Raw genomic sequence first — 72089 nt, forward strand, 5'->3', positions numbered from 1 at the left:
TAAGCTGGGTAAAGGAAAACTGCCTACCTCTCAGCATTTACATGGGTGAGGAACACAACATTTCCAAACTATCCCTTACAAGCGAAAGGGAGATTCCTGGTATGTCTTGTGAGAGAGTCATTAATGTTTGAAGCAACAGGTTCTAGCAACTTGTTTAGCACTGTGAATTGAACTAGCTGTTTGAAGGAATACTGCCTACCTCTCAGTGTTTTCCTGGGTCAGGAACATCACCTTTGTGCAAAATTGCCTCTCTGAAGTCAATGGAGAAACACTGTAGCTCTTGTAAGAAAATCATTCATGTTAGAAGGAAGAGGGTCAAGCACCTTCTTCAGCGTTGTGAATTGAGTTAGTTGTTTCATGGAATACTACCTACCTCTCAGGGCTTTCAGGGATGAGGACTACCATGTTCTTCAAAATTGCCCCATTCGAGTGAATGGAAATGCATTGTTGGTCTCCTAAGACATTCATTACTGTTAACAAGAAGAGGGCCTAGCACTCTGTTGAGGATTCTCAACTGAGTTAGCTGTTTAAGGACATACTGATACCTCTCAGTGTTTTTATGTGTGTGAACCTTCAATTTTGTGCAAAATCTCCTCTTTCAAGTGACTGGATCCAGCGGTGCGTATGTTGTAAGAAAAGTATGAATGGTTACAAGCAGGAGGGTGAAGCAGCTTGTCTTCGGATGAGAATTGAGTAACTTGGTTAAAGGAATACTGCCTACCACTCAGTGTTTTCAGGGATGAGGAAGATCACCTTAGTGCAACATCACCCCTTTGAAGAGAATGGAAGAAGTTGTGAGGCTCTTCTAAGAAACTTATTGAGGTTAGAAGCAAGAGGGTCTAGCAAGTTGTGTAACAGTGTGAGTGGACTGAAGTTTTAAAAGGAACACCAGCTGCCTCTCACAGTTTGGAAGTGTGAGGACCATCATTTTGCTGCAAAATTGCCTCTTTCAATGGAGGGAAGGATTAGTGTATGTCTTGTAGGAGTACCACAAAGGTTACAAGAAAGATGCTCTAGCACTTTGTTTAGCAGCTTCAATTGATTTAGCATTCAAAATTAACACTTCCTATCTGTCAGGGTTTGACAGTGTGAGCAATTCCATCTTTGTGCCAATAGGCCCTTTCAACTGAATGGAACATGCACTGTGTCTCTTGCAAGCAGATGGCAAGGTTTGCAGCAGGAGTTGCAAGCACATTGTGTTTCCCTGTGAGAGTTGAATTAGCATGTGAAAGGAATGCTTGCCAAATGAAAGCCTTTGACAATGGAGAACCATTCACTCCTTGAAAAATAAGTGCTTCCCACTAAATGGACAAACCCTTGTAGCTCAGGGCAGGATGCAATGTGTGAGAAGCAGGAATATTTAGCAACTTGTTTCCTTACGAGAAATGAGTTACCTGTTGAAGGGAATACTGACTACCCCTGAGTTTTTTCATGTGTGAGGAACATCACCGTTGGGCCAAATAGCTGCATTCAACTGAATGGAAGAAGAACAGTTTAGGATGTATGAATACCATTAATTCCAGCAGCAAGAGGGTCTAGAATGTTGTTTAAAAGTGAGAATTGAGTGAGCTCTACAAAGGAATACTAACTGTCTCTCAGGATTTTACAATGTGAAGAATATTATCTTTGTGCAGAGTAGCCCTGTTTCAATGTAAGGAAGAAGCACTGTTTCTCCTGTAAGAGAAGCATAAGTGTTACAAGCAAGAGGGTCAAGCAGCTTGTTAAGCATGGTGAATTGAATTACGTGTTCAAGGGAATACTGCCTAACTCTCATGGTTTTCAGGGGGAGTAACATCAATGTTGTGCAAAAGAGCCCCTTTCAAGTGAATGGAGGCTTACTGTAGCTCTTGTAAGACAATCATTAATGTGAGAAGCAAGAGGGTCTAGCACCCTGTTCAGCATTGTGAATTGAGTTACCTGTTCAAGGGAATACTGCCTAACTCTCTGTGTTTTCATGGGTGAGGAACATGAGGTTTGTGCAAAATTGCCTCTTTCAAGTCAATGGAATCAGCACTACATCACTTGGAGGAGAAGTATGAATGTTAGCAGCAGGAGGGTCAAGCACCTAGTTTTCCAAGGTGAACTGATATTCTTCTTGAAAGGAATAGTGCCTGCAACTCAGTGTTTTCATGGGTGAGCAATACCAGCTATGTGCAAAATAACCCCCTTAAAGGGATTGGAAGAAGCACTGTCGAACTTGTGAGAGAATCATTCATGTGAGAAACAAAAGGGGCTGCCACCTTCTTCAGCATTGTGAACTGAGTTAGCTGGGTAAAGGAATGCTGCTTCCCTCTCAGCGTTTTCATTGGTGAGGAACACAACATTTCCAAACTATCCCTTACAAGCGAAAGGGAGATTCCTGGTAGCTCTTGTAAGGGAGTCATTAATGTTTGAAGCGCAGGGTCTAGCAACTTGTATAGCACTGTGAATTGACCTAGCTGTTTGAAGGAATACTGCCTACATCTCACTGTTTTCAGGGGAGTAGCATCAATGTTCTGCAAAAGAGCCCCATTCAAGTCAATGGAGGCTTACTGTAGCACTTGTAGGACAATCTTTATTTTTAGAAGCAGGAGGGTGTAGCACCCTGTTCTGCATTGTGAATTGAGATACCTGTTCAAGGGAATACTGCCTCGCTCTCAGTGTTTTTATGGGTGAGGAACATGAAGTTTGTGCAAAATTGCTTCTTTCAAGTCAGTGGAACCAGCACTACATCTCTTGGAAGACAAGTATGAATGTTAGCAGCAGGAGGGTCAAGCACCTAGTTTTCCAAGGTGAATTGATATTCTTCTTGAAAGGAATAGTGCCTGCAACTCAGTGTTTTCAGGGGTGAGCAATACCAGGTATGTGCAAAATAACCCCTTTAAAGGGATTGGAAGAAGCACTGTTGATCTTGTGAGAGAACCATTCATGTTAGAATGAAAAGGGGCTACCACCTTGTTCAGCTTTGTAGACTGAGTTAGCTGGGTAAAGGAAAACTGCCTACCTCTCAGCATTTACATGGGTGCGGAACACAACATTTCCAACTATCCCTTACAAGCGAAAGGGAGATTCCTGGTATGTCTTGTGAGAGAGTCGTTAATGTTTGAAGCCACAGGGTCTAGCAACTTGTTTAGCAGTGTGAATTGACCTAGCTGTTTGAAGGAATACTGCCTACCTCTCAGTGTTTTCCTGGGTCAGGAACATCACCTTTGTGCAAAATTCCCTCTGTGAAGTCAAAGGAGAAACACTGTAGCTCTTGTAAGAAAATCATTCATGTTAGAAGGAAGAGGGTCAAGCACCTTCTTCAGCGTTGTGAATTGAGTTAGTTGTTTCATGGAATACTACCTACCTCTCAGGGCTTTCAGGGATGAGGACTACCATGTTCTTCAAAATTGCCCCATTCGAGTGAATGGAAATGCATTGTTGGTCTCCTAAGACAGTCATTACTGTCAACAAGAAGAGGGCCTAGCACTCTGTTGAGGATTCTCAACTGAGTTAGCTGTTTAAGGACATACTGATACCTCTCAGTGTTTTTATGTGTGTGAACCTTCAATTTTGTGCAAAATCTCCTCTTTCAAGTGACTGGATCCAGTGGTGCGTATGTTGTAAGAAAAGTATGAATGGTTACAAGCAGGAGGGTGAAGCAGCTTGTCTTCGGATGAGAATTGAGTAACTTGGTTAAAGGAATACTGCCTACCACTCAGTGTTTTCAGGGATGAGGAATATCACCGTAGTGCAACATCACCCCTTTGAAGAGAATGGAAGAAGTTGTGAGGCTCTTCTAAGAAACTTATTGAGGTTAGAAGCAAGAGGGTCTAGCAAGTTGTGTAACAGTGTGAGTAGAGTGAAGTTTTAAAAGGAACACCAGCTGCCTCTCACAGTTTGGAAGTGTGAGGACCATCATTTTGCTGCAAAATTGCCTCTTTCAATGGAGGGAAGTATTACTGTATGTCTTGTAGGAGAACCACAAAGGTTACAAGAAAGATGCTCTAGCACTTTGTTTAGCAGCTTCAATTGATTTAGCATTCAAAATTAACACTTCCTATCTGTCAGGGTTTGACAGTGTGAGCAATTCCATCTTTGTGCCAATAGGCCCTTTCAACTGAATGGAACATGCACTGTGTCTCTTGCAAGCAGATGGCAAGGTTTGCAGCAGGAGTTGCAAGCACATTGTGTTTCCCTGTGAGAGTTGAATTAGCATGTGAAAGGAATGCTTGCCAAATGAAAGTGTTTGACAATGGAGAACCATTCACTCCTTGAAAAATAAGTGCTTCCCACTAAATGGACAAACCCTTGTAGCTCAGGGCAGGATGCAATGTGTGAGAAGCAGGAATATTTAGCAACTTGTTTCCTTACGAGAAATGAGTTACCTGTTGAAGGGAATACTGACTACCCCTGAGTTTTTTCATGTGTGAGGAACATCACCGTTGGGCCAAATAGCTGCATTCAACTGAATGGAAGAAGAACAGTTTAGGATGTATGAATACCACTAATTCCAGCAGCAAGAGGGTCTAGAATGTTGTTTAAAAGTGAGAATTGAGTGAGCTCTGCAAAGGAATACTAACTGTCTCTCAGGATTTTACAATGTGAAGAATATTATCTTTGTGCAGAGTAGGCCTGTTTCAATGTAAGGAAGAAGCACTGTTTCTCCTGTAAGAGAAGCATAAGTGTTACAAGCAAGAGGGTCAAGCAGCTTGTTAAGCATGGTGAATTGAATTACGTGTTCAAGGGAATACTGCCTAACTCTCATGGTTTTCAGGGGGAGTAACATCAATGTTGTGCAAAAGAGCCCCTTTCAAGTGAATGGAGGCTTACTGTAGCTCTTGTAAGACAATCATTAATGTGAGAAGCAAGAGGGTCTAGCACCCTGTTCAGCATTGTGAATTGAGTTACCTGTTCAAGGGAATACTGCCTAACTCTCTGTGTTTTCATGGGTGAGGAACATGAGGTTTGTGCAAAATTGCCTCTTTCAAGTCAATGGAATCAGCCCTACATCACTTGGAGGAGAAGTATGAATGTTAGCAGCAGGAGGGTCAAGCACCTAGTTTTCCAAGGTGAACTGATATTCTTCTTGAAAGGAATAGTGCCTGCAACTCAGTGTTTTCATGGGTGAGCAATACCAGCTATGTGCAAAATAACCCCCTTAAAGGGATTGGAAGAAGCACTGTCGTACATGTGAGAGAATCATTCATGTGAGAAACAAAAGGGGCTGCCACCTTCTTCAGCATTGTGAACTGAGTTAGCTGGGTAAAGGAATGCTGCTTCCCTCTCAGCGTTTTCATGGGTGAGGAACACAACATTTCCAAACTATCCCTTACAAGCGAAAGGGAGATTCCTGGTAGCTCTTGTAAGGGAGTCATTAATGTTTGAAGCGCAGGGTCTAGCAACTTGTATAGCACTGTGAATTGACCTAGCTGTTTGAAGGAATACTGCCTACATCTCACTGTTTTCAGGGAAGTAGCATCAATGTTCTGCAAAAGAGCCCCATTCAAGTGAATGGAGGCTTACTGTAGCACTTGTAGGACAATCTTTATTTTTAGAAGCAAGAGGGTGTAGCACCCTCTTCTGCATTGTGAATTGAGTTAACTGTTCAAGGGAATACTGCCTCGCTCTCAGTGTTTTTATGGGTGAGGAACATGAAGTTTGTGCAAAATTGCTTCTTTCAAGTCAGTGGAACCAGTACTACATCTCTTGGAAGACAAGTATGAATGTTAGCAGCAGGAGGGTCAAGCACCTAGTTTTCCAAGGTGAATTGATATTCTTCTTGAAAGGAATAGTGCCTGCAACTCAGTGTTTTCAGGGGTGAGCAATACCAGGTATGTGCAAAATAACCCCTTTAAAGGGATTGGAAGAAGCACTGCTGATCTTGTGAGAGAACCATTCATGTTAGAATGAAAAGGGGCTACCACCTTGTTCAGCTTTGTAGACTGAGTTAGCTGGGTAAAGGAAAACTGCCTACCTCTCAGCATTTACATGGGTGCGGAACACAACATTTCCAAACTATCCCTTACGAGCGAAAGGGATATTCCTGGTATGTCTTGTGAGAGAGTCATTAATGTTTGAAGCAACAGGGTCTAGCAACTTGTTTAGCACTGTCAATTGACCTAGCTGTTTGAAAGAATACTGCCTACCTCTCAGTGTTTTCCTGGGTCAGGAACATCACCTTTGTGCAAAATTGCCTCTGTGAAGTCAATGGAGAAACACTGTAGCTCTTGTAAGAAAATCATTCATGTTAGAATTAAGAGGGTCAAGCACCTTCTTCAGCGTTGTGAATTGAGTTAGTTGTTTCATGGAATACTACCTACCTCTCAGGGCTTTCAGGGATGAGGACTACCATGTTCTTCAAAATTGCCCCATTCGAGTGAATGGAAATGCATTGTTGGTCTCCTAAGACAGTCATTACTGTCAACAAGAAGAGGGCCTAGCACTCTGTTGAGGATTCTCAACTGAGTTAGCTGTTTAAGGACATACTGATACCTCTCAGTGTTTTTATGTGTGTGAACCTTCAATTTTGTGCAAAATCTCCTCTTTCAAGTGACTGGATCCAGCGGTGCGTATGTTGTAAGAAAAGTATGAATGGTTACAAGCAGGAGGGTGAAGCAGCTTGTCTTCGGATGAGAATTGAGTAACTTGGTTAAAGGAATACTGCCTACCACTCAGTGTTTTCAGGGATGAGGAATATCACCGTAGTGCAACATCACCCCTTTGAAGAGAATGGAAGAAGTTGTGAGGCTCTTCTAAGAAACTTATTGAGGTTAGAAGCAAGAGGGTCTAACAAGTTGTGTAACAGTGTGAGTAGAGTGAAGTTTTAAAAGGAACACCAGCTGCCTGTCACAGTTTGGAAGTGTGAGGACCATCATTTTGCTGCAAAATTGCCTCTTTCAATGGAGGGAAGGATTACTGTATGTCTTGTAGGAGAACCACAAAGGTTACAAGAAAGATGCTCTAGCACTTTGTTTAGCAGCTTCAATTGATTTAGCATTCAAAATTAACACTTCCTATCTGTCAGGGTTTGACAGTGTGAGCAATTCCATCTTTGTGCCAATAGGCCCTTTCAACTGAATGGAACATGCACTGTGTCTCTTGCAAGCAGATGGCAAGGTTTGCAGCAGGAGTTGCAAGCACATTGTGTTTCCCTGTGAGAGTTGAATTAGCATGTGAAAGGAATGCTTGCCAAATGAAAGCCTTTGACAATGGAGAACCATTCACTCCTTGAAAAATAAGTGCTTCCCACTAAATGGACAAACACCTGTTGCTCAGGGCAGGATGCAATATGTGAGGGGCAGGAATATCTTGCAACTTGTATCCTTATGAGAAATGAGTTACCTGTTGAAGGGAATACTGACTAATCCTGAGTTTTTTCATGTGTGAGGAACATCACCGTTGGGCCAAATAGCTGCATTCAACTGAATGGAAGAAGAACAGTTTAGGATGTATGAATACCATTAATTCCAGCAGCAAGAGGGTCTAGAATGTTGTTTAAAAGTGAGAATTGAGTGAGCTCTACAAAGGAATACTAACTGTCTCTCAGGATTTTACAATGTGAAGAATATTATCTTTGTGCAGAGTAGCCCTGTTTCAATGTAAGGAAGAAGCACTGTTTCTCCTGTAAGAGAAGCATAAGTGTTACAAGCAAGAGGGTCAAGCAGCTTGTTAAGCATGGTGAATTGAATTACGTGTTCAAGGGAATACTGCCTAACTCTCATGGTTTTCAGGGGGAGTAACATCAATGTTGTGCAAAAGAGCCCCTTTCAAGTGAATGGAGGCTTACTGTAGCTCTTGTAAGACAATCATTAATGTGAGAAGCAAGAGGGTCTAGCACCCTGTTCAGCATTGTGAATTGAGTTACCTGTTCAAGGGAATACTGCCTAACTCTCTGTGTTTTCATGGGTGAGGAACATGAGGTTTGTGCAAAATTGCCTCTTTCAAGTCAATGGAATCAGCACTGCATCACTTGGAGGAGAAGTATGAATGTTAGCAGGAGGAGGGTCAAGCACCTAGTTTTCCAAGGTGAACTGATATTCTTCTTGAAAGGAATAGTGCCTGCAACTCAGTGTTTTCAGGGGTGAGCAATACCAGGTATGTGCAAAATAACCCCTTTAAAGGGATTGGAAGAAGCACTGTTGATCTTGTGAGAGAACCATTCATGTTAGTATGAAAAGGGGCTACCACCTTGTTCAGCTTTGTAGACTGAGTAAGCTGGGTAAAGGAAAACTGCCTACCTCTCAGCATTTACATGGGTGAGGAACACAACATTTCCAAACTATCTCTTACAAGCGAAAGGGTCCTGGTATGTCTTGTGAGAGAGTCATTAATGTTTGAAGCAACAGGTTCTAGCATCTTGTTTAGCACTGTGAATTGACCTAGCTGTTTGAAGGAATACTGCGTACCTCTCAGTGTTTTCCTGGGTCAGGAACATCACCTTTGTGCAAAATTGCCTCTCTGAAGTCAATGGAGAAACACTGTTGCTCTTGTAAGAAAATCATTCATGTTAGAAGGAAGAGGGTCGAGCACCTTCTTCAGCGTTGTGAATTGAGTTAGTTGTTTCATGGAATACTACCTACCTCTCAGGGCTTTCAGGGATGAGGACTACCATGTTCTTCAAAATTGCCCCATTCGAGTGAATGGAAATGCATTGTTGGTCTCCTAAGACATTCATTACTGTTAACAAGAAGAGGGCCTAGCACTCTGTTGAGGATTCTCAACTGAGTTAGCTGTTTAAGGACATACTGAGACCTCTCAGTGTTTTTATGTGTGTGAACCTTCAATTTTGTGCAAAATCTCCTCTTTCAAGTGACTGGATCCAGCGGTGCGTATGTTGTAAGAAAAGTATGAATGGTTACAAGCAGGAGGGTGAAGCAGCTTGTCTTCGGATGAGAATTGAGTAACTTGGTTAAAGGAATACTGCCTACCACTCAGTGTTTTCAGGGATGAGGAAGATCACCTTAGTGCAACATCACCCCTTTGAAGAGAATGGAAGAAGTTGTGAGGCTCTTCTAAGAAACTTATTGAGGTTAGAAGCAAGAGGGTCTAGCAAGTTGTGTAACAGTGTGAGTGGACTGAAGTTTTAAAAGGAACACCAGCTGCCTCTCACAGTTTGGAAGTGTGAGGACCATCATTTTGCTGCAAAATTGCCTCTTTCAATGGAGGGAAGGATTACTGTATGTCTTGTAGGAGTACCACAAAGGTTACAAGAAAGATGCTCTAGCACTTTGTTTAGCAGCTTCAATTGATTTAGCATTCAAAATTAACACTTCCTATCTGTCAGGGTTTGACAGTGTGAGCAATTCCATCTTTGTGCCAATAGGCCCTTTCAACTGAATGGAACATGCACTGTGTCTCTTGCAAGCAGATGGCAAGGTTTGCAGCAGGAGTTGCAAGCACATTGTGTTTCCCTGTGAGAGTTGAATTAGCATGTGAAAGGAATGCTTGCCAAATGAAAGCGTTTGACAATGGAGAACCATTCACTCCTTGAAAAATAAGTGCTTCCCACTAAATGGACAAACCCTTGTAGCTCAGGGCAGGATGCAATGTGTGAGAAGCAGGAATATTTAGCAACTTGTTTCCTTACGAGAAATGAGTTACCTGTTGAAGGGAATACTGACTACCCCTGAGTTTTTTCATGTGTGAGGAACATCACCGTTGGGCCAAATAGCTGCATTCAACTGAATGGAAGAAGAACAGTTTAGGATGTATGAATACCATTAATTCCAGCAGCAAGAGGGTCTAGAATGTTGTTTAAAAGTGAGAATTGAGTGAGCTCTACAAAGGAATACTAACTGTCTCTCAGGATTTTACAATGTGAAGAATATTATCTTTGTGCAGAGTAGCCCTGTTTCAATGTAAGGAAGAAGCACTGTTTCTCCTGTAAGAGAAGCATAAGTGTTACAAGCAAGAGGGTCAAGCAGCTTGTTAAGCATGGTGAATTGAATTACGTGTTCAAGGGAATACTGCCTAACTCTCATGGTTTTCAGGGGGAGTAACATCAATGTTGTGCAAAAGAGCCCCTTTCAAGTGAATGGAGGCTTACTGTAGCTCTTGTAAGACAATCATTAATGTGAGAAGCAAGAGGGTCTAGCACCCTGTACAGCATTGTGAATTGAGTTACCTGTTCAAGGGAATACTGCCTAACTCTCTGTGTTTTCATGGGTGAGGAACATGAGGTTTGTGCAAAATTGCCTCTTTCAAGTCAATGGAATCAGCACTACATCACTTGGAGGAGAAGTATGAATGTTAGCAGCAGGAGGGTCAAGCACCTAGTTTTCCAAGGTGAACTGATATTCTTCTTGAAAGGAATAGTGCCTGCAACTCAGTGTTTTCATGGGTGAGCAATACCAGCTATGTGCAAAATAACCCCCTTAAAGGGATTGGAAGAAGCACTGTCGTACATGTGAGAGAATCATTCATGTGAGAAACAAAAGGGGCTGCCACCTTCTTCAGCATTGTGAACTGAGTTAGCTGGGTAAAGGAATGCTGCTTCCCTCTCAGCGTTTTCATGGGTGAGGAACACAACATTTCCAAACTATCCCTTACAAGCGAAAGGGAGATTCCTGGTAGCTCTTGTAAGGGAGTCATTAATGTTTGAAGCGCAGGGTCTAGCAACTTGTATAGCACTGTGAATTGACCTAGCTGTTTGAAGGAATACTGCCTACATCTCACTGTTTTCAGGGGAGTAGCATCAATGTTCTGCAAAAGAGCCCCATTCAAGTGAATGGAGGCTTACTGTAGCACTTGTAGGACAATCTTTATTTTTAGAAGCAAGAGGGTGTAGCACCCTCTTCTGCATTGTGAATTGAGTTAACTGTTCAAGGGAATACTGCCTCGCTCTCAGTGTTTTTATGGGTGAGGAACATGAAGTTTGTGCAAAATTGCTTCTTTCAAGTCAGTGGAACCAGTACTACATCTCTTGGAAGACAAGTATGAATGTTAGCAGCAGGAGGGTCAAGCACCTAGTTTTCCAAGGTGAATTGATATTCTTCTTGAAAGGAATAGTGCCTGCAACTCAGTGTTTTCAGGGGTGAGCAATACCAGGTATGTGCAAAATAACCCCTTTAAAGGGATTGGAAGAAGCACTGTTGATCTTGTGAGAGAACCATTCATGTTAGAATGAAAAGGGGCTACCACCTTGTTCAGCTTTGTAGACTGAGTTAGCTGGGTAAAGGAAAACTGCCTACCTCTCAGCATTTACATGGGTGCGGAACACAACATTTCCAAACTATCCCTTACGAGCGAAAGGGATATTCCTGGTATGTCTTGTGAGAGAGTCATTAATGTTTGAAGCAACAGGGTCTAGCAACTTGTTTAGCACTGTCAATTGACCTAGCTGTTTGAAAGAATACTGCCTACCTCTCAGTGTTTTCCTGGGTCAGGAACATCACCTTTGTGCAAAATTGCCTCTGTGAAGTCAATGGAGAAACACTGTAGCTCTTGTAAGAAAATCATTCATGTTAGAATTAAGAGGGTCAAGCACCTTCTTCAGCGTTGTGAATTGAGTTAGTTGTTTCATGGAATACTACCTACCTCTCAGGGCTTTCAGGGATGAGGACTACCATGTTCTTCAAAATTGCCCCATTCGAGTGAATGGAAATGCATTGTTGGTCTCCTAAGACAGTCATTACTGTCAACAAGAAGAGGGCCTAGCACTCTGTTGAGGATTCTCAACTGAGTTAGCTGTTTAAGGACATACTGATACCTCTCAGTGTTTTTATGTGTGTGAACCTTCAATTTTGTGCAAAATCTCCTCTTTCAAGTGACTGGATCCAGCGGTGCGTATGTTGTAAGAAAAGTATGAATGGTTACAAGCAGGAGGGTGAAGCAGCTTGTCTTCGGATGAGAATTGAGTAACTTGGTTAAAGGAATACTGCCTACCACTCAGTGTTTTCAGGGATGAGGAATATCACCGTAGTGCAACATCACCCCTTTGAAGAGAATGGAAGAAGTTGTGAGGCTCTTCTAAGAAACTTATTGAGGTTAGAAGCAAGAGGGTCTAACAAGTTGTGTAACAGTGTGAGTAGAGTGAAGTTTTAAAAGGAACACCAGCTGCCTGTCACAGTTTGGAAGTGTGAGGACCATCATTTTGCTGCAAAATTGCCTCTTTCAATGGAGGGAAGGATTACTGTATGTCTTGTAGGAGAACCACAAAGGTTACAAGAAAGATGCTCTAGCACTTTGTTTAGCAGCTTCAATTGATTTAGCATTCAAAATTAACACTTCCTATCTGTCAGGGTTTGACAGTGTGAGCAATTCCATCTTTGTGCCAATAGGCCCTTTCAACTGAATGGAACATGCACTGTGTCTCTTGCAAGCAGATGGCAAGGTTTGCAGCAGGAGTTGCAAGCACATTGTGTTTCCCTGTGAGAGTTGAATTAGCATGTGAAAGTAATGCTTGCCAAATGAAAGCCTTTGACAATGGAGAACCATTCACTCCTTGAAAAATAAGTGCTTCCCACTAAATGGACAAACACCTGTTGCTCAGGGCAGGATGCAATATGTGAGGGGCAGGAATATCTTGCAACTTGTATCCTTATGAGAAATGAGTTACCTGTTGAAGGGAATACTGACTAATCCTGAGTTTTTTCATGTGTGAGGAACATCACCGTTGGGCCAAATAGCTGCATTCAACTGAATGGAAGAAGAACAGTTTAGGATGTATGAATACCATTAATTCCAGCAGCAAGAGGGTCTAGAATGTTGTTTAAAAGTGAGAATTGAGTGAGCTCTACAAAGGAATACTAACTGTCTCTCAGGATTTTACAATGTGAAGAATATTATCTTTGTGCAGAGTAGCCCTGTTTCAATGTAAGGAAGAAGCACTGTTTCTCCTGTAAGAGAAGCATAAGTGTTACAAGCAAGAGGGTCAAGCAGCTTGTTAAGCATGGTGAATTGAATTACGTGTTCAAGGGAATACTGCCTAACTCTCATGGTTTTCAGGGGGAGTAACATCAATGTTGTGCAAAAGAGCCCCTTTCAAGTGAATGGAGGCTTACTGTAGCTCTTGTAAGACAATCATTAATGTGAGAAGCAAGAGGGTCTAGCACCCTGTTCAGCATTGTGAATTGAGTTACCTGTTCAAGGGAATACTGCCTAACTCTCTGTGTTTTCATGGGTGAGGAACATGAGGTTTGTGCAAAATTGCCTCTTTCAAGTCAATGGAATCAGCACTACATCACTTGGAGGAGAAGTATGAATGTTAGCAGGAGGAGGGTCAAGCACCTAGTTTTCCAAGGTGAACTGATATTCTTCTTGAAAGGAATAGTGCCTGCAACTCAGTGTTTTCAGGGGTGAGCAATACCAGGTATGTGCAAAATAACCCCTTTAAAGGGATTGGAAGAAGCACTGTTGATCTTGTGAGAGAACCATTCATGTTAGTATGAAAAGGGGCGACCACCTTGTTCAGCTTTGTAGACTGAGTAAGCTGGGTAAAGGAAAACTGCCTACCTCTCAGCATTTACATGGGTGAGGAACACAACATTTCCAAACTATCTCTTACAAGCGAAAGGGTCCTGGTATGTCTTGTGAGAGAGTCATTAATGTTTGAAGCAACAGGTTCTAGCATCTTGTTTAGCACTGTGAATTGACCTAGCTGTTTGAAGGAATACTGCGTACCTCTCAGTGTTTTCCTGGGTCAGGAACATCACCTTTGTGCAAAATTGCCTCTCTGAAGTCAATGGAGAAACACTGTTGCTCTTGTAAGAAAATCATTCATGTTAGAAGGAAGAGGGTCGAGCACCTTCTTCAGCGTTGTGAATTGAGTTAGTTGTTTCATGGAATACTACCTACCTCTCAGGGCTTTCAGGGATGAGGACTACCATGTTCTTCAAAATTGCCCCATTCGAGTGAATGGAAATGCATTGTTGGTCTCCTAAGACATTCATTACTGTTAACAAGAAGAGGGCCTAGCACTCTGTTGAGGATTCTCAACTGAGTTAGCTGTTTAAGGACATACTGAGACCTCTCAGTGTTTTTATGTGTGTGAACCTTCAATTTTGTGCAAAATCTCCTCTTTCAAGTGACTGGATCCAGCGGTGCGTATGTTGTAAGAAAAGTATGAATGGTTACAAGCAGGAGGGTGAAGCAGCTTGTCTTCGGATGAGAATTGAGTAACTTGGTTAAAGGAATACTGCCTACCAATCAGTGTTTTCAGGGATGAGGAAGATCACCTTAGTGCAACATCACCCCTTTGAAGAGAATGGAAGAAGTTGTGAGGCTCTTCTAAGAAACTTATTGAGGTTAGAAGCAAGAGGGTCTATCAAGTTGTGTAACAGTGTGAGTGGACTGAAGTTTTAAAAGGAACACCAGCTGCCTCTCACAGTTTGGAAGTGTGAGGACCATCATTTTGCTGCAAAATTGCCTCTTTCAATGGAGGGAAGGATTACTGTATGTCTTGTAGGAGTACCACAAAGGTTACAAGAAAGATGCTCTAGCACTTTGTTTAGCAGCTTCAATTGATTTAGCATTCAAAATTAACACTTCCTATCTGTCAGGGTTTGACAGTGTGAGCAATTCCATCTTTGTGCCAATAGGCCCTTTCAACTGAATGGAACATGCACTGTGTCTCTTGCAAGCAGATGGCAAGGTTTGCAGCAGGAGTTGCAAGCACATTGTGTTTCCCTGTGAGAGTTGAATTAGCATGTGAAAGGAATGCTTGCCAAATGAAAGCGTTTGACAATGGAGAACCATTCACTCCTTGAAAAATAAGTGCTTCCCACTAAATGGACAAACCCTTGTAGCTCAGGGCAGGATGCAATGTGTGAGAAGCAGGAATATTTAGCAACTTGTTTCCTTACGAGAAATGAGTTACCTGTTGAAGGGAATACTGACTACCCCTGAGTTTTTTCATGTGTGAGGAACATCACCGTTGGGCCAAATAGCTGCATTCAACTGAATGGAAGAAGAACAGTTTAGGATGTATGAATACCATTAATTCCAGCAGCAAGAGGGTCTAGAATGTTGTTTAAAAGTGAGAATTGAGTGAGCTCTACAAAGGAATACTAACTGTCTCTCAGGATTTTACAATGTGAAGAATATTATCTTTGTGCAGAGTAGCCCTGTTTCAATGTAAGGAAGAAGCACTGTTTCTCCTGTAAGAGAAGCATAAGTGTTACAAGCAAGAGGGTCAAGCAGCTTGTTAAGCATGGTGAATTGAATTACGTGTTCAAGGGAATACTGCCTAACTCTCATGGTTTTCAGGGGGAGTAACATCAATGTTGTGCAAAAGAGCCCCTTTCAAGTGAATGGAGGCTTACTGTAGCTCTTGTAAGACAATCATTAATGTGAGAAGCAAGAGGGTCTAGCACCCTGTTCAGCATTGTGAATTGAGTTACCTGTTCAAGGGAATACTGCCTAACTCTCTGTGTTTTCATGGGTGAGGAACATGAGGTTTGTGCAAAATTGCCTCTTTCAAGTCAATGGAATCAGCACTACATCACTTGGAGGAGAAGTATGAATGTTAGCAGCAGGAGGGTCAAGCACCTAGTTTTCCAAGGTGAACTGATATTCTTCTTGAAAGGAATAGTGCCTGCAACTCAGTGTTTTCATGGGTGAGCAATACCAGCTATGTGCAAAATAACCCCCTTAAAGGGATTGGAAGAAGCACTGTCGTACATGTGAGAGAATCATTCATGTGAGAAACAAAAGGGGCTGCCACCTTCTTCAGCATTGTGAACTGAGTTAGCTGGGTAAAGGAATGCTGCTTCCCTCTCAGCGTTTTCATGGGTGAGGAACACAACATTTCCAAACTATCCCTTACAAGCGAAAGGGAGATTCCTGGTAGCTCTTGTAAGGGAGTCATTAATGTTTGAAGCGCAGGGTCTAGCAACTTGTATAGCACTGTGAATTGACCTAGCTGTTTGAAGGAATACTGCCTACATCTCACTGTTTTCAGGGGAGTAGCATCAATGTTCTGCAAAAGAGCCCCATTCAAGTCAATGGAGGCTTACTGTAGCACTTGTAGGACAATCTTTATTTTTAGAAGCAAGAGGGTGTAGCACCCTCTTCTGCATTGTGAATTGAGTTAACTGTTCAAGGGAATACTGCCTCGCTCTCAGTGTTTTTATGGGTGAGGAACATGAAGTTTGTGCAAAATTGCTTCTTTCAAGTCAGTGGAACCAGTACTACATCTCTTGGAAGACAAGTATGAATGTTAGCAGCAGGAGGGTCAAGCACCTAGTTTTCCAAGGTGAATTGATATTCTTCTTGAAAGGAATAGTGCCTGCAACTCAGTGTTTTCAGGGGTGAGCAATACCAGGTATGTGCAAAATAACCCCTTTAAAGGGATTGGAAGAAGCACTGTTGATCTTGTGAGAGAACCATTCATGTTAGAATGAAAAGGGGCTACCACCTTGTTCAGCTTTGTAGACTGAGTTAGCTGGGTAAAGGAAAACTGCCTACCTCTCAGCATTTACATGGGTGCGGAACACAACATTTCCAAACTATCCCTTACAAGCGAAAGGGAGATTCCTGGTATGTCTTGTGAGAGAGTCATTAATGTTTGAAGCAACAGGGTCTAGCAACTTGTTTAGCACTGTCAATTGACCTAGCTGTTTGAAAGAATACTGCCTACCTCTCAGTGTTTTCCTGGGTCAGGAACATCACCTTTGTGCAAAATTGCCTCTGTGAAGTCAATGGAGAAACACTGTAGCTCTTGTAAGAAAATCATTCATGTTAGAATTAAGAGGGTCAAGCACCTTCTTCAGCGTTGTGAATTGAGTTAGTTGTTTCATGGAATACTACCTACCTCTCAGGGCTTTCAGGGATGAGGACTACCATGTTCTTCAAAATTGCCCCATTCGAGTGAATGGAAATGCATTGTTGGTCTCCTAAGACAGTCATTACTATCAACAAGAAGAGGGCCTAGCACTCTGTTGAGGATTCTCAACTGAGTTAGCTGTTTAAGGACATACTGATACCTCTCAGTGTTTTTATGTGTGTGAACCTTCAATTTTGTGCAAAATCTCCTCTTTCAAGTGACTGGATCCAGCGGTGCGTATGTTGTAAGAAAAGTATGAATGGTTACAAGCAGGAGGGTGAAGCAGCTTGTCTTCGGATGAGAATTGAGTAACTTGGTTAAAGGAATACTGCCTACCACTCAGTGTTTTCAGGGATGAGGAATATCACCGTAGTGCAACATCACCCCTTTGAAGAGAATGGAAGAAGTTGTGAGGCTCTTCTAAGAAACTTATTGAGGTTAGAAGCAAGAGGGTCTAACAAGTTGTGTAACAGTGTGAGTAGAGTGAAGTTTTAAAAGGAACACCAGCTGCCTGTCACAGTTTGGAAGTGTGAGGACCATCATTTTGCTGCAAAATTGCCTCTTTCAATGGAGGGAAGGATTACTGTATGTCTTGTAGGAGAACCACAAAGGTTACAAGAAAGATGCTCTAGCACTTTGTTTAGCAGCTTCAATTGATTTAGCATTCAAAATTAACACTTCCTATCTGTCAGGGTTTGACAGTGTGAGCAATTCCATCTTTGTGCCAATAGGCCCTTTCAACTGAATGGAACATGCACTGTGTCTCTTGCAAGCAGATGGCAAGGTTTGCAGCAGGAGTTGCAAGCACATTGTGTTTCCCTGTGAGAGTTGAATTAGCATGTGAAAGGAATGCTTGCCAAATGAAAGCCTTTGACAATGGAGAACCATTCACTCCTTGAAAAATAAGTGCTTCCCACTAAATGGACAAACCCTTGTAGCTCAGGGCAGGATGCAATGTGTGAGAAGCAGGAATATTTAGCAACTTGTTTCCTTACGAGAAATGAGTTACCTGTTGAAGGGAATACTGACTACCCCTGAGTTTTTTCATGTGTGAGGAACATCACCGTTGGGCCAAATAGCTGCATTCAACTGAATGGAAGAAGAACAGTTTAGGATGTATGAATACCATTAATTCCAGCAGCAAGAGGGTCTAGAATGTTGTTTAAAAGTGAGAATTGAGTGAGCTCTACAAAGGAATACTAACTGTCTCTCAGGATTTTACAATGTGAAGAATATTATCTTTGTGCAGAGTAGCCCTGTTTCAATGTAAGGAAGAAGCACTGTTTCTCCTGTAAGAGAAGCATAAGTGTTACAAGCAAGAGGGTCAAGCAGCTTGTTAAGCATGGTGAATTGAATTACGTGTTCAAGGGAATACTGCCTAACTCTCATGGTTTTCAGGGGGAGTAACATCAATGTTGTGCAAAAGAGCCCCTTTCAAGTGAATGGAGGCTTACTGTAGCTCTTGTAAGACAATCATTAATGTGAGAAGCAAGAGGGTCTAGCACCCTGTTCAGCATTGTGAATTGAGTTACCTGTTCAAGGGAATACTGCCTAACTCTCTGTGTTTTCATGGGTGAGGAACATGAGGTTTGTGCAAAATTGCCTCTTTCAAGTCAATGGAATCAGCACTACATCACTTGGAGGAGAAGTATGAATGTTAGCAGGAGGAGGGTCAAGCACCTAGTTTTCCAAGGTGAACTGATATTCTTCTTGAAAGGAATAGTGCCTGCAACTCAGTGTTTTCAGGGGTGAGCAATACCAGGTATGTGCAAAATAACCCCTTTAAAGGGATTGGAAGAAGCACTGTTGATCTTGTGAGAGAACCATTCATGTTAGTATGAAAAGGGGCTACCACCTTGTTCAGCTTTGTAGACTGAGTTAGCTGGGTAAAGGAAAACTGCCTACCTCTCAGCATTTACATGGGTGAGGAACACAACATTTCCAAACTATCTCTTACAAGCGAAAGGGAGATTCCTGGTATGTCTTGTGAGAGAGTCATTAATGTTTGAAGCAACAGGGTCTAGCAACTTGTTTAGCACTGTGAATTGACCTAGCTGTTTGAAGGAATACTGCCTACCTCTCAGTGTTTTCCTGGGTCAGGAACATCACCTTTGTGCAAAATTGCCTCTCTGAAGTCAATGGAGAAACACTGTTGCTCTTGTAAGAAAATCATTCATGTTAGAAGGAAGAGGGTCGAGCACCTTCTTCAGCGTTGTGAATTGAGTTAGTTGTTTCATGGAATACTACCTACCTCTCAGGGCTTTCAGGGATGAGGACTACCATGTTCTTCAAAATTGCCCCATTCGAGTGAATGGAAATGCATTGTTGGTCTCCTAAGACATTCATTACTGTTAACAAGAAGAGGGCCTAGCACTCTGTTGAGGATTCTCAACTGAGTTAGCTGTTTAAGGACATACTGAGACCTCTCAGTGTTTTTATGTGTGTGAACCTTCAATTTTGTGCAAAATCTCCTCTTTCAAGTGACTGGATCCAGCAGTGCGTATGTTGTAAGAAAAGTATGAATGGTTACAAGCAGGAGGGTGAAGCAGCTTGTCTTCAGATGAGAATTGAGTAACTTGGTTAAAGGAATACTGCCTACCACTCAGTGTTTTCAGGGATGAGGAATATCACCGTAGTGCAACATCACCCCTTTGAAGAGAATGGAAGAAGTTGTGAGGCTCTTCTAAGAAACTTATTGAGGTTAGAAGCAAGAGGGTCTAGCAAGTTGTGTAACAGTGTGAGTAGAGTGAAGTTTTAAAAGGAACACCAGCTGCCTGTCACAGTTTGGAAGTGTGAGGACCATCATTTTGCTGCAAAATTGCCTCTTTCAATGGAGGGAAGGATTACTGTATGTCTTGTAGGAGTACCACAAAGGTTACAAGAAAGATGCTCTAGCACTTTGTTTAGCAGCTTCAATTGATTTAGCATTCAAAATTAACACTTCCTATCTGTCAGGGTTTGACAGTGTGAGCAATTCCATCTTTGTGCCAATAGGCCCTTTCAACTGAATGGAACATGCACTGTGTCTCTTGCAAGCAGATGGCAAGGTTTGCAGCAGGAGTTGCAAGCACATTGTGTTTCCCTGTGAGAGTTGAATTAGCATGTGAAAGGAATGCTTGCCAAATGAAAGCCTTTGACAATGGAGAACCATTCACTCCTTGAAAAATAAGTGCTTCCCACTAAATGGACAAACCCTTGTAGCTCAGGGCAGGATGCAATGTGTGAGAAGCAGGAATATTTGGCAACTTGTTTCCTTACGAGAAATGAGTTACCTGTTGAAGGGAATACTGACTACCCCTGAGTTTTTTCATGTGTGAGGAACATCACCGTTGGGCCAAATAGCTGCATTCAACTGAATGGAAGAAGAACAGTTTAGGATGTATGAATACCATTAATTCCAGCAGCAAGAGGGTCTAGAATGTTGTTTAAAAGTGAGAATTGAGTGAGCTCTACAAAGGAATACTAACTGTCTCTCAGGATTTTACAATGTGAAGAATATTATCTTTGTGCAGAGTAGCCCTGTTTCAATGTAAGGAAGAAGCACTGTTTCTCCTGTAAGAGAAGCATAAGTGTTACAAGCAAGAGGGTCAAGCAGCTTGTTAAGCATGGTGAATTGAATTACGTGTTCAAGGGAATACTGCCTAACTCTCACGGTTTTCAGGGGGAGTAACATCAATGTTGTGCAAAAGAGCCCCTTTCAAGTGAATGGAGGCTTACTGTAGCTCTTGTAAGACAATCATTAATGTGAGAAGCAAGAGGGTCTAGCACCCTGTTCAGCATTGTGAATTGAGTTACCTGTTCAAGGGCATACTGGCTAACTCTCTGTGTTTTCATGGGTGAGGAACATGAGGTTTGTGCAAAATTGCCTCTTTCAAGTCAATGGAATCAGCACTACATCACTTGGAGGAGAAGTATGAATGTTAGCAGCAGGAGGGTCAAGCACCTAGTTTTCCAAGGTGAACTGATATTCTTCTTGAAAGGAATAGTGCCTGCAACTCAGTGTTTTCATGGGTGAGCAATACCAGCTATGTGCAAAATAACCCCCTTAAAGGGATTGGAAGAAGCACTGTCGAACTTGTGAGAGAATCATTCATGTGAGAAACAAAAGGGGCTGCCACCTTCTTCAGCATTGTGAACTGAGTTAGCTGGGTAAAGGAATGCTGCTTCCCTCTCAGCGTTTTCATGGGTTAGGAACACAACATTTCCAAACTATCCCTTACAAGCGAAAGGGAGATTCCTGGTAGTTCTTGTAAGGGAGTCATTAATGTTTCAAGCGCAGGGTCTAGCAACTTGTATAGCACTGTGAATTGACCTAGCTGTTTGAAGGAATACTGCCCACATCTCACTGTTTTCAGGGGAGTAGCATCAATGTTCTGCAAAAGAGCCCCATTCAAGTCAATGGAGGCTTACTGTAGCACTTGTAGGACAATCTTTATTTTTAGAAGCAGGAGGGTGTAGCACCCTGTTCTGCATTGTGAATTGAGATACCTGTTCAAGGGAATACTGCCTCGCTCTCAGTGTTTTTATGGGTGAGGAACATGAAGTTTGTGCAAAATTGCTTCTTTCAAGTCAGTGGAACCAGCACTACATCTCTTGGAAGACAAGTATGAATGTTAGCAGCAGGAGGGTCAAGCACCTAGTTTTCCAAGGTGAATTGATATTCTTCTTGAAAGGAATAGTGCCTGCAACTCAGTGTTTTCAGGGGTGAGCAATACCAGGTATGTGCAAAATAACCCCTTTAAAGGGATTGGAAGAAGCACTGTTGATCTTGTGAGAGAACCATTCATGTTAGAATGAAAAGGGGCTACCACCTTGTTCAGCTTTGTAGACTGAGTTAGCTGGGTAAAGGAAAACTGCCTACCTCTCAGCATTTACATGGGTGAGGAACACAACATTTCCAAACTATCCCTTACAAGCGAAAGGGAGATTCCTGGTATGTCTTGTGAGAGAGTCGTTAATGTTTGAAGCCACAGGGTCTAGCAACTTGTTTAGCACTGTGAATTGACCTAGCTGTTTGAAGGAATACTGCCTACCTCTCAGTGTTTTCCTGGGTCAGGAACATCACCTTTGTGCAAAATTGCCTCTGTGAAGTCAATGGAGAAACACTGTAGCTCTTGTAAGAAAATCATTCATGTTAGAATTAAGAGGGTCAAGCACCTTCTTCAGCGTTGTGAATTGAGTTAGTTGTTTCATGGAATACTACCTACCTCTCAGGGCTTTCAGGGATGAGGACTACCATGTTCTTCAAAATTGCCCCATTCGAGTGAATGGAAATGCATTGTTGGTCTCCTAAGACAGTCATTACTGTTAACAAGAAGAGGGCCTAGCACTCTGTTGAGGATTCTCAACTGAGTTAGCTGTTTAAGGACATACTGAGACCTCTCAGTGTTTTTATGTGTGTGAACCTTCAATTTTGTGCAAAATCTCCTCTTTCAAGTGACTGGATCCAGCGGTGCGTATATTGTAAGAAAAGTATGAATGGTTACAAGCAGGAGGGTGAAGCAGCTTGTCTTCGGATGAGAATTGAGTAACTTGGTTAAAGGAATACTGCCTACCACTCAGTGTTTTCAGGGATGAGGAATATCACCGTAGTGCAACATCACCCCTTTGAAGAGAATGGAAGAAGTTGTGAGGCTCTTCTAAGAAACTTATTGAGGTTAGAAGCAAGAGGGTCTAGCAAGTTGTGTAACAGTGTGAGTAGAGTGAAGTTTTAAAAGGAACACCAGCTGCCTGTCACAGTTTGGAAGTGTGAGGACCATCATTTTGCTGCAAAATTGCCTCTTTCAATGGAGGGAAGGATTACTGTATGTCTTGTAGGAGTACCACAAAGGTTACAAGAAAGATGCTCTAGCACTTTGTTTAGCAGCTTCAATTGATTTAGCATTCAAAATTAACACTTCCTATCTGTCAGGGTTTGACAGTGTGAGCAATTCCATCTTTGTGCCAATAGGCCCTTTCAACTGAATGGAACATGCACTGTGTCTCTTGCAAGCAGATGGCAAGGTTTGCAGCAGGAGTTGCAAGCACATTGTGTTTCCCTGTGAGAGTTGAATTAGCATGTGAAAGGAATGCTTGCCAAATGAAAGCCTTTGACAATGGAGAACCATTCACTCCTTGAAAAATAAGTGCTTCCCACTAAATGGACAAACCCTTGTAGCTCAGGGCAGGATGCAATGTGTGAGAAGCAGGAATATTTGGCAACTTGTTTCCTTACGAGAAATGAGTTACCTGTTGAAGGGAATACTGACTACCCCTGAGTTTTTTCATGTGTGAGGAACATCACCGTTGGGCCAAATAGCTGCATTCAACTGAATGGAAGAAGAACAGTTTAGGATGTATGAATACCATTAATTCCAGCAGCAAGAGGGTCTAGAATGTTGTTTAAAAGTGAGAATTGAGTGAGCTCTACAAAGGAATACTAACTGTCTCTCAGGATTTTACAATGTGAAGAATATTATCTTTGTGCAGAGTAGCCCTGTTTCAATGTAAGGAAGAAGCACTGTTTCTCCTGTAAGAGAAGCATAAGTGTTACAAGCAAGAGGGTCAAGCAGCTTGTTAAGCATGGTGAATTGAATTACGTGTTCAAGGGAATACTGCCTAACTCTCATGGTTTTCAGGGGGAGTAACATCAATGTTGTGCAAAAGAGCCCCTTTCAAGTGAATGGAGGCTTACTGTAGCTCTTGTAAGACAATCATTAATGTGAGAAGCAAGAGGGTCTAGCACCCTGTTCAGCATTGTGAATTGAGTTACCTGTTCAAGGGAATACTGCCTAACTCTCTGTGTTTTCATGGGTGAGGAACATGAGGTTTGTGCAAAATTGCCTCTTTCAAGTCAATGGAATCAGCACTACATCACTTGGAGGAGAAGTATGAATGTTAGCAGCAGGAGGGTCAAGCACCTAGTTTTCCAAGGTGAACTGATATTCTTCTTGAAAGGAATAGTGCCTGCAACTCAGTGTTTTCATGGGTGAGCAATACCAGCTATGTGCAAAATAACCCCCTTAAAGGGATTGGAAGAAGCACTGTCGAACTTGTGAGAGAATCATTCATGTGAGAAACAAAAGGGGCTGCCACCTTCTTCAGCATTGTGAACTGAGTTAGCTGGGTAAAGGAATGCTGCTTCCCTCTCAGCGTTTTCATGGGTTAGGAACACAACATTTCCAAACTATCCCTTACAAGCGAAAGGGAGATTCCTGGTAGTTCTTGTAAGGGAGTCATTAATGTTTCAAGCGCAGGGTCTAGCAACTTGTATAGCACTGTGAATTGACCTAGCTGTTTGAAGGAATACTGCCCACATCTCACTGTTTTCAGGGGAGTAGCATCAATGTTCTGCAAAAGAGCCCCATTCAAGTCAATGGAGGCTTACTGTAGCACTTGTAGGACAATCTTTATTTTTAGAAGCAGGAGGGTGTAGCACCCTGTTCTGCATTGTGAATTGAGATACCTGTTCAAGGGAATACAGCCTCGCTCTCAGTGTTTTTATGGGTGAGGAACATGAAGTTTGTGCAAAATTGCTTCTTTCAAGTCAGTGGAACCAGCACTACATCTCTTGGAAGACAAGTATGAATGTTAGCAGCAGGAGGGTCAAGCACCTAGTTTTCCAAGGTGAATTGATATTCTTCTTGAAAGGAATAGTGCCTGCAACTCAGTGTTTTCAGGGGTGAGCAATACCAGGTATGTGCAAAATAACCCCTTTAAAGGGATTGGAAGAAGCACTGTTGATCTTGTGAGAGAACCATTCATGTTAGAATGAAAAGGGGCTACCACCTTGTTCAGCTTTGTAGACTGAGTTAGCTGGGTAAAGGAAAACTGCCTACCTCTCAGCATTTACATGGGTGAGGAACACAACATTTCCAAACTATCCCTTACAAGCGAAAGGGAGATTCCTGGTATGTCTTGTGAGAGAGTCGTTAATGTTTGAAGCCACAGGGTCTAGCAACTTGTTTAGCACTGTGAATTGACCTAGCTGTTTGAAGGAATACTGCCTACCTCTCAGTGTTTTCCTGGGTCAGGAACATCACCTTTGTGCAAAATTGCCTCTGTGAAGTCAATGGAGAAACACTGTAGCTCTTGTAAGAAAATCATTCATGTTAGAAGGAAGAGGGTCAAGCACCTTCTTCAGCGTTGTGAATTGAGTTAGTTGTTTCATGGAATACTACCTACCTCTCAGGGCTTTCAGGGATGAGGACTACCATGTTCTTCAAAATTGCCCCATTCGAGTGAATGGAAATGCATTGTTGGTCTCCTAAGACAGTCATTACTGTTAACAAGAAGAGGGCCTAGCACTCTGTTGAGGATTCTCAACTGAGTTAGCTGTTTAAGGACATACTGAGACCTCTCAGTGTTTTTATGTGTGTGAACCTTCAATTTTGTGCAAAATCTCCTCTTTCAAGTGACTGGATCCAGCGGTGCGTATATTGTAAGAAAAGTATGAATGGTTACAAGCAGGAGGGTGAAGCAGCTTGTCTTCGGATGAGAATTGAGTAACTTGGTTAAAGGAATACTGCCTACCACTCAGTGTTTTCAGGGATGAGGAATATCACCGTAGTGCAACATCACCCCTTTGAAGAGAATGGAAGAAGTTGTGAGGCTCTTCTAAGAAACTTATTGAGGTTAGAAGCAAGAGGGTCTAGCAAGTTGTGTAACAGTGTGAGTAGAGTGAAGTTTTAAAAGGAACACCAGCTGCCTGTCACAGTTTGGAAGTGTGAGGACCATCATTTTGCTGCAAAATTGCCTCTTTCAATGGAGGGAAGGATTACTGTATGTCTTGTAGGAGTACCACAAAGGTTACAAGAAAGATGCTCTAGCACTTTGTTTAGCAGCTTCAATTGATTTAGCATTCAAAATTAACACTTCCTATCTGTCAGGGTTTGACAGTGTGAGCAATTCCATCTTTGTGCCAATAGGCCCTTTCAACTGAATGGAACATGCACTGTGTCTCTTGCAAGCAGATGGCAAGGTTTGCAGCAGGAGTTGCAAGCACATTGTGTTTCCCTGTGAGAGTTGAATTAGCATGTGAAAGGAATGCTTGCCAAATGAAAGCGTTTGACAATGGAGAACCATTCACTCCTTGAAAAATAAGTGCTTCCCACTAAATGGACAAACCCTTGTAGCTCAGGGCAGGATGCAATGTGTGAGAAGCAGGAATATTTGGCAACTTGTTTCCTTACGAGAAATGAGTTACCTGTTGAAGGGAATACTGACTACCCCTGAGTTTTTTCATGTGTGAGGAACATCACCGTTGGGCCAAATAGCTGCATTCAACTGAATGGAAGAAGAACAGTTTAGGATGTATGAATACCATTAATTCCAGCAGCAAGAGGGTCTAGAATGTTGTTTAAAAGTGAGAATTGAGTGAGCTCTACAAAGGAATACTAACTGTCTCTCAGGATTTTACAATGTGAAGAATATTATCTTTGTGCAGAGTAGCCCTGTTTCAATGTAAGGAAGAAGCACTGTTTCTCCTGTAAGAGAAGCATAAGTGTTACAAGCAAGAGGGTCAAGCAGCTTGTTAAGCATGGTGAATTGAATTACGTGTTCAAGGGAATACTGCCTAACTCTCATGGTTTTCAGGGGGAGTAACATCAATGTTGTGCAAAAGAGCCCCTTTCAAGTGAATGGAGGCTTACTGTAGCTCTTGTAAGACAATCATTAATGTGAGAAGCAAGAGGGTCTAGCACCCTGTTCAGCATTGTGAATTGAGTTACCTGTTCAAGGGAATACTGCCTAACTCTCTGTGTTTTCATGGGTGAGGAACATGAGGTTTGTGCAAAATTGCCTCTTTCAAGTCAAGGGAATCAGCACTACATCACTTGGAGGAGAAGTATGAATGTTAGCAGCAGGAGGGTCAAGCACCTAGTTTTCCAAGGTGAACTGATATTCTTCTTGAAAGGAATAGTGCCTGCAACTCAGTGTTTTCATGGGTGAGCAATACCAGCTATGTGCAAAATAACCCCCTTAAAGGGATTGGAAGAAGCACTGTCGAACTTGTGAGAGAATCATTCATGTGAGAAACAAAAGGGGCTGCCACCTTCTTCAACATTGTGAACTGAGTTAGCTGGGTAAAGGAATGCTGCTTCCCTCTCAGCGTTTTCATGGGTTAGGAACACAACATTTCCAAACTATCCCTTACAAGCGAAAGGGAGATTCCTGGTAGTTCTTGTAAGGGAGTCATTAATGTTTCAAGCGCAGGGTCTAGCAACTTGTATAGCACTGTGAATTGACCTAGCTGTTTGAAGGAATACTGCCCACATCTCACTGTTTTCAGGGGAGTAGCATCAATGTTCTGCAAAAGAGCCCCATTCAAGTCAATGGAGGCTTACTGTAGCACTTGTAGGACAATCTTTATTTTTAGAAGCAGGAGGGTGTAGCACCCTGTTCTGCATTGTGAATTGAGATACCTGTTCAAGGGAATACTGCCTCGCTCTCAGTGTTTTTATGGGTGAGGAACATGAAGTTTGTGCAAAATTGCTTCTTTCAAGTCAGTGGAACCAGCACTACATCTCTTGGAAGACAAGTATGAATGTTAGCAGCAGGAGGGTCAAGCACCTAGTTTTCCAAGGTGAATTGATATTCTTCTTGAAAGGAATAGTGCCTGCAACTCAGTGTTTTCAGGGGTGAGCAATACCAGGTATGTGCAAAATAACCCCTTTAAAGGGATTGGAAGAAGCACTGTTGATCTTATGAGAGAACCATTCATGTTAGAATGAAAAGGGGCTACCACCTTGTTCAGCTTTGTAGACTGAGTTAGCTGGGTAAAGGAAAACTGCCTACCTCTCAGCATTTACATGGGTGAGGAACACAACATTTCCAAACTATCCCTTACAAGCGAAAGGGAGATTCCTGGTATGTCTTGTGAGAGAGTCGTTAATGTTTGAAGCCACAGGGTCTAGCAACTTGTTTAGCACTGTGAATTGACCTAGCTGTTTGAAGGAATACTGCCTACCTCTCAGTGTTTTCCTGGGTCAGGAACATCACCTTTGTGCAAAATTGCCTCTGTGAAGTCAATGGAGAAACACTGTAGCTCTTGTAAGAAAATCATTCATGTTAGAAGGAAGAGGGTCAAGCACCTTCTTCAGCGTTGTGAATTGAGTTAGTTGTTTCATGGAATACTACCTACCTCTCAGGGCTTTCAGGGATGAGGACTACCATGTTCTTCAAAATTGCCCCATTCGAGTGAATGGAAATGCATTGTTGGTCTCCTAAGACAGTCATTACTGTTAACAAGAAGAGGGCCTAGCACTCTGTTGAGGATTCTCAACTGAGTTAGCTGTTTAAGGACATACTGAGACCTCTCAGTGTTTTTATGTGTGTGAACCTTCAATTTTGTGCAAAATCTCCTCTTTCAAGTGACTGGATCCAGCGGTGCGTATATTGTAAGAAAAGTATGAATGGTTACAAGCAGGAGGGTGAAGCAGCTTGTCTTCGGATGAGAATTGAGTAACTTGGTTAAAGGAATACTGCCTACCACTCAGTGTTTTCAGGGATAAGGAATATCACCTTAGTGCAACATCACCCCTTTGAAGAGAATGGAAGAAGTTGTGAGGCTCTTCTAAGAAAATTATTGAGATTAGAAGCAAGAGGGTCTAGCAAGTTGTGTAACAGTGTGAGTAGAGTGAAGTTTTAAAAGGAACACCAGCTGCCTCTCACAGTTTGGAAGTGTGAGGACCATCATTTTGCTGCAAAATTGCCTCTTTCAATGGAGGGAAGGATTACTGTATGTCTTGTAGGAGAACCACAAAGGTTACAAGAAAGATGCTCTAGCACTTTGTTTAGCAGCTTCAATTGATTTAGCATTCAAAATTAACACTTCCTATCTGTCAGGGTTTGACAGTGTGAGCAATTCCATCTTTGTGCCAATAGGCCCTTTCAACTGAATGGAACATGCACTGTGTCTCTTGCAAGCAGATGGCAAGGTTTGCAGCAGGAGTTGCAAGCACATTGTGTTTCCCTGTGAGAGTTGAATTAGCATGTGAAAGGAATGCTTGCCAAATGAAAGCCTTTAACAATGGAGAACCATTCACTCCTTGAAAAATAAGTGCTTCCCACTAAATGGACAAACCCTTGTAGCTCAGGGCAGGATGCAATGTGTGAGAAGCAGGAATATTTAGCAACTTGTTTCCTTACGAGAAATGAGTTACCTGTTGAAGGGAATACTGACTACCCCTGAGTTTTTTCATGTGTGAGGAACATCACCGTTGGGCCAAATAGCTGCATTCAACTGAATGGAAGAAGAACAGTTTAGGATGTATGAATACCATTAATTCCAGCAGCAAGAGGGTCTAGAATGTTGTTTAAAAGTGAGAATTGAGTGAGCTCTACAAAGGAATACTAACTGTCTCTCAGGATTTTACAATGTGAAGAATATTATCTTTGTGCAGAGTAGCCCTGTTTCAATGTAAGGAAGAAGCACTGTTTCTCCTGTAAGAGAAGCATAAGTGTTACAAGCAAGAGGGTCAAGCAGCTTGTTAAGCATGGTGAATTGAATTACGTGTTCAAGGGAATACTGCCTAACTCTCACGGTTTTCAGGGGGAGTAACATCAATGTTGTGCAAAAGAGCCCCTTTCAAGTGAATGGAGGCTTACTGTAGCTCTTGTAAGACAATCATTAATGTGAGAAGCAAGAGGGTCTAGCACCCTGTTCAGCATTGTGAATTGAGTTACCTGTTCAAGGGAATACTGGCTAACTCTCTGTGTTTTCATGGGTGAGGAACATGAGGTTTGTGCAAAATTGCCTCTTTCAAGTCAAGGGAATCAGCACTACATCACTTGGAGGAGAAGTATGAATGTTAGCAGCAGGAGGGTCAAGCACCTAGTTTTCCAAGGTGAACTGATATTCTTCTTGAAAGGAATAGTGCCTGCAACTCAGTGTTTTCATGGGTGAGCAATACCAGCTAGGTGCAAAATAACCCCCTTAAAGGGATTGGAAGAAGCACTGTCGAACTTGTGAGAGAATCATTCATGTGAGAAACAAAAGGGGCTGCCACCTTCTTCAGCATTGTGAACTGAGTTAGCTGGGTAAAGGAATGCTGCTTCCCTCTCAGCGTTTTCATGGGTGAGGAACACAACATTTCCAAACTATCCCTTACAAGCGAAAGGGAGATTCCTGGTATGTCTTGTGAGAGAGTCATTAATGTTTGAAGCAACAGGGTCTAGCAACTTGTTTAGCACTGTGAATTAACCTAGCTGTTTGAAGGAATACTGCGTACCTCTCAGTGTTTTCCTGGGTCAGGAACATCACCTTTGTGCAAAATTGCCTCTCTGAAGTCAATGGAGAAACACTGTAGCTCTTGTAAGAAAATCATTCATGTTAGAAGGAAGAGGGTCAAGCACCTTCTTCAGCGTTGTGAATTGAGTTAGTTGTTTCATGGAATACTACCTACCTCTCAGGGCTTTCAGGGATGAGGACTACCATGTTCTTCAAAATTGCCCCTTTCGAGTGAATGGAAATGCATTGTTGGTCTCCTAAGACAGTCATTACTGTTAACAAGAAGAGGGCCTAGCACTCTGTTGAGGATTCTCAACTGAGTTAGCTGTTTAAGGACATACTGATACCTCCCAGTGTTTTTATGTGTGTGAACCTTCAATTTTGTGCAAAATCTCCTCTTTCAAGTGACTGGATCCAGCGGTGCGTATGTTGTAAGAAAAGTATGAATGGTTACAAGCAGGAGAGTGAAGCAGCTTGTCTTCAGATGAGAATTGAGTAACTTGGTTAAAGGAATACTGCCTACCACTCAGTGTTTTAAGGGATGAGGAATATCACCGTAGTGCAACATCACCCCTTTGAAGAGAATGGAAGAAGTTGTGAGGCTCTTCTAAGAAACTTATTGAGGTTAGAAGCAAGAGGGTCTAGCAAGATGTGTAACAGTGTGAGTAGAGTGAAGTTTTAAAAGGAACACCAGCTGCCTGTCACAGTTTGGAAGTGTGAGGACCATCATTTTGCTGCAAAATTGCCTCTTTCAATGGAGGGAAGGATTACTGTATGTCTTGTAGGAGTACCACAAAGGTTACAAGAAAGATGGTCTAGCACTTTGTTTAGCAGCTTCAATTGATTTAGCATTCAAAATTAACACTTCCTATCTGTCAGGGTTTGACAGTGTGAGCAATTCCATCTTTGTGCCAATAGGCCCTTTCAACTGAATGGAACATGCACTGTGTCTCTTGCAAGCAGATGGCAAGGTTTGCAGCAGGAGCTGCAAGCACTTTGTGTTTCCCTGTGAGAGTTGAATTAGCATGTGAAAGGAATGCTTGCCAAATGAAAGCCTTTGACAATGGAGAACCATTCACTCCTTGAAAAATAAGTGCTTCCCACTAAATGGACAAACCCTTGTAGCTCAGGGCAGGATGCAATGTGTGAGAAGCAGGAATATTTGGCAACTTGTTTCCTTACGAGAAATGAGTTACCTGTTGAAGGGAATACTGACTACCCCTGAGTTTTTTCATGTGTGAGGAACATCACCGTTGGGCCAAATAGCTGCATTCAACTGAATGGAAGAAGAACAGTTTAGGATGTATGAATACCATTAATTCCAGCAGCAAGAGGGTCTAGAATGTTGTTTAAAAGTGAGAATTGAGTGAGCTCTACAAAGGAATACTAACTGTCTCTCAGGATTTTACAATGTGAAGAATATTATCTTTGTGCAGAGTAGCCCTGTTTCAATGTAAGGAAGAAGCACTGTTTCTCCTGTAAGAGAAGCATAAGTGTTACAAGCAAGAGGGTCAAGCAGCTTGTTAAGCATGGTGAATTGAATTACGTGTTCAAGGGAATACTGCCTAACTCTCACGGTTTTCAGGGGGAGTAACATCAATGTTGTGCAAAAGAGCCCCTTTCAAGTGAATGGAGGCTTACTGTAGCTCTTGTAAGACAATCATTAATGTGAGAAGCAAGAGGGTCTAGCACCCTGTTCAGCATTGTGAATTGAGTTACCTGTTCAAGGGAATACTGGCTAACTCTCTGTGTTTTCATGGGTGAGGAACATGAGGTTTGTGCAAAATTGCCTCTTTCAAGTCAAGGGAATCAGCACTACATCACTTGGAGGAGAAGTATGAATGTTAGCAGCAGGAGGGTCAAGCACCTAGTTTTCCAAGGTGAACTGATATTCTTCTTGAAAGGAATAGTGCCTGCAACTCAGTGTTTTCATGGGTGAGCAATACCAGCTAGGTGCAAAATAAACCCCTTAAAGGGATTGGAAGAAGCAATGTCGAACTTGTGAGAGAATCATTCATGTGAGAAACAAAAGGGGCTGCCACCTTCTTCAGCATTGTGAACTGAGTTAGCTGGGTAAAGGAATGCTGCTTCCCTCTCAGCGTTTTCATGGGTGAGGAACACAACATTTCCAAACTATCCCTTACAAGCGAAAGGGAGATTCCTGGTATGTCTTGTGAGAGAGTCATTAATGTTTGAAGCAACAGGGTCTAGCAACTTGTTTAGCATTGTGAATTAACCTAGCTGTTTGAAGGAATACTGCCTACCTCTCAGTGTTTTCCTGGGTCAGGAACATCACCTTTGTGCAAAATTGCCTCTGTGAAGTCAATGGAGAAACACTGTAGCTCTTGTAAGAAAATCATTCATGTTAGAATTAAGAGGGTCAAGCACCTTCTTCAGCGTTGTGAATTGAGTTAGTTGTTTCATGGAATACTACCTACCTCTCAGGGCTTTCAGGGATGAGGACTACCATGTTCTTCAAAATTGCCCCATTCGAGTGAATGGAAATGCATTGTTGGTCTCCTAAGACAGTCATTACTGTCAACAAGAAGAGGGCCTAGCACTCTGTTGAGGATTCTCAACTGAGTTAGCTGTTTAAGGACATACTGAGACCTCTCAGTGTTTTTATGTGTGTGAACCTTCAATTTTGTGCAAAATCTCCTCTTTCAAGTGACTGGATCCAGTGGTGCGTATGTTGTAAGAAAAGTATGAATGGTTACAAGCAGGAGGGTGAAGCAGCTTGTCTTCGGATGAGAATTGAGTAACTTGGTTAAAGGAATACTGCCTACCACTCAGTGTTTTCAGGGATGAGGAATATCACCGTAGTGCAACATCACCCCTTTGAAGAGAATGGAAGAAGTTGTGAGGCTCTTCTAAGAAACTTATTGAGGTTAGAAGCAAGAGGGTCTAGCAAGTTGTGTAACAGTGTGAGTAGAGTGAAGTTTTAAAAGGAACACCAGCTGCCTTTCACAGTTTGGAAGTGTGAGGACCATCATTTTGCTGCAAAATTGCCTCTTTCAATGGAGGGAAGGATTACTGTATGTCTTGTAGGAGAACCACAAAGGTTACAAGAAAGATGCTCTAGCACTTTGTTTAGCAGCTTCAATTGATTTAGCATTCAAAATTAACACTTCCTATCTGTCAGGGTTTGACAGTGTGAGCAATTCCATCTTTGTGCCAATAGGCCCTTTCAACTGAATGGAACATGCACTGTGTCTCTTGCAAGCAGATGGCAAGGTTTGCAGCAGGAGTTGCAAGCACATTGTGTTTCCCTGTGAGAGTTGAATTAGCATGTGAAAGGAATGCTTGCCAAATGAAAGCCTTTGACAATGGAGAACCATTCACTCCTTGAAAAATAAGTGCTTCCCACTAAATGGACAAACCCTTGTAGCTCAGGGCAGGATGCAATGTGTGAGAAGCAGGAATATTTAGCAACTTGTTTCCTTACGAGAAATGAGTTACCTGTTGAAGGGAATACTGACTACCCCTGAGTTTTTTCATGTGTGAGGAACATCACCGTTGGGCCAAATAGCTGCATTCAACTGAATGGAAGAAGAACAGTTTAGGATGTATGAATACCATTAATTCCAGCAGCAAGAGGGTCTAGAATGTTGTTTAAAAGTGAGAATTGAGTGAGCTCTACAAAGGAATACTAACTGTCTCTCAGGATTTTACAATGTGAAGAATATTATCTTTGTGCAGAGTAGCCCTGTTTCAATGTAAGGAAGAAGCACTGTTTCTCCTGTAAGAGAAGCATAAGTGTTACAAGCAAGAGGGTCAAGCAGCTTGTTAAGCATGGTGAATTGAATTACGTGTTCAAGGGAATACTGCCTAACTCTCATGGTTTTCAGGGGGAGTAACATCAATGTTGTGCAAAAGAGCCCCTTTCAAGTGAATGGAGGCTTACTGTAGCTCTTGTAAGACAATCATTAATGTGAGAAGCAAGAGGGTCTAGCACCCTGTTCAGCATTGTGAATTGAGTTACCTGTTCAAGGGAATACTGGCTAACTCTCTGTGTTTTCATGGGTGAGGAACATGAGGTTTGTGCAAAATTGCCTCTTTCAAGTCAATGGAATCAGCACTACATCACTTGGAGGAGAAGTATGAATGTTAGCAGCAGGAGGGTCAAGCACCTAGTTTTCCAAGGTGAACTGATATTCTTCTTGAAAGGAATAGTGCCTGCAACTCAGTGTTTTCATGGGTGAGCAATACCAGCTATGTGCAAAATAACCCCCTTAAAGGGATTGGAAGAAGCACTGTCGAACTTGTGAGAGAATCATTCATGTGAGAAACAAAAGGGGCTGCCACCTTCTTCAGCATTGTGAACTGAGTTAGCTGGGTAAAGGAATGCTGCTTCCCTCTCAGCGTTTTCATGGGTGAGGAACACAACATTTCCAAACTATCCCTTACAAGCGAAAGGGAGATTCCTGGTAGTTCTTGTAAGGGAGTCATTAATGTTTCAAGCGCAGGGTCTAGCAACTTGTATAGCACTGTGAATTGACCTAGCTGTTTGAAGGAATACTGCCTACATCTCACTGTTTTCAGGGGAGTAGCATCAATGTTCTGCAAAAGAGCCCCATTCAAGGGAATGGAGGCTTACTGTAGCACTTGTAGGACAATCTTTATTTTTAGAAGCAAGAGGGTGTAGCACCCTGTTCTGCATTGTGAATTGAGTTACCTGTTCAAGGGAATACTGCCTCGCTCTCAGTGTTTTTATGGGTGAGGAACATGAAGTTTGTGCAAAATTGCTTCTTTCTAGTCAGTGGAACCAGCACTACATCTCTTGGAAGACAAGTATGAATGTTAGCAGCAGGAGGGTCAAGCACCTAGTTTTCCAAGGTGAATTGATATTCTTCTTGAAAGGAATAGTGCCTGCAACTCAGTGTTTTCAGGGGTGAGCAATACCAGGTATGTGCAAAATAACCCCTTTAAAGGGATTGGAAGAAGCACTGTTGATCTTGTGAGAGAACCATTCATGTTAGTATGAAAAGGGGCTACCACCTTGTTCAGCTTTGTAGACTGAGTAAGCTGGGTAAAGGAAAACTGCCTACCTCTCAGCATTTACATGGGTGAGGAACACAACATTTCCAAACTATCCCTTACAAGCGAAAGGGAGATTCCTGGTATGTCTTGTGAGAGAGTCATTAATGTTTGAAGCAACAGGTTCTAGCAACTTGTTTAGCACTGTGAATTGAACTAGCTGTTTGAAGGAATACTGCCTACCTCTCAGTGTTTTCCTGGGTCAGGAACATCACCTTGGTGCAAAATTGCCTCTCTGAAGTCAATGGAGAAACACTGTAGCTCTTGTAAGAAAATCATTCATGTTAGAAGGAAGAGGGTCAAGCACCTTCTTCAGCGTTGTGAATTGAGTTAGTTGTTTCATGGAATACTACCTACCTCTCAGGGCTTTCAGGGATGAGGACTACCATGTTCTTCAAAATTGCCCCATTCGAGTGAATGGAAATGCATTGTTGGTCTCCTAAGACAGTCATTACTGTCAACAAGAAGAGGGCCTAGCACTCTGTTGAGGATTCTCAACTGAGTTAGCTGTTTAAGGACATACTGATACCTCTCAGTGTTTTTATGTGTGTGAACCTTCAATTTTGTGCAAAATCTCCTCTTTCAAGTGACTGGATCCAGCGGTGCGTATGTTGTAAGAAAAGTATGAATGGTTACAAGCAGGAGGGTGAAGCAGCTTGTCTTCGGATGAGAATTGAGTAACTTGGTTAAAGGAATACTGCCTACCACTCAGTGTTTTCAGGGATGAGGAAGATCACCTTAGTGCAACATCACCCCTTTGAAGAGAATGGAAGAAGTTGTGAGGCTCTTCTAAGAAACTTATTGAGGTTAGAAGCAAGAGGGTCTAGCAAGTTGTGTAACAGTGTGAGTGGACTGAAGTTTTAAAAGGAACACCAGCTGCCTCTCACAGTTTGGAAGTGTGAGGACCATCATTTTGCTGCAAAATTGCCTCTTTCAATGGAGGGAAGGATTACTGTATGTCTTGTAGGAGTACCACAAAGGTTACAAGAAAGATGCTCTAGCACTTTGTTTAGCAGCTTCAATTGATTTAGCATTCAAAATTAACACTTCCTATCTGTCAGGGTTTGACAGTGTGAGCAATTCCATCTTTGTGCCAATAGGCCCTTTCAACTGAATGGAACATGCACTGTGTCTCTTGCAAGCAGATGGCAAGGTTTGCAGCAGGAGTTGCAAGCACATTGTGTTTCCCTGTGAGAGTTGAATTAGCATGTGAAAGGAATGCTTGCCAAATGAAAGCCTTTGACAATGGAGAACCATTCACTCCTTGAAAAATAAGTGCTTCCCACTAAATGGACAAACCCTTGTAGCTCAGGGCAGGATGCAATGTGTGAGAAGCAGGAATATTTAGCAACTTGTTTCCTTACGAGAAATGAGTTACCTGTTGAAGGGAATACTGACTACCCCTGAGTTTTTTCATGTGTGAGGAACATCACCGTTGGGCCAAATAGCTGCATTCAACTGAAAGGAAGAAGAACAGTTTAGGATGTATGAATACCATTAATTCCAGCAGCAAGAGGGTCTAGAATGTTGTTTAAAAGTGAGAATTGAGTGAGCTCTACAAAGGAATACTAACTGTCTCTCAGGATTTTACAATGTGAAGAATATTATCTTTGTGCAGAGTAGCCCTGTTTCAATGTAAGGAAGAAGCACTGTTTCTCCTGTAAGAGAAGCATAAGTGTTACAAGCAAGAGGGTCAAGCAGCTTGTTAAGCATGGTGAATTGAATTACGTGTTCAAGGGAATACTGCCTAACTCTCATGGTTTTCAGGGGGAGTAACATCAATGTTGTGCAAAAGAGCCCCTTTCAAGTGAATGGAGGCTTACTGTAGCTCTTGTAAGACAATCATTAATGTGAGAAGCAAGAGGGTCTAGCACCCTGTTCAGCATTGTGAATTGAGTTACCTGTTCAAGGGAATACTGCCTAACTCTCTGTGTTTTCATGGGTGAGGAACATGAGGTTTGTGCAAAATTGCCTCTTTCAAGTCAATGGAATCAGCACTACATCACTTGGAGGAGAAGTATGAATGTTAGCAGCAGGAGGGTCAAGCACCTAGTTTTCCAAGGTGAACTGATATTCTTCTTGAAAGGAATAGTGCCTGCAACTCAGTGTTTTCATGGGTGAGCAATACCAGCTATGTGCAAAATAACCCCCTTAAAGGGATTGGAAGAAGCACTGTCGAACTTGTGAGAGAATCATTCATGTGAGAAACAAAAGGGGCTGCCACCTTCTTCAGCATTGTGAACTGAGTTAGCTGGGTAAAGGAATGCTGCTTCCCTCTCAGCGTTTTCATGGGTGAGGAACACAACATTTCCAAACTATCCCTTACAAGCGAAAGGGAGATTCCTGGTAGTTCTTGTAAGGGAGTCATTAATGTTTCAAGCGCAGGGTCTAGCAACTTGTATAGCACTGTGAATTGACCTAGCTGTTTGAAGGAATACTGCCTACATCTCACTGTTTTCAGGGGAGTAGCATCAATGTTCTGCAAAAGAGCCCCATTCAAGGGAATGGAGGCTTACTGTAGCACTTCTAGGACAATCTTTATTTTTAGAAGCAAGAGGGTTTAGCACCCTGTTCTGCATTGTGAATTGAGTTACCTGTTCAAGGGAATACTGCCTCGCTCTCAGTGTTTTTATGGGTGAGGAACATGAAGTTTGTGCAAAATTGCTTCTTTCAAGTCAGTGGAACCAGCACTACATCTCTTGGAAGACAAGTATGAATGTTAGCAGCAGGAGGGTCAAGCACCTAGTTTTCCAAGGTGAATTGATATTCTTCTTGAAAGGAATAGTGCCTGCAACTCAGTGTTTTCAGGGGTGAGCAATACCAGGTATGTGCAAAATAACCCCTTTAAAGGGATTGGAAGAAGCACTGTTGATCTTGTGAGAGAACCATTCATGTTAGAATGAAAAGGGGCTACCACCTTGTTCAGCTTTGTAGACTGAGTTAGCTGGGTAAAGGAAAACTGCCTACCTCTCAACATTTACATGGGTGCGGAACACAACATTTCCAAACTATCCCTTACAAGCGAAAGGGATATTCCTGGTATGTCTTGTGAGAGAGTCATTAATGTTTGAAGCAACAGGGTCTAGCAACTTGTTTAGCACTGTGAATTGACCTAGCTGTTTGAAAGAATACTGCCTACCTCTCAGTGTTTTCCTGGGTCAGGAACATCACCTTTGTGCAAAATTGCCTCTGTGAAGTCAATGGAGAAACACTGTAGCTCTTGTAAGAAAATCATTCATGTTAGAATTAAGAGGGTCAAGCACCTTCTTCAGCGTTGTGAATTGAGTTAGTTGTTTCATGGAATACTACCTACCTCTCAGGGCTTTCAGGGATGAGGACTACCATGTTCTTCAAAATTGCCCCATTCGAGTGAATGGAAATGCATTGTTGGTCTCCTAAGACAGTCATTACTGTCAACAAGAAGAGGGCCTAGCACTCTGTTGAGGATTCTCAACTGAGTTAGCTGTTTAAGGACATACTGAGACCTCTCAGTGTTTTTATGTGTGTGAACCTTCAATTTTGTGCAAAATCTCCTCTTTCAAGTGACTGGATCCAGTGGTGCGTATGTTGTAAGAAAAGTATGAATGGTTACAAGCAGGAGGGTGAAGCAGCTTGTCTTCGGATGAGAATTGAGTAACTTGGTTAAAGGAATACTGCCTACCACTCAGTGTTTTCAGGGATGAGGAATATCACCGTAGTGCAACATCACCCCTTTGAAGAGAATGGAAGAAGTTGTGAGGCTCTTCTAAGAAACTTATTGAGGTTAGAAGCAAGAGGGTCTAGCAAGTTGTGTAACAGTGTGAGTAGAGTGAAGTTTTAAAAGGAACACCAGCTGCCTCTCACAGTTTGGAAGTGTGAGGACCATCATTTTGCTGCAAAATTGCCTCTTTCAATGGAGGGAAGGATTACTGTATGTCTTGTAGGAGAACCACAAAGGTTACAAGAAAGATGCTCTAGCACTTTGTTTAGCAGCTTCAATTGATTTAGCATTCAAAATTAACACTTCCTATCTGTCAGGGTTTGACAGTGTGAGCAATTCCATCTTTGTGCCAATAGGCCCTTTCAACTGAATGGAACATGCACTGTGTCTCTTGCAAGCAGATGGCAAGGTTTGCAGCAGGAGTTGCAAGCACATTGTGTTTCCCTGTGAGAGTTGAATTAGCATGTGAAAGGAATGCTTGCCAAATGAAAGCCTTTGACAATGGAGAACCATTCACTCCTTGAAAAATAAGTGCTTCCCACTAAATGGACAAACCCTTGTAGCTCAGGGCAGGATGCAATGTGTGAGAAGCAGGAATATTTAGCAACTTGTTTCCTTACGAGAAATGAGTTACCTGTTGAAGGGAATACTGACTACCCCTGAGTTTTTTCATGTGTGAGGAACATCACCGTTGGGCCAAATAGCTGCATTCAACTGAATGGAAGAAGAACAGTTTAGGATGTATGAATACCATTAATTCCAGCAGCAAGAGGGTCTAGAATGTTGTTTAAAAGTGAGAATTGAGTGAGCTCTACAAAGGAATACTAACTGTCTCTCAGGATTTTACAATGTGAAGAATATTATCTTTGTGCAGAGTAGCCCTGTTTCAATGTAAGGAAGAAGCACTGTTTCTCCTGTAAGAGAAGCATAAGTGTTACAAGCAAGAGGGTCAAGCAGCTTGTTAAGGATGGTGAATTGAATTACGTGTTCAAGGGAATACCGCCTAACTCTCATGGTTTTCAGGGGGAGTAACATCAATGTTGTGCAAAAGAGCCCCTTTCAAGTGAATGGAGGCTTACTGTAGCTCTTGTAAGACAATCATTAATGTGAGAAGCAAGAGGGTCTAGCACCCTGTTCAGCATTGTGAATTGAGTTACCTGTTCAAGGGAATACTGGCTAACTCTCTGTGTTTTCATGGGTGAGGAACATGAGGTTTGTGCAAAATTGCCTCTTTCAAGTCAATGGAATCAGCACTACATCACTTGGAGGAGAAGTATGAATGTTAGCAGCAGGAGGGTCAAGCACCTAGTTTTCCAAGGTGAACTGATATTCTTCTTGAAAGGAATAGTGCCTGCAACTCAGTGTTTTCATGGGTGAGCAATACCAGCTATGTGCAAAATAACCCCCTTAAAGGGATTGGAAGAAGCACTGTCGAACTTGTGAGAGAATCATTCATGTGAGAAACAAAAGGGGCTGCCACCTTCTTCAGCATTGTGAACTGAGTTAGCTGGGTAAAGGAATGCTGCTTCCCTCTCAGCGTTTTCATGGGTGAGGAACACAACATTTCCAAACTATCCCTTACAAGCGAAAGGGAGATTCCTGGTAGTTCTTGTAAGGGAGTCATTAATGTTTCAAGCGCAGGGTCTAGCAACTTGTATAGCACTGTGAATTGACCTAGCTGTTTGAAGGAATACTGCCTACATCTCACTGTTTTCAGGGGAGTAGCATCAATGTTCTGCAAAAGAGCCCCATTCAAGGGAATGGAGGCTTACTGTAGAACTTCTAGGACAATCTTTATTTTTAGAAGCAAGAGGGTTTAGCACCCTGTTCTGCATTGTGAATTGAGTTACCTGTTCAAGGGAATACTGCCTCGCTCTCAGTGTTTTTATGGGTGAGGAACATGAAGTTTGTGCAAAATTGCTTCTTTCAAGTCAGTGGAACCAGCACTACATCTCTTGGAAGACAAGTATGAATGTTAGCAGCAGGAGGGTCAAGCACCTAGTTTTCCAAGGTGAATTGATATTCTTCTTGAAAGGAATAGTGCCTGCAACTCAGTGTTTTCAGGGGTGAGCAATACCAGGTATGTGCAAAATAACCCCTTTAAAGGGATTGGAAGAAGCACTGTTGATCTTGTGAGAGAACCATTCATGTTAGAATGAAAAGGGGCTACCACCTTGTTCAGCTTTGTAGACTGAGTTAGCTGGGTAAAGGAAAACTGCCCACCTCTCAGCATTTACATGGGTGCGGAACACAACATTTCCAAACTATCCATTACAAGCGAAAGGGATATTCCTGGTATGTCTTGTGAGAGAGTCATTAATGTTTGAAGCAACAGGGTCTAGCAACTTGTTTAGCACTGTGAATTGACCTAGCTGTTTGAAAGAATACTGCCTACCTCTCAGTGTTTTCCTGGGTCAGGAACATCACCTTTGTGCAAAATTGCCTCTGTGAAGTCAATGGAGAAACACTGTAGCTCTTGTAAGAACATCATTCATGTTAGAATTAAGAGGGTCAAGCACCTTCTTCAGCGTTGTGAATTGAGTTAGTTGTTTCATGGAATACTACCTACCTCTCAGGGCTTTCAGGGATGAGGACTACCATGTTCTTCAAAATTGCCCCATTCGAGTGAATGGAAATGCATTGTTGGTCTCCTAAGACAGTCATTACTGTCAACAAGAAGAGGGCCTAGCACTCTGTTGAGGATTCTCAACTGAGTTAGCTGTTTAAGGACATACTGATACCTCTCAGTGTTTTTATGTGTGTGAACCTTCAATTTTGTGCAAAATCTCCTCTTTCAAGTGACTGGATCCAGCGGTGCGTATGTTGTAAGAAAAGTATGAATGGTTACAAGCAGGAGGGTGAAGCAGCTTGTCTTCGGATGAGAATTGAGTAACTTGGTTAAAGGAATACTGCCTACCACTCAGTGTTTTCAGGGATGAGGAATATCACCGTAGTGCAACATCACCCCTTTGAAGAGAATGGAAGAAGTTGTGAGGCTCTTCTAAGAAACTTATTGAGGTTAGAAGCAAGAGGGTCTAACAAGTTGTGTAACAGTGTGAGTAGAGTGAAGTTTTAAAAGGAACACCAGCTGCCTGTCACAGTTTGGACGTGTGAGGACCATCATTTTGCTGCAAAATTGCCTCTTTCAATGGAGGGAAGGATTACTGTATGTCTTGTAGGAGTACCACAAAGGTTACAAGAAAGATGCTCTAGCACTTTGTTTAGCAGCTTCAATTGATTTAGCATTCAAAATTAACACTTCCTATCTGTCAGGGTTTGACAGTGTGAGCAATTCCATCTTTGTGCCAATAGGCCCTTTCAACTGAATGGAACATGCACTGTGTCTCTTGCAAGCAGATGGCAAGGTTTGCAGCAGGAGTTGCAAGCACATTGTGTTTCCCTGTGAGAGTTGAATTAGCATGTGAAAGGAATGCTTGCCAAATGAAAGCGTTTGACAATGGAGAACCATTCACTCCTTGAAAAATAAGTGCTTCCCACTAAATGGACAAACACCTGTTGCTCAGGGCAGGATGCAATATGTGAGGGGCAGGAATATCTTGCAACTTGTATCCTTATGAGAAATGAGTTACCTGTTGAAGGGAATACTGACTAATCCTGAGTTTTTTCATGGGTGAGGAACATCACCGTTGGGCCAAATAGCTGCATTCAACTGAATGGAAGAAGAACAGTTTAGGATGTATGAATACCATTAATTCCAGCAGCAAGAGGGTCTAGAATGTTGTTTAAAAGTGAGAATTGAGTGAGCTCTACAAAGGAATACTAACTGTCTCTCAGGATTTTACAATGTGAAGAATATTATCTTTGTGCAGAGTAGCCCTGTTTCAATGTAAGGAAGAAGCACTGTTTCTCCTGTAAGAGAAGCATAACTGTTACAAGCAAGAGGGTCAAGCAGCTTGTTAAGCATGGTGAATTGAATTACGTGTTCAAGGGAATACTGCCTAACTCTCATGGTTTTCAGGGGGAGTAACATCAATGTTGTGCAAAAGAGCCCCTTTCAAGTGAATGGAGGCTTACTGTAGCTCTTGTAAGACAATCATTAATGTGAGAAGCAAGAGGGTCTAGCACCCTGTTCAGCATTGTGAATTGAGTTACCTGTTCAAGGGAATACTGGCTAACTCTCTGTGTTTTCATGGGTGAGGAACATGAGGTTTGTGCAAAATTGCCTCTTTCAAGTCAATGGAATCAGCACTACATCACTTGGAGGAGAAGTATGAATGTTAGCAGGAGGAGGTTGAAGCACCTAGTTTTCCAAGGTGAACTGATATTCTTCTTGAAAGGAATAGTGCCTGCAACTCAGTGTTTTCAGGGGTGAGCAATACCAGGTATGTGCAAAATAACCCCTTTAAAGGGATTGGAAGAAGCACTGTTGATCTTGTGAGAGAACCATTCATGTTAGAATGAAAAGGGGCTACCACCTTGTTCAGCTTTGTAGACTGAGTTAGCTGGGTAAAGGAAAACTGCCTACCTCTCAGCATTTACATGGGTGAGGAACACAACATTTCCAAACTATCCCTTACAAGCGAAAGGGAGATTCCTGGTATGTCTTGTGAGAGAGTCATTAATGTTTGAAGCAACAGGTTCTAGCAACTTGTTTAGCACTGTGAATTGAACTAGCTGTTTGAAGGAATACTGCCTACCTCTCAGTGTTTTCCTGGGTCAGGAACATCACCTTTGTGCAAAATTGCCTCTCTGAAGTCAATGGAGAAACACTGTAGCTCTTGTAAGAAAATCATTCATGTTAGAAGGAAGAGGGTCAAGCACCTTCTTCAGCGTTGTGAATTGAGTTAGTTGTTTCATGGAATACTACCTACCTCTCAGGGCTTTCAGGGATGAGGACTACCATGTTCTTCAAAATTGCCCCATTCGAGTGAATGGAAATGCATTGTTGGTCTCCTAAGACATTCATTACTGTTAACAAGAAGAGGGCCTAGCACTCTGTTGAGGATTCTCAACTGAGTTAGCTGTTTAAGGACATACTGATACCTCTCAGTGTTTTTATGTGTGTGAACCTTCAATTTTGTGCAAAATCTCCTCTTTCAAGTGACTGGATCCAGCGGTGCGTATGTTGTAAGAAAAGTATGAATGGTTACAAGCAGGAGGGTGAATCAGCTTGTCTTCGGATGAGAATTGAGTAACTTGGTTAAAGGAATACTGCCTACCACTCAGTGTTTTCAGGGATGAGGAAGATCACCTTAGTGCAACATCACCCCTTTGAAGAGAATGGAAGAAGTTGTGAGGCTCTTCTAAGAAACTTATTGAGGTTAGAAGCAAGAGGGTCTAGCAAGTTGTGTAACAGTGTGAGTGGACTGAAGTTTTAAAAGGAACACCAGCTGCCTCTCACAGTTTGGAAGTGTGAGGACCATCATTTTGCTGCAAAATTGCCTCTTTCAATGGAGGGAAGGATTACTGTATGTCTTGTAGGAGTACCACAAAGGTTACAAGAAAGATGCTCTAGCACTTTGTTTAGCAGCTTCAATTGATTTAGCATTCAAAATTAACACTTCCTATCTGTCAGGGTTTGACAGTGTGAGCAATTCCATCTTTGTGCCAATAGGCCCTTTCAACTGAATGGAACATGCACTGTGTCTCTTGCAAGCAGATGGCAAGGTTTGCAGCAGGAGTTGCAAGCACATTGTGTTTCCCTGTGAGAGTTGAATTAGCATGTGAAAGGAATGCTTGCCAAATGAAAGCCTTTGACAATGGAGAACCATTCACTCCTTGAAAAATAAGTGCTTCCCACTAAATGGACAAACCCTTGTAGCTCAGGGCAGGATGCAATGTGTGAGAAGCAGGAATATTTAGCAACTTGTTTCCTTACGAGAAATGAGTTACCTGTTGAAGGGAATACTGACTACCCCTGAGTTTTTTCATGTGTGAGGAACATCACCGTTGGGCCAAATAGCTGCATTCAACTGAATGGAAGAAGAACAGTTTAGGATGTATGAATACCATTAATTCCAGCAGCAAGAGGGTCTAGAATGTTGTTTAAAAGTGAGAATTGAGTGAGCTCTACAAAGGAATACTAACTGTCTCTCAGGATTTTACAATGTGAAGAATATTATCTTTGTGCAGAGTAGCCCTGTTTCAATGTAAGGAAGAAGCACTGTTTCTCCTGTAAGAGAAGCATAAGTGTTACAAGCAAGAGGGTCAAGCAGCTTGTTAAGGATGGTGAATTGAATTACGTGTTCAAGGGAATACTGCCTAACTCTCATGGTTTTCAGGGGGAGTAACATCAATGTTGTGCAAAAGAGCCCCTTTCAAGTGAATGGAGGCTTACTGTAGCTCTTGTAAGACAATCATTAATGTGAGAAGCAAGAGGGTCTAGCACCCTGTTCAGCATTGTGAATTGAGTTACCTGTTCAAGGGAATACTGGCTAACTCTCTGTGTTTTCATGGGTGAGGAACATGAGGTTTGTGCAAAATTGCCTCTTTCAAGTCAATGGAATCAGCACTACATCACTTGGAGGAGAAGTATGAATGTTAGCAGCAGGAGGGTCAAGCACCTAGTTTTCCAAGGTGAACTGATATTCTTCTTGAAAGGAATAGTGCCTGCAACTCAGTGTTTTCATGGGTGAGCAATACCAGCTATGTGCAAAATAACCCCCTTAAAGGGATTGGAAGAAGCACTGTCGAACTTGTGAGAGAATCATTCATGTGAGAAACAAAAGGGGCTGCCACCTTCTTCAGCATTGTGAACTGAGTTAGCTGGGTAAAGGAATGCTGCTTCCCTCTCAGCGTTTTCATGGGTGAGGAACACAACATTTCCAAACTATCCCTTACAAGCGAAAGGGAGATTCCTGGTAGTTCTTGTAAGGGAGTCATTAATGTTTCAAGCGCAGGGTCTAGCAACTTGTATAGCACTGTGAATTGACCTAGCTGTTTGAAGGAATACTGCCTACATCTCACTGTTTTCAGGGGAGTAGCATCAATGTTCTGCAAAAGAGCCCCATTCAAGGGAATGGAGGCTTACTGTAGCACTTCTAGGACAATCTTTATTTTTAGAAGCAAGAGGGTTTAGCACCCTGTTCTGCATTGTGAATTGAGTTACCTGTTCAAGGGAATACTGCCTCGCTCTCAGTGTTTTTATGGGTGAGGAACATGAAGTTTGTGCAAAATTGCTTCTTTCAAGTCAGTGGAACCAGCACTACATCTCTTGGAAGACAAGTATGAATGTTAGCAGCAGGAGGGTCAAGCACCTAGTTTTCCAAGGTGAATTGATATTCTTCTTGAAAGGAATAGTGCCTGCAACTCAGTGTTTTCAGGGGTGAGCAATACCAGGTATGTGCAAAATAACCCCTTTAAAGGGATTGGAAGAAGCACTGTTGATCTTGTGAGAGAACCATTCATGTTAGAATGAAAAGGGGCTACCACCTTGTTCAGCTTTGTAGACTGAGTTAGCTGGGTAAAGGAAAACTGCCTACCTCTCAACATTTACATGGGTGCGGAACACAACATTTCCAAACTATCCCTTACAAGCGAAAGGGATATTCCTGGTATGTCTTGTGAGAGAGTCATTAATGTTTGAAGCAACAGGGTCTAGCAACTTGTTTAGCACTGTGAATTGACCTAGCTGTTTGAAAGAATACTGCCTACCTCTCAGTGTTTTCCTGGGTCAGGAACATCACCTTTGTGCAAAATTGCCTCTGTGAAGTCAATGGAGAAACACTGTAGCTCTTGTAAGAAAATCATTCATGTTAGAATTAAGAGGGTCAAGCACCTTCTTCAGCGTTGTGAATTGAGTTAGTTGTTTCATGGAATACTACCTACCTCTCAGGGCTTTCAGGGATGAGGACTACCATGTTCTTCAAAATTGCCCCATTCGAGTGAATGGAAATGCATTGTTGGTCTCCTAAGACAGTCATTACTGTCAACAAGAAGAGGGCCTAGCACTCTGTTGAGGATTCTCAACTGAGTTAGCTGTTTAAGGACATACTGATACCTCTCAGTGTTTTTATGTGTGTGAACCTTCAATTTTGTGCAAAATCTCCTCTTTCAAGTGACTGGATCCAGCGGTGCGTATGTTGTAAGAAAAGTATGAATGGTTACAAGCAGGAGGGTGAAGCAGCTTGTCTTCGGATGAGAATTGAGTAACTTGGTTAAAGGAATACTGCCTACCACTCAGTGTTTTCAGGGATGAGGAATATCACCGTAGTGCAACATCACCCCTTTGAAGAGAATGGAAGAAGTTGTGAGGCTCTTCTAAGAAACTTATTGAGGTTAGAAGCAAGAGGGTCTAACAAGTTGTGTAACAGTGTGAGTAGAGTGAAGTTTTAAAAGGAACACCAGCTGCCTGTCACAGTTTGGACGTGTGAGGACCATCATTTTGCTGCAAAATTGCCTCTTTCAATGGAGGGAAGGATTACTGTATGTCTTGTAGGAGTACCACAAAGGTTACAAGAAAGATGCTCTAGCACTTTGTTTAGCAGCTTCAATTGATTTAGCATTCAAAATTAACACTTCCTATCTGTCAGGGTTTGACAGTGTGAGCAATTCCATCTTTGTGCCAATAGGCCCTTTCAACTGAATGGAACATGCACTGTGTCTCTTGCAAGCAGATGGCAAGGTTTGCAGCAGGAGTTGCAAGCACATTGTGTTTCCCTGTGAGAGTTGAATTAGCATGTGAAAGGAATGCTTGCCAAATGAAAGCGTTTGACAATGGAGAACCATTCACTCCTTGAAAAATAAGTGCTTCCCACTAAATGGACAAACCCTTGTAGCTCAGGGCAGGATGCAATGTGTGAGAAGCAGGAATATTTAGCAACTTGTTTCCTTACGAGAAATGAGTTACGTGTTGAAGGGAATACTGACTACCCCTGAGTTTTTTCATGTGTGAGGAACATCACCGTTGGGCCAAATAGCTGCATTCAACTGAATGGAAGAAGAACAGTTTAGGATGTATGAATACCATTAATTCCAGCAGCAAGAGGGTCTAGAATGTTGTTTAAAAGTGAGAATTGAGTGAGCTCTACAAAGGAATACTAACTGTCTCTCAGGATTTTACAATGTGAAGAATATTATCTTTGTGCAGAGTAGCCCTGTTTCAATGTAAGGAAGAAGCACTGTTTCTCCTGTAAGAGAAGCATAAGTGTTACAAGCAAGAGGGTCAAGCAGCTTGTTAAGCATGGTGAATTGAATTACGTGTTCAAGGGAATACTGCCTAACTCTCATGGTTTTCAGGGGGAGTAACATCAATGTTGTGCAAAAGAGCCCCTTTCAAGTGAATGGAGGCTTACTGTAGCTCTTGTAAGACAATCATTAATGTGAGAAGCAAGAGGGTATAGCACCCTGTTCAGCATTGTGAATTGAGTTACCTGTTCAAGGGAATATTGCCTAACTCTCTGTGTTTTCATGGGTGAGGAACATGAGGTTTGTGCAAAATTGCCTCTTTCAAGTCAATGGAATCAGCACTACACCACTTGGAGGAGAAGTATGAATGTTAGCAGCAGGAGGGTCAAGCACCTAGTTTTCCAAGGTGAACTGATATTCTTCTTGAAAGGAATAGTGCCTGCAACTCAGTGTTTTCATGGGTGAGCAATACCAGCTATGTGCAAAATAACCCCCTTAAAGGGATTGGAAGAAGCACTGTCGAACTTGTGAGAGAATCATTCATGTGAGAAACAAAAGGGGCTGCCACCTTCTTCAGCATTGTGAACTGAGTTAGCTGGGTAAAGGAATGCTGCTTCCCTCTCAGCGTTTTCATGGGTGAGGAACACAACATTTCCAAACTATCCCTTACAAGCGAAAGGGAGATTCCTGGTAGTTCTTGTAAGGGAGTCATTAATGTTTCAAGCGCAGGGTCTAGCAACTTGTATAGCACTGTGAATTGACCTAGCTGTTTGAAGGAATACTGCCCACATCTCACTGTTTTCAGGGGAGTAGCATCAATGTTCTGCAAAAGAGCCCCATTCAAGTCAATGGAGGCTTACTGTAGCACTTGTAGGACAATCTTTATTTTTAGAAGCAAGAGGGTTTAGCACCCTGTTCTGCATTGTGAATTGAGTTACCTGTTCAAGGGAATACTGCCTCGCTCTCAGTGTTTTTATGGGTGAGGAACATGAAGTTTGTGCAAAATTGCTTCTTTCAAGTCAGTGGAACCAGCACTACATCTCTTGGAAGACAAGTATGAATGTTAGCAGCAGGAGGGTCAAGCACCTAGTTTTCCAAGGTGAATTGATATTCTTCTTGAAAGGAATAGTGCCTGCAACTCAGTGTTTTCAGGGGTGAGCAATACCAGGTATGTGCAAAATAACCCCTTTAAAGGGATTGGAAGAAGCACTGTTGATCTTGTGAGAGAACCATTCATGTTAGAATGAAAAGGGGCTACCACCTTGTTCAGCTTTGTAGACTGAGTTAGCTGGGTAAAGGAAAACTGCCTACCTCTCAGCATTTACATGGGTGAGGAACACAACATTTCCAAAGTATCCCTTACAAGCGAAAGGGAGATTCCTGGTATGTCTTGTGAGAGAGTCATTAATGTTTGAAGCAACAGGGTCTAGCAACTTGTTTAGCACTGTGAATTGACCTAGCTGTTTGAAGGAATACTGCCTACCTCTCAGTGTTTTCCTGGGTCAGGAACATCACCTTTGTGCAAAATTGCCTCTCTGAAGTCAATGGAGAAACACTGTAGCTCTTGTAAGAAAATCATTCATGTTAGAAGGAAGAGGGTCAAGCACCTTCTTCAGCGTTGTGAATTGAGTTAGTTGTTTCATGGAATACTACCTACCTCTCAGGGCTTTCAGGGATGAGGACTACCATGTTCTTCAAAATTGCCCCATTCGAGTGAATGGAAATGCATTGTTGGTCTCCTAAGACAGTCATTACTGTTAACAAGAAGAGGGCCTAGCACTCTGTTGAGGATTCTCAACTGAGTTAGCTGTTTAAGGACATACTGAGACCTCTCAGTGTTTTTATGTGTGTGAACCTTCAATTTTGTGCAAAATCTCCTCTTTCAAGTGACTGGATCCAGCGGTGCGTATGTTGTAAGAAAAGTATGAATGGTTACAAGCAGGAGGGTGAAGCAGCTTGTCTTCGGATGAGAATTGAGTAACTTGGTTAAAGGAATACTGCCTACCACTCAGTGTTTTCAGGGATGAGGAATATCACCGTAGTGCAACATCACCCCTTTGAAGAGAATGGAAGAAGTTGTGAGGCTCTTCTAAGAAACTTATTGAGGTTAGAAGCAAGAGGGTCTAGCAAGTTGTGTAACAGTGTGAGTGGACTGAAGTTCTAAAAGGAACACCAGCTGCCTCTCACAGTTTGGAAGTGTGAGGACCATCATTTTGCTGCAAAATTGCCTCTTTCAATGGAGGGAAGGATTACTGTATGTCTTGTAGGAGAACCACAAAGGTTACAAGAAAGATGCTCTAGCACTTTGTTTAGCAGCTTCAATTGATTTAGCATTCAAAATTAACACTTCCTATCTGTCAGGGTTTGACAGTGTGAGCAATTCCATCTTTGTGCCAATAGGCCCTTTCAACTGAATGGAACATGCACTGTGTCTCTTGCAAGCAGATGGCAAGGTTTGCAGCAGGAGTTGCAAGCACATTGTGTTTCCCTGTGAGAGTTGAATTAGCATGTGAAAGGAATGCTTGCCAAATGAAAGCCTTTGACAATGGAGAACCATTCACTCCTTGAAAAATAAGTGCTTCCCACTAAATGGACAAACCCTTGTAGCTCAGGGCAGGATGCAATGTGTGAGAAGCAGGAATATTTAGCAACTTGTTTCCTTACGAGAAATGAGTTACCTGTTGAAGGGAATACTGACTACCCCTGAGTTTTTTCATGTGTGAGGAACATCACCGTTGGGCCAAATAGCTGCATTCAACTGAATGGAAGAAGAACAGTTTAGGATGTATGAATACCATTAATTCCAGCAGCAAGAGGGTCTAGAATGTTGTTTAAAAGTGAGAATTGAGTGAGCTCTACAAAGGAATACTAACTGTCTCTCAGGATTTTACAATGTGAAGAATATTATCTTTGTGCAGAGTAGCCCTGTTTCAATGTAAGGAAGAAGCACTGTTTCTCCTGTAAGAGAAGCATAAGTGTTACAAGCAAGAGGGTCAAGCAGCTTGTTAAGCATGGTGAATTGAATTACGTGTTCAAGGGAATAATGCCTAACTCTCACGGTTTTCAGGGGGAGTAACATCAATGTTGTGCAAAAGAGCCCCTTTCAAGTGAATGGAGGCTTACTGTAGCTCTTGTAAGACAATCATTAATGTGAGAAGCAAGAGGGTCTAGCACCCTGTTCAGCATTGTGAATTGAGTTACCTGTTCAAGGGAATACTGCCTAACTCTCTGTGTTTTCATGGGTGAGGAACATGAGGTTTGTGCAAAATTGCCTCTTTCAAGTCAATGGAATCAGCACTACATCACTTGGAGGAGAAGTATGAATGTTAGCAGCAGGAGGGTCAAGCACCTAGTTTTCCAAGGTGAACTGATATTCTTCTTGAAAGGAATAGTGCCTGCAACTCAGTGTTTTCATGGGTGAGCAATACCAGCTATGTGCAAAATAACCCCCTTAAAGGGATTGGAAGAAGCACTGTCGAACTTGTGAGAGAATCATTCATGTGAGAAACAAAAGGGGCTGCCACCTTCTTCAGCATTGTGAACTGAGTTAGCTGGGTAAAGGAATGCTGCTTCCCTCTCAGCGTTTTCATGGGTGAGGAACACAACATTTCCAAACTATCCCTTACAAGCGAAAGGGAGATTCCTGGTAGTTCTTGTAAGGGAGTCATTAATGTTTCAAGCGCAGGGTCTAGCAACTTGTATAGCACTGTGAATTGACCTAGCTGTTTGAAGGAATACTGCCTACATCTCACTGTTTTCAGGGGAGTAGCATCAATGTTCTGCAAAAGAGCCCCATTCAAGGGAATGGAGGCTTACTGTAGCACTTGTAGGACAATCTTTATTTTTAGAAGCAAGAGGGTGTAGCACCCTGTTCTGCATTGTGAATTGAGTTACCTGTTCAAGGGAATACTGCCTCGCTCTCAGTGTTTTTATGGGTGAGGAACATGAAGTTTGTGCAAAATTGCTTCTTTCTAGTCAGTGGAACCAGCACTACATCTCTTGGAAGACAAGTATGAATGTTAGCAGCAGGAGGGTCAAGCACCTAGTTTTCCAAGGTGAATTGATATTCTTCTTGAAAGGAATAGTGCCTGCAACTCAGTGTTTTCAGGGGTGAGCAATACCAGGTATGTGCAAAATAACCCCTTTAAAGGGATTGGAAGAAGCACTGTTGATCTTGTGAGAGAACCATTCATGTTAGTATGAAAAGGGGCTACCACCTTGTTCAGCTTTGTAGACTGAGTAAGCTGGGTAAAGGAAAACTGCCTACCTCTCAGCATTTACATGGGTGAGGAACACAACATTTCCAAACTATCCCTTACAAGCGAAAGGGAGATTCCTGGTATGTCTTGTGAGAGAGTCATTAATGTTTGAAGCAACAGGTTCTAGCAACTTGTTTAGCACTGTGAATTGAACTAGCTGTTTGAAGGAATACTGCCTACCTCTCAGTGTTTTCCTGGGTCAGGAACATCACCTTGGTGCAAAATTGCCTCTCTGAAGTCAATGGAGAAACACTGTAGCTCTTGTAAGAAAATCATTCATGTTAGAAGGAAGAGGGTCAAGCACCTTCTTCAGCGTTGTGAATTGAGTTAGTTGTTTCATGGAATACTACCTACCTCTCAGGGCTTTCAGGGATGAGGACTACCATGTTCTTCAAAATTGCCCCATTCGAGTGAATGGAAATGCATTGTTGGTCTCCTAAGACAGTCATTACTGTCAACAAGAAGAGGGCCTAGCACTCTGTTGAGGATTCTCAACTGAGTTAGCTGTTTAAGGACATACTGATACCTCTCAGTGTTTTTATGTGTGTGAACCTTCAATTTTGTGCAAAATCTCCTCTTTCAAGTGACTGGATCCAGCGGTGCGTATGTTGTAAGAAAAGTATGAATGGTTACAAGCAGGAGGGTGAAGCAGCTTGTCTTCGGATGAGAATTGAGTAACTTGGTTAAAGGAATACTGCCTACCACTCAGTGTTTTCAGGGATGAGGAAGATCACCTTAGTGCAACATCACCCCTTTGAAGAGAATGGAAGAAGTTGTGAGGCTCTTCTAAGAAACTTATTGAGGTTAGAAGCAAGAGGGTCTAGCAAGTTGTGTAACAGTGTGAGTGGACTGAAGTTTTAAAAGGAACACCAGCTGCCTCTCACAGTTTGGAAGTGTGAGGACCATCATTTTGCTGCAAAATTGCCTCTTTCAATGGAGGGAAGGATTACTGTATGTCTTGTAGGAGTACCACAAAGGTTACAAGAAAGATGCTCTAGCACTTTGTTTAGCAGCTTCAATTGATTTAGCATTCAAAATTAACACTTCCTATCTGTCAGGGTTTGACAGTGTGAGCAATTCCATCTTTGTGCCAATAGGCCCTTTCAACTGAATGGAACATGCACTGTGTCTCTTGCAAGCAGATGGCAAGGTTTGCAGCAGGAGTTGCAAGCACATTGTGTTTCCCTGTGAGAGTTGAATTAGCATGTGAAAGGAATGCTTGCCAAATGAAAGCCTTTGACAATGGAGAACCATTCACTCCTTGAAAAATAAGTGCTTCCCACTAAATGGACAAACCCTTGTAGCTCAGGGCAGGATGCAATGTGTGAGAAGCAGGAATATTTAGCAACTTGTTTCCTTACGAGAAATGAGTTACCTGTTGAAGGGAATACTGACTACCCCTGAGTTTTTTCATGTGTGAGGAACATCACCGTTGGGCCAAATAGCTGCATTCAACTGAAAGGAAGAAGAACAGTTTAGGATGTATGAATACCATTAATTCCAGCAGCAAGAGGGTCTAGAATGTTGTTTAAAAGTGAGAATTGAGTGAGCTCTACAAAGGAATACTAACTGTCTCTCAGGATTTTACAATGTGAAGAATATTATCTTTGTGCAGAGTAGCCCTGTTTCAATGTAAGGAAGAAGCACTGTTTCTCCTGTAAGAGAAGCATAAGTGTTACAAGCAAGAGGGTCAAGCAGCTTGTTAAGCATGGTGAATTGAATTACGTGTTCAAGGGAATACTGCCTAACTCTCATGGTTTTCAGGGGGAGTAACATCAATGTTGTGCAAAAGAGCCCCTTTCAAGTGAATGGAGGCTTACTGTAGCTCTTGTAAGACAATCATTAATGTGAGAAGCAAGAGGGTCTAGCACCCTGTTCAGCATTGTGAATTGAGTTACCTGTTCAAGGGAATACTGCCTAACTCTCTGTGTTTTCATGGGTGAGGAACATGAGGTTTGTGCAAAATTGCCTCTTTCAAGTCAATGGAATCAGCACTACATCACTTGGAGGAGAAGTATGAATGTTAGCAGCAGGAGGGTCAAGCACCTAGTTTTCCAAGGTGAACTGATATTCTTCTTGAAAGGAATAGTGCCTGCAACTCAGTGTTTTCATGGGTGAGCAATACCAGCTATGTGCAAAATAACCCCCTTAAAGGGATTGGAAGAAGCACTGTCGAACTTGTGAGAGAATCATTCATGTGAGAAACAAAAGGGGCTGCCACCTTCTTCAGCATTGTGAACTGAGTTAGCTGGGTAAAGGAATGCTGCTTCCCTCTCAGCGTTTTCATGGGTGAGGAACACAACATTTCCAAACTATCCCTTACAAGCGAAAGGGAGATTCCTGGTAGTTCTTGTAAGGGAGTCATTAATGTTTCAAGCGCAGGGTCTAGCAACTTGTATAGCACTGTGAATTGACCTAGCTGTTTGAAGGAATACTGCCTACATCTCACTGTTTTCAGGGGAGTAGCATCAATGTTCTGCAAAAGAGCCCCATTCAAGGGAATGGAGGCTTACTGTAGCACTTCTAGGACAATCTTTATTTTTAGAAGCAAGAGGGTTTAGCACCCTGTTCTGCATTGTGAATTGAGTTACCTGTTCAAGGGAATACTGCCTCGCTCTCAGTGTTTTTATGGGTGAGGAACATGAAGTTTGTGCAAAATTGCTTCTTTCAAGTCAGTGGAACCAGCACTACATCTCTTGGAAGACAAGTATGAATGTTAGCAGCAGGAGGGTCAAGCACCTAGTTTTCCAAGGTGAATTGATATTCTTCTTGAAAGGAATAGTGCCTGCAACTCAGTGTTTTCAGGGGTGAGCAATACCAGGTATGTGCAAAATAACCCCTTTAAAGGGATTGGAAGAAGCACTGTTGATCTTGTGAGAGAACCATTCATGTTAGAATGAAAAGGGGCTACCACCTTGTTCAGCTTTGTAGACTGAGTTAGCTGGGTAAAGGAAAACTGCCTACCTCTCAACATTTACATGGGTGCGGAACACAACATTTCCAAACTATCCCTTACAAGCGAAAGGGATATTCCTGGTATGTCTTGTGAGAGAGTCATTAATGTTTGAAGCAACAGGGTCTAGCAACTTGTTTAGCACTGTGAATTGACCTAGCTGTTTGAAAGAATACTGCCTACCTCTCAGTGTTTTCCTGGGTCAGGAACATCACCTTTGTGCAAAATTGCCTCTGTGAAGTCAATGGAGAAACACTGTAGCTCTTGTAAGAAAATCATTCATGTTAGAATTAAGAGGGTCAAGCACCTTCTTCAGCGTTGTGAATTGAGTTAGTTGTTTCATGGAATACTACCTACCTCTCAGGGCTTTCAGGGATGAGGACTACCATGTTCTTCAAAATTGCCCCATTCGAGTGAATGGAAATGCATTGTTGGTCTCCTAAGACAGTCATTACTGTCAACAAGAAGAGGGCCTAGCACTCTGTTGAGGATTCTCAACTGAGTTAGCTGTTTAAGGACATACTGAGACCTCTCAGTGTTTTTATGTGTGTGAACCTTCAATTTTGTGCAAAATCTCCTCTTTCAAGTGACTGGATCCAGTGGTGCGTATGTTGTAAGAAAAGTATGAATGGTTACAAGCAGGAGGGTGAAGCAGCTTGTCTTCGGATGAGAATTGAGTAACTTGGTTAAAGGAATACTGCCTACCACTCAGTGTTTTCAGGGATGAGGAATATCACCGTAGTGCAACATCACCCCTTTGAAGAGAATGGAAGAAGTTGTGAGGCTCTTCTAAGAAACTTATTGAGGTTAGAAGCAAGAGGGTCTAGCAAGTTGTGTAACAGTGTGAGTAGAGTGAAGTTTTAAAAGGAACACCAGCTGCCTCTCACAGTTTGGAAGTGTGAGGACCATCATTTTGCTGCAAAATTGCCTCTTTCAATGGAGGGAAGGATTACTGTATGTCTTGTAGGAGAACCACAAAGGTTACAAGAAAGATGCTCTAGCACTTTGTTTAGCAGCTTCAATTGATTTAGCATTCAAAATTAACACTTCCTATCTGTCAGGGTTTGACAGTGTGAGCAATTCCATCTTTGTGCCAATAGGCCCTTTCAACTGAATGGAACATGCACTGTGTCTCTTGCAAGCAGATGGCAAGGTTTGCAGCAGGAGTTGCAAGCACATTGTGTTTCCCTGTGAGAGTTGAATTAGCATGTGAAAGGAATGCTTGCCAAATGAAAGCCTTTGACAATGGAGAACCATTCACTCCTTGAAAAATAAGTGCTTCCCACTAAATGGACAAACCCTTGTAGCTCAGGGCAGGATGCAATGTGTGAGAAGCAGGAATATTTAGCAACTTGTTTCCTTACGAGAAATGAGTTACCTGTTGAAGGGAATACTGACTACCCCTGAGTTTTTTCATGTGTGAGGAACATCACCGTTGGGCCAAATAGCTGCATTCAACTGAATGGAAGAAGAACAGTTTAGGATGTATGAATACCATTAATTCCAGCAGCAAGAGGGTCTAGAATGTTGTTTAAAAGTGAGAATTGAGTGAGCTCTACAAAGGAATACTAACTGTCTCTCAGGATTTTACAATGTGAAGAATATTATCTTTGTGCAGAGTAGCCCTGTTTCAATGTAAGGAAGAAGCACTGTTTCTCCTGTAAGAGAAGCATAAGTGTTACAAGCAAGAGGGTCAAGCAGCTTGTTAAGGATGGTGAATTGAATTACGTGTTCAAGGGAATACCGCCTAACTCTCATGGTTTTCAGGGGGAGTAACATCAATGTTGTGCAAAAGAGCCCCTTTCAAGTGAATGGAGGCTTACTGTAGCTCTTGTAAGACAATCATTAATGTGAGAAGCAAGAGGGTCTAGCACCCTGTTCAGCATTGTGAATTGAGTTACCTGTTCAAGGGAATACTGGCTAACTCTCTGTGTTTTCATGGGTGAGGAACATGAGGTTTGTGCAAAATTGCCTCTTTCAAGTCAATGGAATCAGCACTACATCACTTGGAGGAGAAGTATGAATGTTAGCAGCAGGAGGGTCAAGCACCTAGTTTTCCAAGGTGAACTGATATTCTTCTTGAAAGGAATAGTGCCTGCAACTCAGTGTTTTCATGGGTGAGCAATACCAGCTATGTGCAAAATAACCCCCTTAAAGGGATTGGAAGAAGCACTGTCGAACTTGTGAGAGAATCATTCATGTGAGAAACAAAAGGGGCTGCCACCTTCTTCAGCATTGTGAACTGAGTTAGCTGGGTAAAGGAATGCTGCTTCCCTCTCAGCGTTTTCATGGGTGAGGAACACAACATTTCCAAACTATCCCTTACAAGCGAAAGGGAGATTCCTGGTAGTTCTTGTAAGGGAGTCATTAATGTTTCAAGCGCAGGGTCTAGCAACTTGTATAGCACTGTGAATTGACCTAGCTGTTTGAAGGAATACTGCCTACATCTCACTGTTTTCAGGGGAGTAGCATCAATGTTCTGCAAAAGAGCCCCATTCAAGGGAATGGAGGCTTACTGTAGAACTTCTAGGACAATCTTTATTTTTAGAAGCAAGAGGGTTTAGCACCCTGTTCTGCATTGTGAATTGAGTTACCTGTTCAAGGGAATACTGCCTCGCTCTCAGTGTTTTTATGGGTGAGGAACATGAAGTTTGTGCAAAATTGCTTCTTTCAAGTCAGTGGAACCAGCACTACATCTCTTGGAAGACAAGTATGAATGTTAGCAGCAGGAGGGTCAAGCACCTAGTTTTCCAAGGTGAATTGATATTCTTCTTGAAAGGAATAGTGCCTGCAACTCAGTGTTTTCAGGGGTGAGCAATACCAGGTATGTGCAAAATAACCCCTTTAAAGGGATTGGAAGAAGCACTGTTGATCTTGTGAGAGAACCATTCATGTTAGAATGAAAAGGGGCTACCACCTTGTTCAGCTTTGTAGACTGAGTTAGCTGGGTAAAGGAAAACTGCCCACCTCTCAGCATTTACATGGGTGCGGAACACAACATTTCCAAACTATCCATTACAAGCGAAAGGGATATTCCTGGTATGTCTTGTGAGAGAGTCATTAATGTTTGAAGCAACAGGGTCTAGCAACTTGTTTAGCACTGTGAATTGACCTAGCTGTTTGAAAGAATACTGCCTACCTCTCAGTGTTTTCCTGGGTCAGGAACATCACCTTTGTGCAAAATTGCCTCTGTGAAGTCAATGGAGAAACACTGTAGCTCTTGTAAGAACATCATTCATGTTAGAATTAAGAGGGTCAAGCACCTTCTTCAGCGTTGTGAATTGAGTTAGTTGTTTCATGGAATACTACCTACCTCTCAGGGCTTTCAGGGATGAGGACTACCATGTTCTTCAAAATTGCCCCATTCGAGTGAATGGAAATGCATTGTTGGTCTCCTAAGACAGTCATTACTGTCAACAAGAAGAGGGCCTAGCACTCTGTTGAGGATTCTCAACTGAGTTAGCTGTTTAAGGACATACTGATACCTCTCAGTGTTTTTATGTGTGTGAACCTTCAATTTTGTGCAAAATCTCCTCTTTCAAGTGACTGGATCCAGCGGTGCGTATGTTGTAAGAAAAGTATGAATGGTTACAAGCAGGAGGGTGAAGCAGCTTGTCTTCGGATGAGAATTGAGTAACTTGGTTAAAGGAATACTGCCTACCACTCAGTGTTTTCAGGGATGAGGAATATCACCGTAGTGCAACATCACCCCTTTGAAGAGAATGGAAGAAGTTGTGAGGCTCTTCTAAGAAACTTATTGAGGTTAGAAGCAAGAGGGTCTAACAAGTTGTGTAACAGTGTGAGTAGAGTGAAGTTTTAAAAGGAACACCAGCTGCCTGTCACAGTTTGGACGTGTGAGGACCATCATTTTGCTGCAAAATTGCCTCTTTCAATGGAGGGAAGGATTACTGTATGTCTTGTAGGAGTACCACAAAGGTTACAAGAAAGATGCTCTAGCACTTTGTTTAGCAGCTTCAATTGATTTAGCATTCAAAATTAACACTTCCTATCTGTCAGGGTTTGACAGTGTGAGCAATTCCATCTTTGTGCCAATAGGCCCTTTCAACTGAATGGAACATGCACTGTGTCTCTTGCAAGCAGATGGCAAGGTTTGCAGCAGGAGTTGCAAGCACATTGTGTTTCCCTGTGAGAGTTGAATTAGCATGTGAAAGGAATGCTTGCCAAATGAAAGCGTTTGACAATGGAGAACCATTCACTCCTTGAAAAATAAGTGCTTCCCACTAAATGGACAAACACCTGTTGCTCAGGGCAGGATGCAATATGTGAGGGGCAGGAATATCTTGCAACTTGTATCCTTATGAGAAATGAGTTACCTGTTGAAGGGAATACTGACTAATCCTGAGTTTTTTCATGGGTGAGGAACATCACCGTTGGGCCAAATAGCTGCATTCAACTGAATGGAAGAAGAACAGTTTAGGATGTATGAATACCATTAATTCCAGCAGCAAGAGGGTCTAGAATGTTGTTTAAAAGTGAGAATTGAGTGAGCTCTACAAAGGAATACTAACTGTCTCTCAGGATTTTACAATGTGAAGAATATTATCTTTGTGCAGAGTAGCCCTGTTTCAATGTAAGGAAGAAGCACTGTTTCTCCTGTAAGAGAAGCATAACTGTTACAAGCAAGAGGGTCAAGCAGCTTGTTAAGCATGGTGAATTGAATTACGTGTTCAAGGGAATACTGCCTAACTCTCATGGTTTTCAGGGGGAGTAACATCAATGTTGTGCAAAAGAGCCCCTTTCAAGTGAATGGAGGCTTACTGTAGCTCTTGTAAGACAATCATTAATGTGAGAAGCAAGAGGGTCTAGCACCCTGTTCAGCATTGTGAATTGAGTTACCTGTTCAAGGGAATACTGGCTAACTCTCTGTGTTTTCATGGGTGAGGAACATGAGGTTTGTGCAAAATTGCCTCTTTCAAGTCAATGGAATCAGCACTACATCACTTGGAGGAGAAGTATGAATGTTAGCAGGAGGAGGTTGAAGCACCTAGTTTTCCAAGGTGAACTGATATTCTTCTTGAAAGGAATAGTGCCTGCAACTCAGTGTTTTCAGGGGTGAGCAATACCAGGTATGTGCAAAATAACCCCTTTAAAGGGATTGGAAGAAGCACTGTTGATCTTGTGAGAGAACCATTCATGTTAGAATGAAAAGGGGCTACCACCTTGTTCAGCTTTGTAGACTGAGTTAGCTGGGTAAAGGAAAACTGCCTACCTCTCAGCATTTACATGGGTGAGGAACACAACATTTCCAAACTATCCCTTACAAGCGAAAGGGAGATTCCTGGTATGTCTTGTGAGAGAGTCATTAATGTTTGAAGCAACAGGTTCTAGCAACTTGTTTAGCACTGTGAATTGAACTAGCTGTTTGAAGGAATACTGCCTACCTCTCAGTGTTTTCCTGGGTCAGGAACATCACCTTTGTGCAAAATTGCCTCTCTGAAGTCAATGGAGAAACACTGTAGCTCTTGTAAGAAAATCATTCATGTTAGAAGGAAGAGGGTCAAGCACCTTCTTCAGCGTTGTGAATTGAGTTAGTTGTTTCATGGAATACTACCTACCTCTCAGGGCTTTCAGGGATGAGGACTACCATGTTCTTCAAAATTGCCCCATTCGAGTGAATGGAAATGCATTGTTGGTCTCCTAAGACATTCATTACTGTTAACAAGAAGAGGGCCTAGCACTCTGTTGAGGATTCTCAACTGAGTTAGCTGTTTAAGGACATACTGATACCTCTCAGTGTTTTTATGTGTGTGAACCTTCAATTTTGTGCAAAATCTCCTCTTTCAAGTGACTGGATCCAGCGGTGCGTATGTTGTAAGAAAAGTATGAATGGTTACAAGCAGGAGGGTGAATCAGCTTGTCTTCGGATGAGAATTGAGTAACTTGGTTAAAGGAATACTGCCTACCACTCAGTGTTTTCAGGGATGAGGAAGATCACCTTAGTGCAACATCACCCCTTTGAAGAGAATGGAAGAAGTTGTGAGGCTCTTCTAAGAAACTTATTGAGGTTAGAAGCAAGAGGGTCTAGCAAGTTGTGTAACAGTGTGAGTGGACTGAAGTTTTAAAAGGAACACCAGCTGCCTCTCACAGTTTGGAAGTGTGAGGACCATCATTTTGCTGCAAAATTGCCTCTTTCAATGGAGGGAAGGATTACTGTATGTCTTGTAGGAGTACCACAAAGGTTACAAGAAAGATGCTCTAGCACTTTGTTTAGCAGCTTCAATTGATTTAGCATTCAAAATTAACACTTCCTATCTGTCAGGGTTTGACAGTGTGAGCAATTCCATCTTTGTGCCAATAGGCCCTTTCAACTGAATGGAACATGCACTGTGTCTCTTGCAAGCAGATGGCAAGGTTTGCAGCAGGAGTTGCAAGCACATTGTGTTTCCCTGTGAGAGTTGAATTAGCATGTGAAAGGAATGCTTGCCAAATGAAAGCCTTTGACAATGGAGAACCATTCACTCCTTGAAAAATAAGTGCTTCCCACTAAATGGACAAACCCTTGTAGCTCAGGGCAGGATGCAATGTGTGAGAAGCAGGAATATTTAGCAACTTGTTTCCTTACGAGAAATGAGTTACCTGTTGAAGGGAATACTGACTACCCCTGAGTTTTTTCATGTGTGAGGAACATCACCGTTGGGCCAAATAGCTGCATTCAACTGAATGGAAGAAGAACAGTTTAGGATGTATGAATACCATTAATTCCAGCAGCAAGAGGGTCTAGAATGTTGTTTAAAAGTGAGAATTGAGTGAGCTCTACAAAGGAATACTAACTGTCTCTCAGGATTTTACAATGTGAAGAATATTATCTTTGTGCAGAGTAGCCCTGTTTCAATGTAAGGAAGAAGCACTGTTTCTCCTGTAAGAGAAGCATAAGTGTTACAAGCAAGAGGGTCAAGCAGCTTGTTAAGGATGGTGAATTGAATTACGTGTTCAAGGGAATACTGCCTAACTCTCATGGTTTTCAGGGGGAGTAACATCAATGTTGTGCAAAAGAGCCCCTTTCAAGTGAATGGAGGCTTACTGTAGCTCTTGTAAGACAATCATTAATGTGAGAAGCAAGAGGGTCTAGCACCCTGTTCAGCATTGTGAATTGAGTTACCTGTTCAAGGGAATACTGGCTAACTCTCTGTGTTTTCATGGGTGAGGAACATGAGGTTTGTGCAAAATTGCCTCTTTCAAGTCAATGGAATCAGCACTACATCACTTGGAGGAGAAGTATGAATGTTAGCAGCAGGAGGGTCAAGCACCTAGTTTTCCAAGGTGAACTGATATTCTTCTTGAAAGGAATAGTGCCTGCAACTCAGTGTTTTCATGGGTGAGCAATACCAGCTATGTGCAAAATAACCCCCTTAAAGGGATTGGAAGAAGCACTGTCGAACTTGTGAGAGAATCATTCATGTGAGAAACAAAAGGGGCTGCCACCTTCTTCAGCATTGTGAACTGAGTTAGCTGGGTAAAGGAATGCTGCTTCCCTCTCAGCGTTTTCATGGGTGAGGAACACAACATTTCCAAACTATCCCTTACAAGCGAAAGGGAGATTCCTGGTAGTTCTTGTAAGGGAGTCATTAATGTTTCAAGCGCAGGGTCTAGCAACTTGTATAGCACTGTGAATTGACCTAGCTGTTTGAAGGAATACTGCCTACATCTCACTGTTTTCAGGGGAGTAGCATCAATGTTCTGCAAAAGAGCCCCATTCAAGGGAATGGAGGCTTACTGTAGCACTTCTAGGACAATCTTTATTTTTAGAAGCAAGAGGGTTTAGCACCCTGTTCTGCATTGTGAATTGAGTTACCTGTTCAAGGGAATACTGCCTCGCTCTCAGTGTTTTTATGGGTGAGGAACATGAAGTTTGTGCAAAATTGCTTCTTTCAAGTCAGTGGAACCAGCACTACATCTCTTGGAAGACAAGTATGAATGTTAGCAGCAGGAGGGTCAAGCACCTAGTTTTCCAAGGTGAATTGATATTCTTCTTGAAAGGAATAGTGCCTGCAACTCAGTGTTTTCAGGGGTGAGCAATACCAGGTATGTGCAAAATAACCCCTTTAAAGGGATTGGAAGAAGCACTGTTGATCTTGTGAGAGAACCATTCATGTTAGAATGAAAAGGGGCTACCACCTTGTTCAGCTTTGTAGACTGAGTTAGCTGGGTAAAGGAAAACTGCCTACCTCTCAACATTTACATGGGTGCGGAACACAACATTTCCAAACTATCCCTTACAAGCGAAAGGGATATTCCTGGTATGTCTTGTGAGAGAGTCATTAATGTTTGAAGCAACAGGGTCTAGCAACTTGTTTAGCACTGTGAATTGACCTAGCTGTTTGAAAGAATACTGCCTACCTCTCAGTGTTTTCCTGGGTCAGGAACATCACCTTTGTGCAAAATTGCCTCTGTGAAGTCAATGGAGAAACACTGTAGCTCTTGTAAGAAAATCATTCATGTTAGAATTAAGAGGGTCAAGCACCTTCTTCAGCGTTGTGAATTGAGTTAGTTGTTTCATGGAATACTACCTACCTCTCAGGGCTTTCAGGGATGAGGACTACCATGTTCTTCAAAATTGCCCCATTCGAGTGAATGGAAATGCATTGTTGGTCTCCTAAGACAGTCATTACTGTCAACAAGAAGAGGGCCTAGCACTCTGTTGAGGATTCTCAACTGAGTTAGCTGTTTAAGGACATACTGATACCTCTCAGTGTTTTTATGTGTGTGAACCTTCAATTTTGTGCAAAATCTCCTCTTTCAAGTGACTGGATCCAGCGGTGCGTATGTTGTAAGAAAAGTATGAATGGTTACAAGCAGGAGGGTGAAGCAGCTTGTCTTCGGATGAGAATTGAGTAACTTGGTTAAAGGAATACTGCCTACCACTCAGTGTTTTCAGGGATGAGGAATATCACCGTAGTGCAACATCACCCCTTTGAAGAGAATGGAAGAAGTTGTGAGGCTCTTCTAAGAAACTTATTGAGGTTAGAAGCAAGAGGGTCTAACAAGTTGTGTAACAGTGTGAGTAGAGTGAAGTTTTAAAAGGAACACCAGCTGCCTGTCACAGTTTGGACGTGTGAGGACCATCATTTTGCTGCAAAATTGCCTCTTTCAATGGAGGGAAGGATTACTGTATGTCTTGTAGGAGTACCACAAAGGTTACAAGAAAGATGCTCTAGCACTTTGTTTAGCAGCTTCAATTGATTTAGCATTCAAAATTAACACTTCCTATCTGTCAGGGTTTGACAGTGTGAGCAATTCCATCTTTGTGCCAATAGGCCCTTTCAACTGAATGGAACATGCACTGTGTCTCTTGCAAGCAGATGGCAAGGTTTGCAGCAGGAGTTGCAAGCACATTGTGTTTCCCTGTGAGAGTTGAATTAGCATGTGAAAGGAATGCTTGCCAAATGAAAGCGTTTGACAATGGAGAACCATTCACTCCTTGAAAAATAAGTGCTTCCCACTAAATGGACAAACCCTTGTAGCTCAGGGCAGGATGCAATGTGTGAGAAGCAGGAATATTTAGCAACTTGTTTCCTTACGAGAAATGAGTTACGTGTTGAAGGGAATACTGACTACCCCTGAGTTTTTTCATGTGTGAGGAACATCACCGTTGGGCCAAATAGCTGCATTCAACTGAATGGAAGAAGAACAGTTTAGGATGTATGAATACCATTAATTCCAGCAGCAAGAGGGTCTAGAATGTTGTTTAAAAGTGAGAATTGAGTGAGCTCTACAAAGGAATACTAACTGTCTCTCAGGATTTTACAATGTGAAGAATATTATCTTTGTGCAGAGTAGCCCTGTTTCAATGTAAGGAAGAAGCACTGTTTCTCCTGTAAGAGAAGCATAAGTGTTACAAGCAAGAGGGTCAAGCAGCTTGTTAAGCATGGTGAATTGAATTACGTGTTCAAGGGAATACTGCCTAACTCTCATGGTTTTCAGGGGGAGTAACATCAATGTTGTGCAAAAGAGCCCCTTTCAAGTGAATGGAGGCTTACTGTAGCTCTTGTAAGACAATCATTAATGTGAGAAGCAAGAGGGTATAGCACCCTGTTCAGCATTGTGAATTGAGTTACCTGTTCAAGGGAATATTGCCTAACTCTCTGTGTTTTCATGGGTGAGGAACATGAGGTTTGTGCAAAATTGCCTCTTTCAAGTCAATGGAATCAGCACTACACCACTTGGAGGAGAAGTATGAATGTTAGCAGCAGGAGGGTCAAGCACCTAGTTTTCCAAGGTGAACTGATATTCTTCTTGAAAGGAATAGTGCCTGCAACTCAGTGTTTTCATGGGTGAGCAATACCAGCTATGTGCAAAATAACCCCCTTAAAGGGATTGGAAGAAGCACTGTCGAACTTGTGAGAGAATCATTCATGTGAGAAACAAAAGGGGCTGCCACCTTCTTCAGCATTGTGAACTGAGTTAGCTGGGTAAAGGAATGCTGCTTCCCTCTCAGCGTTTTCATGGGTGAGGAACACAACATTTCCAAACTATCCCTTACAAGCGAAAGGGAGATTCCTGGTAGTTCTTGTAAGGGAGTCATTAATGTTTCAAGCGCAGGGTCTAGCAACTTGTATAGCACTGTGAATTGACCTAGCTGTTTGAAGGAATACTGCCCACATCTCACTGTTTTCAGGGGAGTAGCATCAATGTTCTGCAAAAGAGCCCCATTCAAGTCAATGGAGGCTTACTGTAGCACTTGTAGGACAATCTTTATTTTTAGAAGCAGGAGGGTGTAGCACCCTGTTCTGCATTGTGAATTGAGATAGCTGTTCAAGGGAATACTGCCTCGCTCTCAGTGTTTTTATGGGTGAGGAACATGAAGTTTGTGCAAAATTGCTTCTTTCAAGTCAGTGGAACCAGCACTACATCTCTTGGAAGACAAGTATGAATGTTAGCAGCAGGAGGGTCAAGCACCTAGTTTTCCAAGGTGAATTGATATTCTTCTTGAAAGGAATAGTGCCTGCAACTCAGTGTTTTCAGGGGTGAGCAATACCAGGTATGTGCAAAATAACCCCTTTAAAGGGATTGGAAGAAGCACTGTTGATCTTGTGAGAGAACCATTCATGTTAGAATGAAAAGGGGCTACCACCTTGTTCAGCTTTGTAGACTGAGTTAGCTGGGTAAAGGAAAACTGCCTACCTCTCAGCATTTACATGGGTGAGGAACACAACATTTCCAAAGTATCCCTTACAAGCGAAAGGGAGATTCCTGGTATGTCTTGTGAGAGAGTCATTAATGTTTGAAGCAACAGGGTCTAGCAACTTGTTTAGCACTGTGAATTGACCTAGCTGTTTGAAGGAATACTGCCTACCTCTCAGTGTTTTCCTGGGTCAGGAACATCACCTTTGTGCAAAATTGCCTCTCTGAAGTCAATGGAGAAACACTGTAGCTCTTGTAAGAAAATCATTCATGTTAGAAGGAAGAGGGTCAAGCACCTTCTTCAGCGTTGTGAATTGAGTTAGTTGTTTCATGGAATACTACCTACCTCTCAGGGCTTTCAGGGATGAGGACTACCATGTTCTTCAAAATTGCCCCATTCGAGTGAATGGAAATGCATTGTTGGTCTCCTAAGACAGTCATTACTGTTAACAAGAAGAGGGCCTAGCACTCTGTTGAGGATTCTCAACTGAGTTAGCTGTTTAAGGACATACTGAGACCTCTCAGTGTTTTTATGTGTGTGAACCTTCAATTTTGTGCAAAATCTCCTCTTTCAAGTGACTGGATCCAGCGGTGCGTATGTTGTAAGAAAAGTATGAATGGTTACAAGCAGGAGGGTGAAGCAGCTTGTCTTCGGATGAGAATTGAGTAACTTGGTTAAAGGAATACTGCCTACCACTCAGTGTTTTCAGGGATGAGGAATATCACCGTAGTGCAACATCACCCCTTTGAAGAGAATGGAAGAAGTTGTGAGGCTCTTCTAAGAAACTTATTGAGGTTAGAAGCAAGAGGGTCTAGCAAGTTGTGTAACAGTGTGAGTGGACTGAAGTTCTAAAAGGAACACCAGCTGCCTCTCACAGTTTGGAAGTGTGAGGACCATCATTTTGCTGCAAAATTGCCTCTTTCAATGGAGGGAAGGATTACTGTATGTCTTGTAGGAGAACCACAAAGGTTACAAGAAAGATGCTCTAGCACTTTGTTTAGCAGCTTCAATTGATTTAGCATTCAAAATTAACACTTCCTATCTGTCAGGGTTTGACAGTGTGAGCAATTCCATCTTTGTGCCAATAGGCCCTTTCAACTGAATGGAACATGCACTGTGTCTCTTGCAAGCAGATGGCAAGGTTTGCAGCAGGAGTTGCAAGCACATTGTGTTTCCCTGTGAGAGTTGAATTAGCATGTGAAAGGAATGCTTGCCAAATGAAAGCCTTTGACAATGGAGAACCATTCACTCCTTGAAAAATAAGTGCTTCCCACTAAATGGACAAACCCTTGTAGCTCAGGGCAGGATGCAATGTGTGAGAAGCAGGAATATTTAGCAACTTGTTTCCTTACGAGAAATGAGTTACCTGTTGAAGGGAATACTGACTACCCCTGAGTTTTTTCATGTGTGAGGAACATCACCGTTGGGCCAAATAGCTGCATTCAACTGAATGGAAGAAGAACAGTTTAGGATGTATGAATACCATTAATTCCAGCAGCAAGAGGGTCTAGAATGTTGTTTAAAAGTGAGAATTGAGTGAGCTCTACAAAGGAATACTAACTGTCTCTCAGGATTTTACAATGTGAAGAATATTATCTTTGTGCAGAGTAGCCCTGTTTCAATGTAAGGAAGAAGCACTGTTTCTCCTGTAAGAGAAGCATAAGTGTTACAAGCAAGAGGGTCAAGCAGCTTGTTAAGCATGGTGAATTGAATTACGTGTTCAAGGGAATAATGCCTAACTCTCACGGTTTTCAGGGGGAGTAACATCAATGTTGTGCAAAAGAGCCCCTTTCAAGTGAATGGAGGCTTACTGTAGCTCTTGTAAGACAATCATTAATGTGAGAAGCAAGAGGGTCTAGCACCCTGTTCAGCATTGTGAATTGAGTTACCTGTTCAAGGGAATACTGCCTAACTCTCTGTGTTTTCATGGGTGAGGAACATGAGGTTTGTGCAAAATTGCCTCTTTCAAGTCAATGGAATCAGCACTACATCACTTGGAGGAGAAGTATGAATGTTAGCAGCAGGAGGGTCAAGCACCTAGTTTTCCAAGGTGAACTGATATTCTTCTTGAAAGGAATAGTGCCTGCAACTCAGTGTTTTCATGGGTGAGCAATACCAGCTATGTGCAAAATAACCCCCTTAAAGGGATTGGAAGAAGCACTGTCGAACTTGTGAGAGAATCATTCATGTGAGAAACAAAAGGGGCTGCCACCTTCTTCAGCATTGTGAACTGAGTTAGCTGGGTAAAGGAATGCTGCTTCCCTCTCAGCGTTTTCATGGGTGAGTAACACAACATTTCCAAAATATCCCTTACAAGCGAAAGGGAGATTCCTGGTAGTTCTTGTAAGGGAGTCATTAATGTTTCAAGCGCAGGGTCTAGCAACTTGTATAGCACTGTGAATTGACCTAGCTGTTTGAAGGAATACTGCCTACATCTCACTGTTTTCAGGGGAGTAGCATCAATGTTCTGCAAAAGAGCCCCATTCAAGTGAATGGAGGCTTACTGTAGCACTTGTAGGACAATCTTTATTTTTAGAAGCAAGAGGGTGTAACACCCTGTTCTGCATTGTGAATTGAGTTACCTGTTCAAGGGAATACTGCCTCGCTCTCAGTGTTTTTATGGGTGAGGAACATGAAGTTTGTGCAAAATTGCTTCTTTCAAGTCAGTGGAACCAGCACTACATCTCTTGGAAGACAAGTATGAATGTTAGCAGCAGGAGGGTCAAGCACCTAGTTTTCCAAGGTGAATTGATATTCTTCTTGAAAGGAATAGTGCCTGCAACTCAGTGTTTTCAGGGGTGAGCAATACCAGGTATGTGCAAAATAACCCCTTTAAAGGGATTGGAAGAAGCACTGTTGATCTTGTGAGAGAACCATTCATGTTAGTATGAAAAGGGGCTACCACCTTGTTCAGCTTTGTAGACTGAGTTAGCTGGGTAAAGGAAAACTGCCTACCTCTCAGCATTTACATGGGTGAGGAACACAACATTTCCAAAGTATCCCTTACAAGCGAAAGGGAGATTCCTGGTATGTCTTGTGAGAGAGTCATTAATGTTTGAAGCAACAGGGTCTAGCAACTTGTTTAGCACTGTGAATTGACCTAGCTGTTTGAAGGAATACTGCCTACCTCTCAGTGTTTTCCTGGGTCAGGAACATCACCTTTGTGCAAAATTGCCTCTCTGAAGTCAATGGAGAAACACTGTAGCTCTTGTAAGAAAATCATTCATGTTAGAAGGAAGAGGGTCAAGCACCTTCTTCAGCGTTGTGAATTGAGTTAGTTGTTTCATGGAATACTACCTACCTCTCAGGGCTTTCAGGGATGAGGACTACCATGTTCTTCAAAATTGCCCCATTCGAGTGAATGGAAATGCATTGTTGGTCTCCTAAGACAGTCATTACTGTTAACAAGAAGAGGGCCTAGCACTCTGTTGAGGATTCTCAACTGAGTTAGCTGTTTAAGGACATACTGAGACCTCTCAGTGTTTTTATGTGTGTGAACCTTCAATTTTGTGCAAAATCTCCTCTTTCAAGTGACTGGATCCAGCGGTGCGTATGTTGTAAGAAAAGTATGAATGGTTACAAGCAGGAGGGTGAAGCAGCTTGTCTTCGGATGAGAATTGAGTAACTTGGTTAAAGGAATACTGCCTACCACTCAGTGTTTTCAGGGATGAGGAATATCACCGTAGTGCAACATCACCCCTTTGAAGAGAATGGAAGAAGTTGTGAGGCTCTTCTAAGAAACTTATTGAGGTTAGAAGCAAGAGGGTCTAGCAAGTTGTGTAACAGTGTGAGTGGACTGAAGTTCTAAAAGGAACACCAGCTGCCTCTCACAGTTTGGAAGTGTGAGGACCATCATTTTGCTGCAAAATTGCCTCTTTCAATGGAGGGAAGGATTACTGTATGTCTTGTAGGAGAACCACAAAGGTTACAAGAAAGATGCTCTAGCACTTTGTTTAGCAGCTTCAATTGATTTAGCATTCAAAATTAACACTTCCTATCTGTCAGGGTTTGACAGTGTGAGCAATTCCATCTTTGTGCCAATAGGCCCTTTCAACTGAATGGAACATGCACTGTGTCTCTTGCAAGCAGATGGCAAGGTTTGCAGCAGGAGTTGCAAGCACATTGTGTTTCCCTGTGAGAGTTGAATTAGCATGTGAAAGGAATGCTTGCCAAATGAAAGCCTTTGACAATGGAGAACCATTCACTCCTTGAAAAATAAGTGCTTCCCACTAAATGGACAAACCCTTGTAGCTCAGGGCAGGATGCAATGTGTGAGAAGCAGGAATATTTAGCAACTTGTTTCCTTACGAGAAATGAGTTACCTGTTGAAGGGAATACTGACTACCCCTGAGTTTTTTCATGTGTGAGGAACATCACCGTTGGGCCAAATAGCTGCATTCAACTGAATGGAAGAAGAACAGTTTAGGATGTATGAATACCATTAATTCCAGCAGCAAGAGGGTCTAGAATGTTGTTTAAAAGTGAGAATTGAGTGAGCTCTACAAAGGAATACTAACTGTCTCTCAGGATTTTACAATGTGAAGAATATTATCTTTGTGCAGAGTAGCCCTGTTTCAATGTAAGGAAGAAGCACTGTTTCTCCTGTAAGAGAAGCATAAGTGTTACAAGCAAGAGGGTCAAGCAGCTTGTTAAGCATGGTGAATTGAATTACGTGTTCAAGGGAATACCGCCTAACTCTCACGGTTTTCAGGGGGAGTAACATCAATGTTGTGCAAAAGAGCCCCTTTCAAGTGAATGGAGGCTTACTGTAGCTCTTGTAAGACAATCATTAATGTGAGAAGCAAGAGGGTCTAGCACCCTGTTCAGCATTGTGAATTGAGTTACCTGTTCAAGGGAATACTGCCTAACTCTCTGTGTTTTCATGGGTGAGGAACATGAGGTTTGTGCAAAATTGCCTCTTTCAAGTCAATGGAATCAGCACTACATCACTTGGAGGAGAAGTATGAATGTTAGCAGCAGGAGGGTCAAGCACCTAGTTTTCCAAGGTGAATTGATATTCTTCTTGAAAGGAATAGTGCCTGCAACTCAGTGTTTTCATGGGTGAGCAATACCAGCTATGTGCAAAATAACCCCCTTAAAGGGATTGGAAGAAGCACTGTCGAACTTGTGAGAGAATCATTCATGTGAGAAACAAAAGGGGCTGCCACCTTCTTCAGCATTGTGAACTGAGTTAGCTGGGTAAAGGAATGCTGCTTCCCTCTCAGCGTTTTCATGGGTGAGGAACACAACATTTCCAAACTATCCCTTACAAGCGAAAGGGAGATTCCTGGTAGTTCTTGTAAGGGAGTCATTAATGTTTCAAGCGCAGGGTCTAGCAACTTGTATAGCACTGTGAATTGACCTAGCTGTTTGAAGGAATACTGCCTACATCTCACTGTTTTCAGGGGAGTAGCATCAATGTTCTGCAAAAGAGCCCCATTCAAGTCAATGGAGGCTTACTGTAGCACTTGTAGGACAATCTTTATTTTTAGAAGCAGGAGGGTGTAGCACCCTGTTCTGCATTGTGAATTGAGTTACCTGTTCAAGGGAATACTGCCTCGCTCTCAGTGTTTTTATGGGTGAGGAACATGAAGTTTGTGCAAAATTGCTTCTTTCAAGTCAGTGGAACCAGCACTACATCTCTTGGAAGACAAGTATGAATGTTAGCAGCAGGAGGGTCAAGCACCTAGTTTTCCAAGGTGAATTGATATTCTTCTTGAAAGGAATAGTGCCTGCAACTCAGTGTTTTCAGGGGTGAGCAATACCAGGTATGTGCAAAATAACCCCTTTAAAGGGATTGGAAGAAGCACTGTTGATCTTGTGAGAGAACCATTCATGTTAGTATGAAAAGGGGCTACCACCTTGTTCAGCTTTGTAGACTGAGTTAGCTGGGTAAAGGAAAACTGCCTACCTCTCAGCATTTACATGGGTGAGGAACACAACATTTCCAAAGTATCCCTTACAAGCGAAAGGGAGA

Source organism: Castor canadensis, chromosome 11, assembly GCF_047511655.1.
Source record: "Castor canadensis chromosome 11, mCasCan1.hap1v2, whole genome shotgun sequence".
Taxonomy (NCBI): domain Eukaryota; kingdom Metazoa; phylum Chordata; class Mammalia; order Rodentia; family Castoridae; genus Castor; species Castor canadensis.